At 47.9% G+C, this 72,089-nt stretch overlaps 1 protein-coding gene across 1 annotated transcript; it reads left to right on the top strand.

Moving 5' to 3' along the window:
- The first annotated feature begins 35,791 nt into the window (after window positions 1–35,791).
- Window positions 35,792–70,939, top strand: ERF (ETS2 repressor factor). Its single transcript, XM_069742672.1, has 4 exons — window positions 35,792–35,934; window positions 66,617–66,851; window positions 68,627–68,742; window positions 69,453–70,939. The coding sequence occupies exons 1-4, from the start codon at window positions 35,910–35,912 to the stop codon at window positions 70,601–70,603; spliced, it is 1,527 nt and encodes a 508-aa protein (XP_069598773.1). The 5' UTR covers window positions 35,792–35,909; the 3' UTR covers window positions 70,604–70,939.
- Window positions 70,940–72,089: the final 1,150 nt, after the last annotated feature.

The following is a 72,089-nucleotide window of genomic DNA, read 5'->3' as shown; positions in this document are numbered from 1 at the left end:
GCTGCCTGCACTACACATATATAACATGTCACCCCTCACACCCGCTGCCTGTACTACACACATATAACATGTCACCCCTCACACCCGCTGCCTGCACTACACATATATAACATGTCACCCCTCACACCCGCTGCCTGTACTACACACATATAACATGTCACCCCTCACACCCGCTGCCTGCACTACACATATATAACATGTCACCCCTCACACCCGCTGCCTGTACTACACATATAACATGTCACCCCTCACACCCGCTGCCTGTACTGCACACATATAACATGTCACCCCTCACACCCGCTGCCTGCACTACACATATATAACATGTCACCCCTCACACCCGCTGCCTGTACTACACACATATAACATGTTACCCCTCACACCCGCTGCCTGCACTACAGATATATAACATGTCACCCCTCACACCCGCTGCCTGTACTACACACATATAACATGTCACCCCTCACACCCGCACTACACACATATATATAACATGTCACCCCTCACACCCGCTGCCTGCACTACACACATATAACATGTCACCCCTCACACCCGCACTACACACACATATATAACATGTCACCCCTCACACCCGCTGCCTGTACTACACATATAACATGTCACCCCTCACACCCGCTGCCTGTACTACACATATAACATGTCACCCCTCACACCCACACTACACACACATATAACATGTCACCCCTCACACCCGCTGCCTGTACTACACATATAACATGTCACCCCTCACACCCGCTGCCTGTACTACACATATAACATGTCACCCCTCACACCCGCACTACACACACATATAACATGTCACCCCTCACACCCGCTGCCTGTACTACACATATAACATGTCACCCCTCACACCCGCACTACACACACATATAACATGTCACCCCTCACACCCGCACTACACACACATATAACATGTCACCCCTCACACCCGCACTACACACACATATAACATGTCACCCCTCACACCCGCACTACACACACATATAACAGGTCACCCCTCACACCCGCACTACACACACATATAACATGTCACCCCTCACACCCGCTGCCTGTACTACACATATAACATGTCACCCCTCACACCCGCACTACACACACATATAACATGTCACCCCTCACACCCGCTGCCTGTACTACACATATAACATGTCACCCCTCACACCCGCTGCCTGTACTACACATATAACATGTCACCCCTCACACCCGCACTACACACACATATAACATGTCACCCCTCACACCCGCACTACACACACATATAACATGTCACCCCTCACACCCGCACTACACACACATATAACATGTCACCCCTCACACCCGCACTACACACATATAACATGTCACCCCTCACACCCGCACTACACACACATATAACATGTCACCCCTCACACCCGCACTACACACACATATAACATGTCACCCTTCACACCCGCTGCCTGTACTACACATATAACATGTCACCCCACACACCCGCACTACACACATATATAACATTTCACCCCTCACACCCGCTGCCTGTACTACACATATAACATGTCACCCCTCACACCCGCACTACACACACATATAACATGTCACCCCTCACACCCGCACTACACACACATATAACATGTCACCCCTCACACCCGCACTACACACACATATAACATGTCACCCCTCACACCCGCACTACACACACATATAACATGTCACCCCTCACACCCGCACTACACACACATATAACATGTCACCCCTCACACCCGCTGCCTGTACTACACATATAACATGTCACCCCTCACACCCGCTGCCTGTACTACACATATAACATGTCACCCCTCACACCCGCACTACACACACATATAACATGTCACCCCTCACACCCGCACTACACACACATATAACATGTCACCCCTCACACCCGCACTACACACACATATAACATGTCACCCCTCACACCCGCACTACACACACATATAACATGTCACCCCTCACACCCGCACTACACACACATATAACATGTCACCCCTCACACCCGCTGCCTGTACTACACATATAACATGTCACCCCTCACACCCGCTGCCTGTACTACACATATAACATGTCACCCCTCACACCCGCACTACACACACATATAACATGTCACCCCTCACACCCGCACTACACACATATATAACATGTCACCCCTCACACCCGCACTACACACACATATAACATGTCACCCCTCACACCCGCACTACACACACATATAACATGTCACCCCTCACACCCGCACTACACACACATATAACATGTCACCCCTCACACCCGCACTACACACACATATAACATGTCACCCCTCACACACGCTGCCTGTACTACACATATAACATGTCACCCCACACACCCGCACTACACACATATATAACATTTCACCCCTCACACCCGCTGCCTGTACTACACATATAACATGTCACCCCTCACACCCGCACTACACACACATATAACATGTCACCCCTCACACCCGCACTACACACACATATAACATGTCACCCCTCACACCCGCACTACACACACATATAACATGTCACCCCTCACACCCGCTGCCTGCACTACACATATATAACATGTCAACCCTCACACCCGCTGCCTGTACTACACACATATAACATGTCACCCCTCACAGCCGCTGCCTGCACTACACACACATATAACATGTCACCCCTCACACCTGCTGCCTGCACTACACATATGTAACATGTCACCCCTCACACCCGCTGCCTGTACTACACACATATAACATGTCACCCCTCACACCCGCTGCCTGTACTACACACATATAACATGTCACCCCTCACACCCGCTGCCTGCACTACACATATATAACATGTCACCCCTCACACCCGCTGCCTGCACTACACATATATAACATGTCACCCCTCACACCCGCTGCCTGTACTACACACATATAACATGTCACCCCTCACACCCGCTGCCTGTACTACACATATATAACATGTCACCCCTCACACCCGCTGCCTGCACTACACATATATAACATGTCACCCCTCACACCCGCTGCCTGCACTACACATATATAACATGTCACCCCTCACACCCCCTGCCTGTACTACACACATATAACATGTCACCCCTCACACCCGCTGCCTGTACTACACATATATAACATGTCACCCCTCACACCCGCTGCCTGTACTACACACATATAACATGTCACCCCTCACACCCGCTGCCTGCACTACACATATATAACATGTCACCCCTCACACCCGCTGCCTGTACTACACACATATAACGTGTCACCCCTCACACCCGCTGCCTGCACTACACATATATAACATGTCACCCCTCACACCCGCTGCCTGTACTACACACATATAACATGTCACCCCTCACACCCGCTGCCTGTACTACACACATATAACATGTCACCCCTCACACCCGCTGCCTGCACTACACACATATAACATGTCACCCCTCACACCCGCTGCCTGCACTACACACATATAACATGTCACCCCTCACACCCGCTGCCTGTACTACACACATATAACATGTCACCCCTCACACCCGCTGCCTGCACTACACACATATAACATGTCACCCCTCACACCCGCTGCCTGCACTACACATATATAACATGTCACCCCTCACACCCGCTGCCTGTACTACACACATATAACATGTCACCCCTCACACCCGCTGCCTGCACTACACATATATAACATGTCACCCCTCACACCCGCTGCCTGTACTACACACATATAACATGTCACCCCTCACACCCGCTGCCTGCACTACACATATATAACATGTCACCCCTCACACCCGCTGCCTGTACTACACACAAATAACATGTCACCCCTCACACCCGCTGCCTGCACTACACATATATAACATGTCACCCCTCACACCCGCTGCCTGTACTACACATATAACATGTCACCCCTCACACCCGCTGCCTGTACTGCACACATATAACATGTCACCCCTCACACCCGCTGCCTGCACTACACATATATAACATGTCACCCCTCACACCCGCTGCCTGTACTACACACATATAACATGTCACCCCTCACACCCGCTGCCTGTACTACACACATATAACATGTCACCCCTCACACCCGCTGCCTGCATTACACATATATAACATGTCACCCCTCACACCCGCTGCCTGTACTACACACATATAACATGTCACCCCTCACACCCGCTGACTGCACTACACATATATAACATGTCACCCCTCACACCCGCTGCCTGCACTACACATATATAACATGTCACCCCTCACACCCGCTGCCTGTACTACACATATATAACATGTCACCCCTCACACCCGCTGCCTGTACTACACACATATAACATGTCACCCCTCACACCCACTGCCTGTACTACACATATATAACATGTCACCCCTTACACCCGCTGCCTGAACTACACACATATAACATGTCACCCCTCACACCCGCTGCCTGCACTACACACATATATAACATGTCACCCCTCACACCCGCTGCCTGCACTACACACATATAACATGTCACCCCTCACACCCGCTGCCTGCACTACACACATATAACATGTCACCCCTCACACCCGCTGCCTGCACTACACACATATAACATGTTACCCCTCACACCCGCTGCCTGTACTACACACATATAACATGTCACCCCTCACACCCGCAATCTGTACTACACACATATAACATGTCACCCGTCACACCCGCACTACACACATATAACATGTCACCCCTCACACCCGCTGCCTGTACTACACATATATAACATGTCACCCCTCACACCCGCTGCCTGCACTACACATATATAACATGTCACCCCTCACACCCGCTGCCTGTACTACACACATATAACATGTCACCCCTCACACCCGCTGCCTGCACTACACATATATAACATGTCACCCCTCACACCCGCTGCCTGTACTACACACATATAACATGTCACCCCTCACACCCGCTGCCTGTACTACACACATATAACATGTCACCACTCACACCCGCTGCCTGCACTACACATATATAACATGTCACCCCTCACACCCGCTGCCTGTACTACACATATAACATGTCACCCCTCACACCCGCTGCCTGTACTACACACATATAACATGTCACCCCTCACACCCGCTGCCTGCACTACACATATATAACATGTCACCCCTCACACCCGCTGCCTGTACTACACACATATAACATGTCACCCCTCACACCCGCTGCCTGCACTACACATATATAACATGTCACCCCTCACACCCGCTGCCTGTACTACACACATATAACATGTCACCCCTCACACCCGCTGCCTGCACTACACATATATAACATGTCACCCCTCACACCCGCTGCCTGTACTACACACATATAACATGTCACCCCTCACACCCGCTGCCTGCACTACACATATATAACATGTCACCCCTCACACCCGCTGCCTGTACTACACATATAACATGTCACCCCTCACACCCGCTGCCTGTACTGCACACATATAACATGTCACCCCTCACACCCGCTGCCTGCACTACACATATATAACATGTCACCCCTCACACCCGCTGCCTGTACTACACACATATAACATGTTACCCCTCACACCCGCTGCCTGCACTACAGATATATAACATGTCACCCCTCACACCCGCTGCCTGTACTACACACATATAACATGTCACCCCTCACACCCGCACTACACACATATATATAACATGTCACCCCTCACACCCGCTGCCTGCACTACACACATATAACATGTCACCCCTCACACCCGCACTACACACACATATATAACATGTCACCCCTCACACCCGCTGCCTGTACTACACATATAACATGTCACCCCTCACACCCGCTGCCTGTACTACACATATAACATGTCACCCCTCACACCCGCACTACACACACATATAACATGTCACCCCTCACACCCGCACTACACACACATATAACATGTCACCCCTCACACCCGCACTACACACACATATAACATGTCACCCCTCACACCCGCTGCCTGTACTACACATATAACATGTCACCCCTCACACCCGCTGCCTGTACTACACATATAACATGTCACCCCTCACACCCGCACTACACACACATATAACATGTCACCCCTCACACCCGCACTACACACACATATAACATGTCACCCCTCACACCCGCACTACACACACATATAACATGTCACCCCTCACACCCGCACTACACACACATATAACAGGTCACCCCTCACACCCGCACTACACACACATATAACATGTCACCCCTCACACCCGCTGCCTGTACTACACATATAACATGTCACCCCTCACACCCGCTGCCTGTACTACACATATAACATGTCACCCCTCACACCCGCACTACACACACATATAACATGTCACCCCTCACACCCGCACTACACACACATATAACATGTCACCCCTCACACCCGCACTACACACACATATAACATGTCACCCCTCACACCCGCACTACACACACATATAACATGTCACCCCTCACACCCGCACTACACACACATATAACATGTCACCCCTCACACCCGCACTACACACACATATAACATGTCACCCCTCACACCCGCTGCCTGTACTACACATATAACATGTCACCCCACACACCCGCACTACACACATATATAACATTTCACCCCTCACACCCGCTGCCTGTACTACACATATAACATGTCACCCCTCACACCCGCACTACACACACATATAACATGTCACCCCTCACACCCGCACTACACACACATATAACATGTCACCCCTCACACCCGCACTACACACACATATAACATGTCACCCCTCACACCCGCACTACACACACATATAACATGTCACCCCTCACACCCGCACTACACACACATATAACATGTCACCCCTCACACCCGCTGCCTGTACTACACATATAACATGTCACCCCTCACACCCGCTGCCTGTACTACACATATAACATGTCACCCCTCACACCCGCACTACACACACATATAACATGTCACCCCTCACACCCGCACTACACACACATATAACATGTCACCCCTCACACCCGCACTACACACACATATAACATGTCACCCCTCACACCCGCACTACACACACATATAACATGTCACCCCTCACACCCGCTGCCTGTACTACACATATAACATGTCACCCCTCACACCCGCTGCCTGTACTACACATATAACATGTCACCCCTCACACCCGCACTACACACACATATAACATGTCACCCCTCACACCCGCACTACACACATATATAACATGTCACCCCTCACACCCGCACTACACACACATATAACATGTCACCCCTCACACCCGCACTACACACACATATAACATGTCACCCCTCACACCCGCACTACACACACATATAACATGTCACCCCTCACACCCGCACTACACACACATATAACATGTCACCCCTCACACACGCTGCCTGTACTACACATATAACATGTCACCCCACACACCCGCACTACACACATATATAACATTTCACCCCTCACACCCGCTGCCTGTACTACACATATAACATGTCACCCCTCACACCCGCACTACACACACATATAACATGTCACCCCTCACACCCGCACTACACACACATATAACATGTCACCCCTCACACCCGCACTACACACACATATAACATGTCACCCCTCACACCCGCACTACACACACATATAACATGTCACCCCTCACACCCGCTGCCTGCACTACACATATATAACATGTCAACCCTCACACCCGAAGCACAAACACATTATCACCTCCCCCCACTGCCCAAAACCTAAATAAAAATTATCCGGTAACCGCTGCCCCATCAAATCCCAGCAATGGGGATGAATATGGTTACCTCCTGACGCCCCCCCTTCCGATTAGCGTTACAGGACCATCTACGGCCAATTATCCCCCTCTGTCTACTGATAGAATCCCCCCCATTGCACCGCATAATAACGGCGGACGAAGGCGTAGGCGCCGCACGTCCTCCCAATCTTCCTCCGATAACTCCCGTCGCCGTTCCCGCTACTCCTCTAAACGCCCCTCCCGTCACCGTCCCATAGGAGCCGCCGCAGATCCCGGGCCTCAGGATGGCTTTCATCAGCAACATCCGAGGGGTCCGAGGTATCGCTAAGTCCGGATAAGAGTCATCGTGAACGTGGCAAGTCCTCTAAATCGCGGGCACCCTCTAGGGCTTTCAGCCGGGGAGAACAATCCCCCGCGGCTTCCAGCCACAACAACCATCACGCAGTCGCTGAAGACGGAGCCATCAATCCGCCACTATGTGGTAGTAATCGGGCTCCCCCCGCGGCTTCCAGCCACAACTATCACCGCGCAGTCGCTGAAGACGGAGCCATCAATCCGCCACTATGTGGTAGTAATCGGGCTCCAACGCACGATACTCAGCACATCGGCCAGTCCCACGCTGTAGCGGGAGCCAGAGTTTCCCCGTCCTGCGACATCCCCCCGTCAACATCGGCGGGGGTTCCTCCAGGATCGGTGTCCACTCGTCCAGAATCACACAGCGGTGAGTGTTCCAAGGGTAGCGAGGAAACGTTACGCTACGGGGTTAATGTGAAGGAAATGGAGCTAACTTCAGCGTTAAAGGAGATAATCCTGCAATTATCTCAGGCAAGGGGAAATGTGGTGAACAATTCAATACCACAATCCGCTAATCTACACAAAGACGCCTTCTTCTGCGGGATCAGTCCGCTAGGCGCTCATATAGACCAGGAAACGAGACTGAAGATATGGAGCAACGATTACATAGATATATGGTCGCTGTTATCAGCCGACCAACAAACGGTGGATAAAGCGAACGATAGGGGTTTTGATAGGGGGAGATCGAAAATTGCTCTAACCATGAATAATTGGATCCAGGCCTTCGCAGTATTGGGCTGTATTATGGGCCAGAAACATCCGGAACGCTGCTCCGAATTGTTTATATATCAGGACATGATATATAGTTCGTACAAGTCGCACGGCGGTTCAGCCTGGCGAAGGTACGACGAGGAGTTCCGCAGGCGTCTGGCCCTACAGCCCAATCTAGGCTGGGGGGTAAAAGCGACAGACGTGTGGTTGCGTATGATGTTGTCTCAAAAGCAGCCCCCCTTTTCAGCCACGACCACTAATTACTCCGGAGCCGCAGGTCAGAACTCAGTGGTCGTGCGAAAACCCGGGGCCTGCTGGCTATATAACGAGGGAAACTGCCGTTTCCACGCGCTATGCAAGTTCAGACACGAATGCTCCGCTTGCGGGGGGGGGACACCAAGCATCAAGGTGCACTCGTCAGCCGCACAAAGGGCCTACAAGGCAGAACCCCAGTGAGCGTAACCGCGATGGCCCCCTGGCTAAAGCTCTACCCCAATAAGAAAGCGGCTCAGCAGCTGCAGGCGGGATTCTCCGACGGGTTCTTTATTCCCTTTAGGCTAACAAGAACGCCAACCCTATCCGATAACCTTAAATCGGCTCGCGAATTCCCCAAAATTCTTAGGCAAAAAATTGGAAAGGAGGTAGAATTGGGTAGGGTAGCAGGCCCCTTTACGTCGCTCCCCTTCAAAAACATTAAAATATCACCGTTAGGCATCATACCAAAAAAGGAACCCGGTAAATACCGCCTAATCCATCATTTATCTCACCCAAAGGGCGATTCGGTTAACGACGCAATTACTCCAGAAGAAGCTTCTGTCTCATACGCGTCTTTTGATAGGGCGGTAGAATTAGTGCGGGCGGCCGGGACCGGCGCCCTGCTCGCCAAATCGGACATTGAATCGGCATTCCGTTTACTACCCGTGCACCCCGAATGTTTCCACCTGCTGGGCTGCAAAGTGGACCAACACTATTACTTCGACATGTGCCTCCCAATGGGATGTTCCATCTCATGTCACTATTTCGAGCTATTCAGCACCTTCCTAGATTGGGTAGTTCAGTACGAAACGGGCAGTAAATCCCTAATTCACTACCTCGACGATTTCCTGTTCGTCGGCCCAGAAATTCTAAACTCTGCTCCGATCTACTAGAAAAATTCAAATCTATCTCACTCAAATTCGGCGTGCCATTGTCACCAGAGAAAACGGAGGGTCCATGTAATGTATTGCCCTTTCTGGGCATTGAAATAGACACCAACTTGATGGTGTTCCGCTTACCAGAGGATAAAATACAAAAAACCCTGCAAATGTTGAAAGGCTTCCGCGAAGTTAAAAAGGTAACCCTACAGCAAATGCAGGCGTTATTGGGTCTACTGACGTTTGCCTGCCGCGTAATGCCGGTCGGCAGAGCATTCTCGCGCAGACTATCTCTGGCAACAAAAGGCGCTTCGCAGCCCGGCCATAGAATTAGGCTCACTCGTTCGCTAAAAGCTGATCTGCTGGTATGGCAGACGTTCCTGCAATCGTACAACGGTCACACGTGTGTCATGGCTAGAGAGATCACAAGCAAGGAATTAGGGCTGACAATAGGGTGGAACAAAAAGGAGGGTTTCGCAGCAATCTATAAAAACCAATGGTGCAAATCTGGTTGGCCAGAAAGATGGACGACAACAAAGTGGGGGCAAGACCCGGCCCTATGGGAATTGTTTGCGGTAGTAGCAGCGTTGGAGATATGGGCCGATCTGTTGAGGAACATGAACATTCGTTTCCAAACTAAAAATGTGAAAACAGCGAGGAGTCTAAATCACATGTCGTCTTCATCCTTGCCCATACTCGCTCTCTTGCGACGGCTCGCACTGATATGCCTAGAAAACAATATTTGGTGTAGAGCCACCGTGGTGGCGGAGGTTGACGAGAATATCATTAACCCATTGTTATTTTCCAATTGGCAGGCTTTCAGAATCCAGCAGCCCAACGCGCAACCCCTGGGTATCCTGTGTCCACTGTCCCTGTGGGATACAGTGGCCAATCATTGATGCCCTTAATCCGGGCCTCCGTTTTCGCCAGCTACCTGGCAGGTGTATGGTAAGGCTTGGGAGGAGTGGTGCTCACTAATTCGGGGTAGGCCAGTCGATAAATGCGATCAAGCACGAAGCGCGGTGACGACTGATTTTCTAATGCGGATGAGAGGAGATGGGGCGTCGGGCACCTCGGCACAACGGAAATTATCGGGGCTAGCATTTTTCTTTCAATTATTGGGATGGGTAGACGTAACTAAGTCCTTTTGCATAAGACAAGCCATAAAAGGTTGGAAAAGGCTTCAGCCAAGCCAAGAATGTCGCCGCCCCATTTCACTGAGACTATTGCAGGACCTGATTGCGTTATCCCCGTCAGTCTGCTCATCGCAATACGAGGCAGCCCTCTTATCGGCAGCTTTTGCGACCGTCTTTTTCGGAGCACTGCGTATCAGTGAATTGCTACCGCGGTCAAAAAACGCGTCGGAAGGCGGCCTAATTAATGAGGACATAGTAATATGCAGCGACGCCCTGCGCATCAGGGTTAGAAAATCCAAATGCGATCCCACCGGTAGGGGAACATGGGTCCTAGTTAACTCCACTGATGGCCCAGCTTGCCCGCTAAAAATGGTTAGAAGATTCGCCGAGATAAGACACGCTGGTAGATTTTTCTTCACTCATACAGACGGGTCCCCCCTGACCAAGTACCAATTCCAGGCGATATTCAAGCTATGCTTGGAAAAAAACGGCGCAAACCCAAAGGAGTACGGAACACATTCGTTCCGCATTGGGGCAGCCACGGAAGCGGCTAGGGCAGGAGTGCCAGAGGCCGAGGTGCAGAGAAGGGGTCGTTGGAAGTCCGCATGCTTCGCCAGATACATTAGACCCGACTTGCTTAATTAACATGTGTTGTCTCTTACAGGGGTTGAAGTTTGGGTGGTAGGAGATTCCTACGTTTACTGGGCCGAAAAGAGGGCCGAACGGCGGCCAGGAGGGATAAATCTTTACCTCCCGGGCATAAAAGTTAAATGGAGGGGTGTCAGAGGCCTCCAGTGGAAACAGGTGTTCAAAGAGATGGTTGGAATAGCAGGGATGGCGGAACACCCGGTGATAATGGTGGTACACGCGTGTGGCAATGACCTTGGCAAACAAAAGGTGGCCGAATTGTACAAATGGGTGACAACTGATATGGAAAGGTTCAGCTGTCTATTCAGGAACATGATACTGGTGTGGTCGGATATAACACCACGGGCCGTCTGGCACGGAGCAAGAGATAAAAAAGCCATAGAGCGGACAAGGAGCAAATTCAATGCTCGGATTGGAAAATATGTGAGAGGAAGAGGCGGTATCGTGATTCGTCACCGCCCGCTACAAGGGGATAACACGCCACAATTAAGACCGGACGGAGTTCACCTAACGGACATTGGCCTCGATATTTTTCTGTCTGGTTTACAGGATGGGGTTGAACAGGCCCTAACATTGAGGGGTGGGGTCGGAGTCCCGCGTAGGTAGTACACGGGATCCTCCGTGGCGGAAGAAGCGGGGGAGGGCAAAGGTCGTAACCGCTCGTTGGGCCAATTCCCCTGTCGATCACGGACAGGAGCTCGGCGCGAGCCGCTCGTTACGATATGTAATTGCCCTTTCTCTGCTTATTTAATTAATAAACTGTGACCGACCTGTTCAACCCACCTAGGACTGTGTGTGTTTGATTACGGGACTGATGGGAGGGGGGAAGGCACTGGTTACGACACCCAGGTCTCCACAGTCTGGCAGACGCGGTACTGAATAAGGTGCGCGTCTCTGACTGGGGAGCACATAGAGAGCTGCACGTAAAGGTGGTCTGTGCCAGTTCCCCCCTAGCATCACTCCCCCTTAGTGATGCACTAATTGGAAGACCCCCAGCCGGCCAGTGGGCACTAGAGGGGAGGGGTCCTACGGCCACTCCTAGAGGGGTTAAATCCAGGTGTCCAGCCGAGAACTTTCTCTTTCACTCTCGGCAGGACACCTGGAAGCGTTTGTCCCACCCACCCTCCCTTTTAAAGGCTAATTATGATACTAACCCGCAGGAGAATGTAAATGTGTAAATTATGTTGTAATATATAAAAAAAAAAAAAAAAAAAAAAAAAGTGTTTTTTTGCATACGTATGTGATATAACTAACCCTGGTAACCTTTATTAAGTCACAGCGGAAGAAGCGGGGGAGGGCAAAGGTCGTAACCGCTCGTTGGGCCAATTCCCCTGTCGATCACGGACAGGAGCTCGGCGCGAGCCGCTCGTTACGATATGTAATTGCCCTTTCTCTGCTTATTTAATTAATAAACTGTGACCGACCTGTTCAACCCACCTAGGACTGTGTGTGTTTGATTACGGGACTGATGGGAGGGGGGAAGGCACTGGTTACGACACCCAGGTCTCCACAGTCTGCACTACACACATATAACATGTCACCCCTCACACCCGCACTACACACACATATAACATGTCACCCCTCACACCCGCACTACACACACATATAACATGTCACCCCTCACACCCGCACTACACACACATATAACATGTCACCCCTCACACCCGCTGCCTGCACTACACATATATAACATGTCAACCCTCACACCCGCTGCCTGTACTACACACATATAACATGTCACCCCTCACAGCCGCTGCCTGCACTACACACACATATAACATGTCACCCCTCACACCTGCTGCCTGCACTACACATATATAACATGTCACCCCTCACACCCCCTGCCTGTACTACACACATATAACATGTCACCCCTCACACCCGCTGCCTGTACTACACATATATAACATGTCACCCCTCACACCCGCTGCCTGTACTACACACATATAACATGTCACCCCTCACACCCGCTGCCTGCACTACACATATATAACATGTCACCCCTCACACCCGCTGCCTGTACTACACACATATAACGTGTCACCCCTCACACCCGCTGCCTGCACTACACATATATAACATGTCACCCCTCACACCCGCTGCCTGTACTACACACATATAACATGTCACCCCTCACACCCGCTGCCTGTACTACACACATATAACATGTCACCCCTCACACCCGCTGCCTGCACTACACACATATAACATGTCACCCCTCACACCCGCTGCCTGCACTACACACATATAACATGTCACCCCTCACACCCGCTGCCTGTACTACACACATATAACATGTCACCCCTCACACCCGCTGCCTGCACTACACACATATAACATGTCACCCCTCACACCCGCTGCCTGCACTACACATATATAACATGTCACCCCTCACACCCGCTGCCTGTACTACACACATATAACATGTCACCCCTCACACCCGCTGCCTGCACTACACATATATAACATGTCACCCCTCACACCCGCTGCCTGTACTACACACATATAACATGTCACCCCTCACACCCGCTGCCTGTACTACACACAAATAACATGTCACCCCTCACACCCGCTGCCTGCACTACACATATATAACATGTCACCCCTCACACCCGCTGCCTGTACTACACATATAACATGTCACCCCTCACACCCGCTGCCTGTACTGCACACATATAACATGTCACCCCTCACACCCGCTGCCTGCACTACACATATATAACATGTCACCCCTCACACCCGCTGCCTGTACTACACACATATAACATGTCACCCCTCACACCCGCTGCCTGTACTACACACATATAACATGTCACCCCTCACACCCGCTGCCTGCATTACACATATATAACATGTCACCCCTCACACCCGCTGCCTGTACTACACACATATAACATGTCACCCCTCACACCCGCTGACTGCACTACACATATATAACATGTCACCCCTCACACCCGCTGCCTGCACTACACATATATAACATGTCACCCCTCACACCCGCTGCCTGTACTACACATATATAACATGTCACCCCTCACACCCGCTGCCTGTACTACACACATATAACATGTCACCCCTCACACCCACTGCCTGTACTACACATATATAACATGTCACCCCTTACACCCGCTGCCTGCACTACACACATATAACATGTCACCCCTCACACCCGCTGCCTGCACTACACACATATATAACATGTCACCCCTCACACCCGCTGCCTGCACTACACACATATAACATGTCACCCCTCACACCCGCTGCCTGCACTACACACATATAACATGTCACCCCTCACACCCGCTGCCTGCACTACACACATATAACATGTTACCCCTCACACCCGCTGCCTGTACTACACACATATAACATGTCACCCCTCACACCCGCAATCTGTACTACACACATATAACATGTCACCCGTCACACCCGCACTACACACATATAACATGTCACCCCTCACACCCGCTGCCTGTACTACACATATATAACATGTCACCCCTCACACCCGCTGCCTGCACTACACATATATAACATGTCACCCCTCACACCCGCTGCCTGTACTACACACATATAACATGTCACCCCTCACACCCGCTGCCTGCACTACACATATATAACATGTCACCCCTCACACCCGCTGCCTGTACTACACACATATAACATGTCACCCCTCACACCCGCTGCCTGTACTACACACATATAACATGTCACCCCTCACACCCGCTGCCTGCACTACACATATATAACATGTCACCCCTCACACCCGCTGCCTGTACTACACATATAACATGTCACCCCTCACACCCGCTGCCTGTACTACACACATATAACATGTCACCCCTCACACCCGCTGCCTGCACTACACATATATAACATGTCACCCCTCACACCCGCTGCCTGTACTACACACATATAACATGTCACCCCTCACACCCGCTGCCTGCACTACACATATATAACATGTCACCCCTCACACCCGCTGCCTGTACTACACACATATAACATGTCACCCCTCACACCCGCTGCCTGCACTACACATATATAACATGTCACCCCTCACACCCGCTGCCTGTACTACACACATATAACATGTCACCCCTCACACCCGCTGCCTGCACTACACATATATAACATGTCACCCCTCACACCCGCTGCCTGTACTACACATATAACATGTCACCCCTCACACCCGCTGCCTGTACTGCACACATATAACATGTCACCCCTCACACCCGCTGCCTGCACTACACATATATAACATGTCACCCCTCACACCCGCTGCCTGTACTACACACATATAACATGTTACCCCTCACACCCGCTGCCTGCACTACAGATATATAACATGTCACCCCTCACACCCGCTGCCTGTACTACACACATATAACATGTCACCCCTCACACCCGCACTACACACATATATATAACATGTCACCCCTCACACCCGCTGCCTGCACTACACACATATAACATGTCACCCCTCACACCCGCACTACACACACATATATAACATGTCACCCCTCACACCCGCTGCCTGTACTACACATATAACATGTCACCCCTCACACCCGCTGCCTGTACTACACATATAACATGTCACCCCTCACACCCACACTACACACACATATAACATGTCACCCCTCACACCCGCTGCCTGTACTACACATATAACATGTCACCCCTCACACCCGCTGCCTGTACTACACATATAACATGTCACCCCTCACACCCGCACTACACACACATATAACATGTCACCCCTCACACCCGCTGCCTGTACTACACATATAACATGTCACCCCTCACACCCGCACTACACACACATATAACATGTCACCCCTCACACCCGCACTACACACACATATAACATGTCACCCCTCACACCCGCACTACACACACATATAACATGTCACCCCTCACACCCGCACTACACACACATATAACAGGTCACCCCTCACACCCGCACTACACACACATATAACATGTCACCCCTCACACCCGCTGCCTGTACTACACATATAACATGTCACCCCTCACACCCGCACTACACACACATATAACATGTCACCCCTCACACCCGCTGCCTGTACTACACATATAACATGTCACCCCTCACACCCGCTGCCTGTACTACACATATAACATGTCACCCCTCACACCCGCACTACACACACATATAACATGTCACCCCTCACACCCGCACTACACACACATATAACATGTCACCCCTCACACCCGCACTACACACACATATAACATGTCACCCCTCACACCCGCACTACACACATATAACATGTCACCCCTCACACCCGCACTACACACACATATAACATGTCACCCCTCACACCCGCACTACACACACATATAACATGTCACCCTTCACACCCGCTGCCTGTACTACACATATAACATGTCACCCCACACACCCGCACTACACACATATATAACATTTCACCCCTCACACCCGCTGCCTGTACTACACATATAACATGTCACCCCTCACACCCGCACTACACACACATATAACATGTCACCCCTCACACCCGCACTACACACACATATAACATGTCACCCCTCACACCCGCACTACACACACATATAACATGTCACCCCTCACACCCGCACTACACACACATATAACATGTCACCCCTCACACCCGCACTACACACACATATAACATGTCACCCCTCACACCCGCTGCCTGTACTACACATATAACATGTCACCCCTCACACCCGCTGCCTGTACTACACATATAACATGTCACCCCTCACACCCGCACTACACACACATATAACATGTCACCCCTCACACCCGCACTACACACACATATAACATGTCACCCCTCACACCCGCACTACACACACATATAACATGTCACCCCTCACACCCGCACTACACACACATATAACATGTCACCCCTCACACCCGCACTACACACACATATAACATGTCACCCCTCACACCCGCTGCCTGTACTACACATATAACATGTCACCCCTCACACCCGCTGCCTGTACTACACATATAACATGTCACCCCTCACACCCGCACTACACACACATATAACATGTCACCCCTCACACCCGCACTACACACATATATAACATGTCACCCCTCACACCCGCACTACACACACATATAACATGTCACCCCTCACACCCGCACTACACACACATATAACATGTCACCCCTCACACCCGCACTACACACACATATAACATGTCACCCCTCACACCCGCACTACACACACATATAACATGTCACCCCTCACACACGCTGCCTGTACTACACATATAACATGTCACCCCACACACCCGCACTACACACATATATAACATTTCACCCCTCACACCCGCTGCCTGTACTACACATATAACATGTCACCCCTCACACCCGCACTACACACACATATAACATGTCACCCCTCACACCCGCACTACACACACATATAACATGTCACCCCTCACACCCGCACTACACACACATATAACATGTCACCCCTCACACCCGCTGCCTGCACTACACATATATAACATGTCAACCCTCACACCCGCTGCCTGTACTACACACATATAACATGTCACCCCTCACAGCCGCTGCCTGCACTACACACACATATAACATGTCACCCCTCACACCTGCTGCCTGCACTACACATATGTAACATGTCACCCCTCACACCCGCTGCCTGTACTACACACATATAACATGTCACCCCTCACACCCGCTGCCTGTACTACACACATATAACATGTCACCCCTCACACCCGCTGCCTGCACTACACATATATAACATGTCACCCCTCACACCCGCTGCCTGCACTACACATATATAACATGTCACCCCTCACACCCGCTGCCTGTACTACACACATATAACATGTCACCCCTCACACCCGCTGCCTGTACTACACATATATAACATGTCACCCCTCACACCCGCTGCCTGCACTACACATATATAACATGTCACCCCTCACACCCGCTGCCTGCACTACACACATATAACATGTCACCCCTCACACCCCCTGCCTGTACTACACACATATAACATGTCACCCCTCACACCCGCTGCCTGTACTACACATATATAACATGTCACCCCTCACACCCGCTGCCTGTACTACACACATATAACATGTCACCCCTCACACCCGCTGCCTGCACTACACATATATAACATGTCACCCCTCACACCCGCTGCCTGTACTACACACATATAACGTGTCACCCCTCACACCCGCTGCCTGCACTACACATATATAACATGTCACCCCTCACACCCGCTGCCTGTACTACACACATATAACATGTCACCCCTCACACCCGCTGCCTGTACTACACACATATAACATGTCACCCCTCACACCCGCTGCCTGCACTACACACATATAACATGTCACCCCTCACACCCGCTGCCTGCACTACACACATATAACATGTCACCCCTCACACCCGCTGCCTGTACTACACACATATAACATGTCACCCCTCACACCCGCTGCCTGCACTACACACATATAACATGTCACCCCTCACACCCGCTGCCTGCACTACACATATATAACATGTCACCCCTCACACCCGCTGCCTGTACTACACACATATAACATGTCACCCCTCACACCCGCTGCCTGCACTACACATATATAACATGTCACCCCTCACACCCGCTGCCTGTACTACACACATATAACATGTCACCCCTCACACCCGCTGCCTGCACTACACATATATAACATGTCACCCCTCACACCCGCTGCCTGTACTACACACAAATAACATGTCACCCCTCACACCCGCTGCCTGCACTACACATATATAACATGTCACCCCTCACACCCGCTGCCTGTACTACACATATAACATGTCACCCCTCACACCCGCTGCCTGTACTGCACACATATAACATGTCACCCCTCACACCCGCTGCCTGCACTACACATATATAACATGTCACCCCTCACACCCGCTGCCTGTACTACACACATATAACATGTCACCCCTCACACCCGCTGCCTGTACTACACACATATAACATGTCACCCCTCACACCCGCTGCCTGCATTACACATATATAACATGTCACCCCTCACACCCGCTGCCTGTACTACACACATATAACATGTCACCCCTCACACCCGCTGACTGCACTACACATATATAACATGTCACCCCTCACACCCGCTGCCTGCACTACACATATATAACATGTCACCCCTCACACCCGCTGCCTGTACTACACATATATAACATGTCACCCCTCACACCCGCTGCCTGTACTACACACATATAACATGTCACCCCTCACACCCACTGCCTGTACTACACATATATAACATGTCACCCCTTACACCCGCTGCCTGAACTACACACATATAACATGTCACCCCTCACACCCGCTGCCTGCACTACACACATATATAACATGTCACCCCTCACACCCGCTGCCTGCACTACACACATATAACATGTCACCCCTCACACCCGCTGCCTGCACTACACACATATAACATGTCACCCCTCACACCCGCTGCCTGCACTACACACATATAACATGTTACCCCTCACACCCGCTGCCTGTACTACACACATATAACATGTCACCCCTCACACCCGCAATCTGTACTACACACATATAACATGTCACCCGTCACACCCGCACTACACACATATAACATGTCACCCCTCACACCCGCTGCCTGTACTACACATATATAACATGTCACCCCTCACACCCGCTGCCTGCACTACACATATATAACATGTCACCCCTCACACCCGCTGCCTGTACTACACACATATAACATGTCACCCCTCACACCCGCTGCCTGCACTACACATATATAACATGTCACCCCTCACACCCGCTGCCTGTACTACACACATATAACATGTCACCCCTCACACCCGCTGCCTGTACTACACACATATAACATGTCACCACTCACACCCGCTGCCTGCACTACACATATATAACATGTCACCCCTCACACCCGCTGCCTGTACTACACATATAACATGTCACCCCTCACACCCGCTGCCTGTACTACACACATATAACATGTCACCCCTCACACCCGCTGCCTGCACTACACATATATAACATGTCACCCCTCACACCCGCTGCCTGTACTACACACATATAACATGTCACCCCTCACACCCGCTGCCTGCACTACACATATATAACATGTCACCCCTCACACCCGCTGCCTGTACTACACACATATAACATGTCACCCCTCACACCCGCTGCCTGCACTACACATATATAACATGTCACCCCTCACACCCGCTGCCTGTACTACACACATATAACATGTCACCCCTCACACCCGCTGCCTGCACTACACATATATAACATGTCACCCCTCACACCCGCTGCCTGTACTACACATATAACATGTCACCCCTCACACCCGCTGCCTGTACTGCACACATATAACATGTCACCCCTCACACCCGCTGCCTGCACTACACATATATAACATGTCACCCCTCACACCCGCTGCCTGTACTACACACATATAACATGTTACCCCTCACACCCGCTGCCTGCACTACAGATATATAACATGTCACCCCTCACACCCGCTGCCTGTACTACACACATATAACATGTCACCCCTCACACCCGCACTACACACATATATATAACATGTCACCCCTCACACCCGCTGCCTGCACTACACACATATAACATGTCACCCCTCACACCCGCACTACACACACATATATAACATGTCACCCCTCACACCCGCTGCCTGTACTACACATATAACATGTCACCCCTCACACCCGCTGCCTGTACTACACATATAACATGTCACCCCTCACACCCGCACTACACACACATATAACATGTCACCCCTCACACCCGCACTACACACACATATAACATGTCACCCCTCACACCCGCACTACACACACATATAACATGTCACCCCTCACACCCGCTGCCTGTACTACACATATAACATGTCACCCCTCACACCCGCTGCCTGTACTACACATATAACATGTCACCCCTCACACCCGCACTACACACACATATAACATGTCACCCCTCACACCCGCACTACACACACATATAACATGTCACCCCTCACACCCGCACTACACACACATATAACATGTCACCCCTCACACCCGCACTACACACACATATAACAGGTCACCCCTCACACCCGCACTACACACACATATAACATGTCACCCCTCACACCCGCTGCCTGTACTACACATATAACATGTCACCCCTCACACCCGCTGCCTGTACTACACATATAACATGTCACCCCTCACACCCGCACTACACACACATATAACATGTCACCCCTCACACCCGCACTACACACACATATAACATGTCACCCCTCACACCCGCACTACACACACATATAACATGTCACCCCTCACACCCGCACTACACACACATATAACATGTCACCCCTCACACCCGCACTACACACACATATAACATGTTACCCCTCACACCCGCACTACACACACATATAACATGTCACCCCTCACACCCGCTGCCTGTACTACACATATAACATGTCACCCCACACACCCGCACTACACACATATATAACATTTCACCCCTCACACCCGCTGCCTGTACTACACATATAACATGTCACCCCTCACACCCGCACTACACACACATATAACATGTCACCCCTCACACCCGCACTACACACACATATAACATGTCACCCCTCACACCCGCACTACACACACATATAACATGTCACCCCTCACACCCGCACTACACACACATATAACATGTCACCCCTCACACCCGCACTACACACACATATAACATGTCACCCCTCACACCCGCTGCCTGTACTACACATATAACATGTCACCCCTCACACCCGCTGCCTGTACTACACATATAACATGTCACCCCTCACACCCGCACTACACACACATATAACATGTCACCCCTCACACCCGCACTACACACACATATAACATGTCACCCCTCACACCCGCACTACACACACATATAACATGTCACCCCTCACACCCGCACTACACACACATATAACATGTCACCCCTCACACCCGCTGCCTGTACTACACATATAACATGTCACCCCTCACACCCGCTGCCTGTACTACACATATAACATGTCACCCCTCACACCCGCACTACACACACATATAACATGTCACCCCTCACACCCGCACTACACACATATATAACATGTCACCCCTCACACCCGCACTACACACACATATAACATGTCACCCCTCACACCCGCACTACACACACATATAACATGTCACCCCTCACACCCGCACTACACACACATATAACATGTCACCCCTCACACCCGCACTACACACACATATAACATGTCACCCCTCACACACGCTGCCTGTACTACACATATAACATGTCACCCCACACACCCGCACTACACACATATATAACATTTCACCCCTCACACCCGCTGCCTGTACTACACATATAACATGTCACCCCTCACACCCGCACTACACACACATATAACATGTCACCCCTCACACCCGCACTACACACACATATAACATGTCACCCCTCACACCCGCACTACACACACATATAACATGTCACCCCTCACACCCGCACTACACACACATATAACATGTCACCCCTCACACCCGCTGCCTGCACTACACATATATAACATGTCAACCCTCACACCCGAAGCACAAACACATTATCACCTCCCCCCACTGCCCAAAACCTAAATAAAAATTATCCGGTAACCGCTGCCCCATCAAATCCCAGCAATGGGGATGAATATGGTTACCTCCTGACGCCCCCCCTTCCGATTAGCGTTACAGGACCATCTACGGCCAATTATCCCCCTCTGTCTACTGATAGAATCCCCCCCATTGCACCGCATAATAACGGCGGACGAAGGCGTAGGCGCCGCACGTCCTCCCAATCTTCCTCCGATAACTCCCGTCGCCGTTCCCGCTACTCCTCTAAACGCCCCTCCCGTCACCGTCCCATAGGAGCCGCCGCAGATCCCGGGCCTCAGGATGGCTTTCATCAGCAACATCCGAGGGGTCCGAGGTATCGCTAAGTCCGGATAAGAGTCATCGTGAACGTGGCAAGTCCTCTAAATCGCGGGCACCCTCTAGGGCTTTCAGCCGGGGAGAACAATCCCCCGCGGCTTCCAGCCACAACAACCATCACGCAGTCGCTGAAGACGGAGCCATCAATCCGCCACTATGTGGTAGTAATCGGGCTCCCCCCGCGGCTTCCAGCCACAACTATCACCGCGCAGTCGCTGAAGACGGAGCCATCAATCCGCCACTATGTGGTAGTAATCGGGCTCCAACGCACGATACTCAGCACATCGGCCAGTCCCACGCTGTAGCGGGAGCCAGAGTTTCCCCGTCCTGCGACATCCCCCCGTCAACATCGGCGGGGGTTCCTCCAGGATCGGTGTCCACTCGTCCAGAATCACACAGCGGTGAGTGTTCCAAGGGTAGCGAGGAAACGTTACGCTACGGGGTTAATGTGAAGGAAATGGAGCTAACTTCAGCGTTAAAGGAGATAATCCTGCAATTATCTCAGGCAAGGGGAAATGTGGTGAACAATTCAATACCACAATCCGCTAATCTACACAAAGACGCCTTCTTCTGCGGGATCAGTCCGCTAGGCGCTCATATAGACCAGGAAACGAGACTGAAGATATGGAGCAACGATCACATAGATATATGGTCGCTGTTATCAGCCGACCAACAAACGGTGGATAAAGCGAACGATAGGGGTTTTGATAGGGGGAGATCGAAAATTGCTCTAACCATGAATAATTGGATCCAGGCCTTCGCAGTATTGGGCTGTATTATGGGCCAGAAACATCCGGAACGCTGCTCCGAATTGTTTATATATCAGGACATGATATATAGTTCGTACAAGTCGCACGGCGGTTCAGCCTGGCGAAGGTACGACGAGGAGTTCCGCAGGCGTCTGGCCCTACAGCCCAATCTAGGCTGGGGGGTAAAAGCGACAGACGTGTGGTTGCGTATGATGTTGTCTCAAAAGCAGCCCCCCTTTTCAGCCACGACCACTAATTACTCCGGAGCCGCAGGTCAGAACTCAGTGGTCGTGCGAAAACCCGGGGCCTGCTGGCTATATAACGAGGGAAACTGCCGTTTCCACGCGCTATGCAAGTTCAGACACGAATGCTCCGCTTGCGGGGGGGGGACACCAAGCATCAAGGTGCACTCGTCAGCCGCACAAAGGGCCTACAAGGCAGAACCCCAGTGAGCGTAACCGCGATGGCCCCCTGGCTAAAGCTCTACCCCAATAAGAAAGCGGCTCAGCAGCTGCAGGCGGGATTCTCCGACGGGTTCTTTATTCCCTTTAGGCTAACAAGAACGCCAACCCTATCCGATAACCTTAAATCGGCTCGCGAATTCCCCAAAATTCTTAGGCAAAAAATTGGAAAGGAGGTAGAATTGGGTAGGGTAGCAGGCCCCTTTACGTCGCTCCCCTTCAAAAACATTAAAATATCACCGTTAGGCATCATACCAAAAAAGGAACCCGGTAAATACCGCCTAATCCATCATTTATCTCACCCAAAGGGCGATTCGGTTAACGACGCAATTACTCCAGAAGAAGCTTCTGTCTCATACGCGTCTTTTGATAGGGCGGTAGAATTAGTGCGGGCGGCCGGGACCGGCGCCCTGCTCGCCAAATCGGACATTGAATCGGCATTCCGTTTACTACCCGTGCACCCCGAATGTTTCCACCTGCTGGGCTGCAAAGTGGACCAACACTATTACTTCGACATGTGCCTCCCAATGGGATGTTCCATCTCATGTCACTATTTCGAGCTATTCAGCACCTTCCTAGATTGGGTAGTTCAGTACGAAACGGGCAGTAAATCCCTAATTCACTACCTCGACGATTTCCTGTTCGTCGGCCCCAGAAATTCTAAACTCTGCTCCGATCTACTAGAAAAATTCAAATCTATCTCACTCAAATTCGGCGTGCCATTGTCACCAGAGAAAACGGAGGGTCCATGTAATGTATTGCCCTTTCTGGGCATTGAAATAGACACCAACTTGATGGTGTTCCGCTTACCAGAGGATAAAATACAAAAAACCCTGCAAATGTTGAAAGGCTTCCGCGAAGTTAAAAAGGTAACCCTACAGCAAATGCAGGCGTTATTGGGTCTACTGACGTTTGCCTGCCGCGTAATGCCGGTCGGCAGAGCATTCTCGCGCAGACTATCTCTGGCAACAAAAGGCGCTTCGCAGCCCGGCCATAGAATTAGGCTCACTCGTTCGCTAAAAGCTGATCTGCTGGTATGGCAGACGTTCCTGCAATCGTACAACGGTCACACGTGTGTCATGGCTAGAGAGATCACAAGCAAGGAATTAGGGCTGACAATAGGGTGGAACAAAAAGGAGGGTTTCGCAGCAATCTATAAAAACCAATGGTGCAAATCTGGTTGGCCAGAAAGATGGACGACAACAAAGTGGGGGCAAGACCCGGCCCTATGGGAATTGTTTGCGGTAGTAGCAGCGTTGGAGATATGGGCCGATCTGTTGAGGAACATGAACATTCGTTTCCAAACTAAAAATGTGAAAACAGCGAGGAGTCTAAATCACATGTCGTCTTCATCCTTGCCCATACTCGCTCTCTTGCGACGGCTCGCACTGATATGCCTAGAAAACAATATTTGGTGTAGAGCCACCGTGGTGGCGGAGGTTGACGAGAATATCATTAACCCATTGTTATTTTCCAATTGGCAGGCTTTCAGAATCCAGCAGCCCAACGCGCAACCCCTGGGTATCCTGTGTCCACTGTCCCTGTGGGATACAGTGGCCAATCATTGATGCCCTTAATCCGGGCCTCCGTTTTCGCCAGCTACCTGGCAGGTGTATGGTAAGGCTTGGGAGGAGTGGTGCTCACTAATTCGGGGTAGGCCAGTCGATAAATGCGATCAAGCACGAAGCGCGGTGACGACTGATTTTCTAATGCGGATGAGAGGAGATGGGGCGTCGGGCACCTCGGCACAACGGAAATTATCGGGGCTAGCATTTTTCTTTCAATTATTGGGATGGGTAGACGTAACTAAGTCCTTTTGCATAAGACAAGCCATAAAAGGTTGGAAAAGGCTTCAGCCAAGCCAAGAATGTCGCCGCCCCATTTCACTGAGACTATTGCAGGACCTGATTGCGTTATCCCCGTCAGTCTGCTCATCGCAATACGAGGCAGCCCTCTTATCGGCAGCTTTTGCGACCGTCTTTTTCGGAGCACTGCGTATCAGTGAATTGCTACCGCGGTCAAAAAACGCGTCGGAAGGCGGCCTAATTAATGAGGACATAGTAATATGCAGCGACGCCCTGCGCATCAGGGTTAGAAAATCCAAATGCGATCCCACCGGTAGGGGAACATGGGTCCTAGTTAACTCCACTGATGGCCCAGCTTGCCCGCTAAAAATGGTTAGAAGATTCGCCGAGATAAGACACGCTGGTAGATTTTTCTTCACTCATACAGACGGGTCCCCCCTGACCAAGTACCAATTCCAGGCGATATTCAAGCTATGCTTGGAAAAAAACGGCGCAAACCCAAAGGAGTACGGAACACATTCGTTCCGCATTGGGGCAGCCACGGAAGCGGCTAGGGCAGGAGTGCCAGAGGCCGAGGTGCAGAGAAGGGGTCGTTGGAAGTCCGCATGCTTCGCCAGATACATTAGACCCGACTTGCTTAATTAACATGTGTTGTCTCTTACAGGGGTTGAAGTTTGGGTGGTAGGAGATTCCTACGTTTACTGGGCCGAAAAGAGGGCCGAACGGCGGCCAGGAGGGATAAATCTTTACCTCCCGGGCATAAAAGTTAAATGGAGGGGTGTCAGAGGCCTCCAGTGGAAACAGGTGTTCAAAGAGATGGTTGGAATAGCAGGGATGGCGGAACACCCGGTGATAATGGTGGTACACGCGTGTGGCAATGACCTTGGCAAACAAAAGGTGGCCGAATTGTACAAATGGGTGACAACTGATATGGAAAGGTTCAGCTGTCTATTCAGGAACATGATACTGGTGTGGTCGGATATAACACCACGGGCCGTCTGGCACGGAGCAAGAGATAAAAAAGCCATAGAGCGGACAAGGAGCAAATTCAATGCTCGGATTGGAAAATATGTGAGAGGAAGAGGCGGTATCGTGATTCGTCACCACCAGCTACAAGGGGATAACACGCCACAATTAAGACCGGACGGAGTTCACCTAACGGACATTGGCCTCGATATTTTTCTGTCTGGTTTACAGGATGGGGTTGAACAGGCCCTAACATTGAGGGGTGGGGTCGGAGTCCCGCGTAGGTAGTACACGGGATCCTCCGTGGCGGAAGAAGCGGGGGAGGGCAAAGGTCGTAACCGCTCGTTGGGCCAATTCCCCTGTCGATCACGGACAGGAGCTCGGCGCGAGCCGCTCGTTACGATATGTAATTGCCCTTTCTCTGCTTATTTAATTAATAAACTGTGACCGACCTGTTCAACCCACCTAGGACTGTGTGTGTTTGATTACGGGACTGATGGGAGGGGGGAAGGCACTGGTTACGACACCCAGGTCTCCACAGTCTGGCAGACGCGGTACTGAATAAGGTGCGCGTCTCTGACTGGGGAGCACATAGAGAGCTGCACGTAAAGGTGGTCTGTGCCAGTTCCCCCCTAGCATCACTCCCCCTTAGTGATGCACTAATTGGAAGACCCCCAGCCGGCCAGTGGGCACTAGAGGGGAGGGGTCCTACGGCCACTCCTAGAGGGGTTAAATCCAGGTGTCCAGCCGAGAACTTTCTCTTTCACTCTCGGCAGGACACCTGGAAGCGTTTGTCCCACCCACCCTCCCTTTTAAAGGCTAATTATGATACTAACCCGCAGGAGAATGTAAATGTGTAAATTATGTTGTAATATATAAAAAAAAAAAAAAAAAAAAAAAAAGTGTTTTTTTGCATACGTATGTGATATAACTAACCCTGGTAACCTTTATTAAGTCACAGCGGAAGAAGCGGGGGAGGGCAAAGGTCGTAACCGCTCGTTGGGCCAATTCCCCTGTCGATCACGGACAGGAGCTCGGCGCGAGCCGCTCGTTACGATATGTAATTGCCCTTTCTCTGCTTATTTAATTAATAAACTGTGACCGACCTGTTCAACCCACCTAGGACTGTGTGTGTTTGATTACGGGACTGATGGGAGGGGGGAAGGCACTGGTTACGACACCCAGGTCTCCACAGTCTGCACTACACACATATAACATGTCACCCCTCACACCCGCACTACACACACATATAACATGTCACCCCTCACACCCGCACTACACACACATATAACATGTCACCCCTCACACCCGCACTACACACACATATAACATGTCACCCCTCACACCCGCTGCCTGCACTACACACATATAACATGTCACCCCTCACACCCGCACTACACACATATATAACATGTCACCCCTCACACCCGCTGCCTGCACTACACATATATAACATGCCAACCCTCACACCCGCTGCCTGTACTACACATATATAACATGTCACCCCTCACACCCGCACTACACACATATATATAACATGTCACCCCTCACACCCGCACTACACACATATAACATGTCACCCCTCACACCCGCTGCCTGTACTACACACATATAACATGTCACCCCTCACACCCGCACTACACACATATATATAACATGTCACCCCTCACACCCGCTGCCTGCACTACACACATATAACATGTCACCCCTCACACCCGCACTACACACACATATATAACATGTCACCCCTCACACCCGCTGCCTGTACTACACATATAACATGTCACCCCTCACACCCGCTGCCTGTACTACACATATAACATGTCACCCCTCACACCCGCTGCCTGTACTACACATATAACATGTCACCCCTCACACCCGCACTACACACACATATAACATGTCACCCCTCACACCCACTGCCTGTACTACACATATAACATGTCACCCCTCACACCCGCACTACACACACATATAACATGTCACCCCTCACACCCGCACTACACACACATATAACATGTCACCCCTCACACCCACTGCCTGTACTACACATATAACATGTCACCCCTCACACCCGCACTACACACACATATAACATGTCACCCCTCACACCCGCACTACACACACATATAACATGTCACCCCTCACACCCGCACTACACACACATATAACAGGTCACCCCTCACACCCGCTGCCTGTACTACACATATAACATGTCACCCCTCACACCCGCACTACACACACATATAACATGTCACCCCTCACACCCGCTGCCTGTACTACACATATAACATGTCACCCCTCACACCCGCTGCCTGTACTACACAAATAACATGTCACCCCTCACACCCGCACTACACACACATATAACATGTCACCCCTCACACCCGCACTACACACACATATAACATGTCACCCCTCACACCCGCACTACACACACATATAACATGTCACCCCTCACACCCGCACTACACACACATATAACATGTCACCCCTCACACCCGCACTACACACACATATAACATGTCACCCCTCACACCCGCACTACACACACATATAACATGTCACCCCTCACACCCGCACTACACACACATATAACAGGTCACCCCTCACACCCGCACTACACACACATATAACAGGTCACCCCTCACACCCGCACTACACACACATATAACATGTCACCCCTCACACCCGCTGCCTGTACTACACATATAACATGTCACCCCACACACCCGCACTACACACATATATAACATTTCACCCCTCACACCCGCACTACACACATATATAACATGTCACCCCTCACACCCGCACTACACACACATATAACATGTCACCCCTCACACCCGCTGCCTGTACTACACATATAACATGTCACCCCTCACACCCGCACTACACACACATATAACATGTCACCCCTCACACCCGCACTACACACATATATAACATGTCACCCCTCACACCCGCACTACACACACATATAACATGTCACCCCTCACACCCGCACTACACACACATATAACATGTCACCCCTCACACCCGCACTACATACACATATAACATGTCACCCCTCACACCCGCACTACACACACATATAACATGTCACCCCTCACACCCGCTGCCTGTACTACACATATAACATGTCACCCCACACACCCGCACTACACACATATATAACATTTCACCCCTCACACCCGCTGCCTGTACTACACATATAACATGTCACCCCTCACACCCGCACTACACACACATATAACATGTCACCCCTCACACCCGCACTACACACACATATAACATGTCACCCCTCACACCCGCACTACACACACATATAACATGTCACCCCTCACACCCGCTGCCTGCACTACACATATATAACATGTCACCCCTCACACCCGCTGCCTGTACTACACATATATAACATGTCACCCCTCACACCCGCACTACACACATATAACATGTCACCCCTCACACCCGCTGCCTGCACTACACACATATAACATGTCACCCCTCACACCCGCACTACACACATATATAACATGTCACCCCTCACACCCGCTGCCTGCACTACACACATATAACATGTCACCCCTCACACCCGCACTACACACACATATAACATGTCACCCCTCACACCCGCACTACACACACATATAACATGTCACCCCTCACACCCGCACTACACACACATATAACATGTCACCCCTCACACCCGCTGCCTGCACTACACATATATAACATGTCACCCCTCACACCCGCTGCCTGTACTACACATATATAACATGTCACCCCTCACACCCGCACTACACACACATATAACATGTCACCCCTCACACCCGCACTACACACACATATAACATGTCACCCCTCACACCCGCACTACACACACATATAACATGTCACCCCTCACACCCGCACTACACACACATATAACATGTCACCCCTCACACCCGCTGCCTGCACTACACATATATAACATGTCACCCCTCACACCCGCTGCCTGTACTACACATATATAACATGTCACCCCTCACACCCGCACTACACACATATATATAACATGTCACCCCTCACACCCGCACTACACACATATAACATGTCACCCCTCACACCCGCTGCCTGTACTACACACATATAACATGTCACCCCTCACACCCGCACTACACACATATAACATGTCACCCCTCACACCCGCACTACACACACATATAACATGTCACCCCTCACACCCGCACTACACACACATATAACATGTCACCCCTCACACCCGCACTACACACACATATAACATGTCACCCCTCACACCCGCACTACACACACATATAACATGTCACCCCTCACACCCGCTGCCTGCACTACACATATATAACATGTCACCCCTCACACCCGCTGCCTGTACTACACATATATAATATGTCACCCCTCACACCCGCACTACACACATATAACATGTCACCCCTCACACCCGCACTACACACACATATAACATGTCACCCCTCACACCCGCACTACACACACATATAACATGTCACCCCTCACACCCGCACTACACACACATATAACATGTCACCCCTCATACCCGCACTACACACACATATAACATGTCACCCCTCACACCCGCTGCCTGCACTACACATATATAACATGTCACCCCTCACAGCCGCTGCCTGCACTACACATATATAACATGTCACCCCTCACACCCGCACTACACACATATATATAACATGTCACCCCTCACACCCGCACTACACACATATAACATGTCACCCCTCACACCCGCTGCCTGCACTACACATATATAACATGTCACCCCTCACACCCGCTGCCTGCACTACACACATATATAACATGTCACCCCTCACACCCGCTGCCTGTACTACACATATATAACATGTCACCCCTCACACCCGCACTACACACACATATAACATGTCACCCCTCACACCCGCTGCCTGCACTACACATATATAACATGTCACCCCTCACACCCGCACTACACACACATATAACATGTCACCCCTCACACCCGCTGCCTGCACTACACATATATAACATGTCACCCCTCACACCCGCTGCCTGTACTACACATATATAACATGTCACCCCTCACACCCGCTGCCTGCACTACACATATATAACATGTCACCCCTCACACCCGCACTACACACACATATAACATGTCACCCCTCACACCCGCTGCCTGTACTACACACATATAACATGTCACCCCTCACACCCGCTGCCTGTACTACACATATATAACATGTCACCCCTCACACCCGCTGCCTGCACTACACATATATAACATGTCACCCCTCACACCCGCACTACACACACATATAACATGTCACCCCTCACACCCGCTGCCTGCACTACACATATATAACATGTCACCCCTCACACCCGCACTACACACACATATAACATGTCACCCCTCACACCCGCTGCCTGCACTACACATATATAACATGTCACCCCTCACACCCGCTGCCTGCACTACACACATATAACATGTCACCCCTCACACCCGCTGCCTGCACTACACATATATAACATGTCACCCCTCACACCCGCACTACACACACATATAACATGTCACCCCTCACACCCGCTGCCTGCACTACACATATATAACATGTCACCCCTCACACCCGCACTACACACACATATAACATGTCACCCCTCACACCCGCTGCCTGCACTACACACATATAACATGTCACCCCTCACACCCGCTGCCTGCACTACACATATATAACATGTCACCCCTCACACCCGCACTACACACACATATAACATGTCACCCCTCACACCCGCACTACACACACATATAACATGTCACCCCTCACACCCGCTGCCTGCACTACACACATATAACATGTCACCCCTCACACCCGCTGCCTGCACTACACATATATAACATGTCACCCCTCACACCCGCTGCCTGCACTACACACATATATAACATGTCACCCCTCACACCCGCTGCCTGTACTACACATATATAACATGTCACCCCTCACACCCGCACTACACACACATATAACATGTCACCCCTCACACCCGCTGCCTGCACTACACATATATAACATGTCACCCCTCACACCCGCACTACACACACATATAACATGTCACCCCTCACACCCGCTGCCTGCACTACACATATATAACATGTCACCCCTCACACCCGCTGCCTGTACTACACATATATAACATGTCACCCCTCACACCCGCTGCCTGCACTACACATATATAACATGTCACCCCTCACACCCGCACTACACACACATATAACATGTCACCCCTCACACCCGCTGCCTGTACTACACACATATAACATGTCACCCCTCACACCCGCTGCCTGTACTACACATATATAACATGTCACCCCTCACACCCGCTGCCTGCACTACACATATATAACATGTCACCCCTCACACCCGCACTACACACACATATAACATGTCACCCCTCACACCCGCTGCCTGCACTACACATATATAACATGTCACCCCTCACACCCGCACTACACACACATATAACATGTCACCCCTCACACCCGCTGCCTGCACTACACATATATAACATGTCACCCCTCACACCCGCTGCCTGCACTACACACATATAACATGTCACCCCTCACACCCGCTGCCTGCACTACACATATATAACATGTCACCCCTCACACCCGCACTACACACACATATAACATGTCACCCCTCACACCCGCTGCCTGCACTACACATATATAACATGTCACCCCTCACACCCGCACTACACACACATATAACATGTCACCCCTCACACCCGCTGCCTGCACTACACACATATAACATGTCACCCCTCACACCCGCTGCCTGCACTACACATATATAACATGTCACCCCTCACACCCGCACTACACACACATATAACATGTCACCCCTCACACCCGCACTACACACACATATAACATGTCACCCCTCACACCCGCTGCCTGCACTACACACATATAACATGTCACCCCTCACACCCGCTGCCTGCACTACACATATATAACATGTCACCCCTCACACCCGCACTACACACACATATAACATGTCACCCCTCACACCCGCTGCCTGCACTACACATATATAACATGTCACCCCTCACACCCGCTGCCTGCACTACACATATATAACATGTCACCCCTCACACCCGCTGCCTGCACTACACACATATAACATGTCACCCCTCACACCCGCTGCCTGCACTACACATATATAACATGTCACCCCTCACACCCGCACTACACACACATATAACATGTCACCCCTCACACCCGCTGCCTGCACTACACATATATAACATGTCACCCCTCACACCCGCTGCCTGCACTACACATATATAACATGTCACCCCTCACACCCGCTGCCTGCACTACACACATATAACATGTCACCCCTCACACCCGCTGCCTGCACTACACATATATAACATGTCACCCCTCACACCCGCACTACACACACATATAACATGTCACCCCTCACACCCGCACTACACACACATATAACATGTCACCCCTCACACCCGCTGCCTGCACTACACACATATAACATGTCACCCCTCACACCCGCTGCCTGCACTACACATATATAACATGTCACCCCTCACACCCGCACTACACACACATATAACATGTCACCCCTCACACCCGCACTACACACACATATAACATGTCACCCCTCACACCCGCACTACACACACATATAACATGTCACCCCTCACACCCGCACTACACACAACTCCTCCACTTCCCCGTCACCAGGACGTGTACCGCGCGTCGTTCAGGAGGGGGTCGGTCTCCATAGCGACGCTGTGTGCTGCGTGACGTCATGAGGGGGCGGCTCCCCACGGCGTGGGCGTCCCGCGGGTGTAATGTGAGCGCGGGGGGAGGCGGTAGGAGGAGAGCCCGGGGCCCGAGCGGGAGGTGGAGACGCTTCTCACACCGGAGCCAGGCACCGACCGGAGAGCAGCAGTCAGCGGGACACAGCCATGAAGACCCCGGCCGGCGAGCCAGGTGAGGAGAACAACAACAACTCCGCCGCCAAGTGTGAGCCCCGGCCACATGGCGCCCGCCCGCACCGCAGCGCACTTGTTGCTGCACAACTTTGTCCGGGCTGTGATTGCGCCGCCGGCCGGTGTCACTGCTGCGGGTTCGGTACTTTGTGTCCACTCACTGGAGAGTTCATGCAGCGCGCGCTCAGCCCCCGGTTCCGTCCCTGTAGTTTAGCCGTGAGATCGCGGTACGTTTACACCGGGGCGGGCGGGCATGTCCACCGTGGATCTGTCACCCGGCGTGAGGGGGGATCCTTAACACCGCTCGGTTTCTAGCTCCCCCTTTCCCCGGGCGGATACAATGTATCCGATCCTCAACGTTCCAAATGGAACTTAGTTGTTTTTTTTTTTTTTTTTTGTTTCTTGCTCACAACGTGCTCTTAAGGTGGCCGGGAGGGCAGGGGTTAAAGCGCTAAACTTTGTCCAGAAGCTGCTGATGGCAATTTACTTTCCATGAGCTCAGCCTGCTGCCCGGATTAACCCCTGGGTGGCTGCAGCACATGGGGCATGGTCAGCCCGAGCCTCTCCCTATAGAATATATATAGTGATTAGTGTCTGGGATTGTTAGTTCTGTTACTGCTGTGATCTTCAGTTTACTTCCTTGTCTTAATAGAAGCTCCTGGAGTGATGGTGTTGGGAGAGCTGCTTGTCACCTCACTTGGCCCCTCTGGCATTTAGTGCTTGTGCCCCCAATATTATGTCAGAGTAATGCTGTAATCTTTTCCCTTTTTCTAAAATGGTGCATATATATATATATATATATATTTTATTTTAATATACTTTTATATACTTATTTATAGTTTATGTATTTTCATTTTTAAGTTAATATGATCACTTTTTATAATGCGAACCATTGATTTTTTTATATATATATATATATATATATATATATATATATATATATATATTTTTTTTTCAATCTGATATCCAATTCCATACAGCAAATCAGTGTTCACTTATAAGGTGTATTAATCTAATCATCGCTCTTTAATTTGGCCTATTTCTTTGGAGTTTGGGTCAGTTTGGACCCCAACCAAACTCTTTCCAGGTGTCCTGCTCCTTAGGACACAGCTGTCATTTCTGGTGTCCAATCTCCCTCCCTTTTTTTTTTTTTTTTTTTCTTCTCTTCTTTTGTAAATGTTGTTTAGTATCCCCCCCTTTCCTTTTTTATTTGGCGCCACCTTAAACCCACCCCCCTCCCTTGGGCAGCCTGATTGTCTGTCTTTTGGAATTTGAAGCCTTTCCCCCTCCTCCTCCTCTTCTTCTTCTTCTCTCTTCCTAAACTCTATTCTGCTTCTGTTAAGACTTGTCCCTAATTGTGAGGCTCCTGAAATATTCGCTTTTTTTAATATTATTATTCTTTTTTGCCAAGTCCCAATTACCAATTTGCGGGGTATGAGGTTTTTGAAATATATTATTATTAATTATTATTATAGCGCCATTTATTCCATGGCGCTTTACATGTGAGGAGGGGTATACATAATAAAAACAAGTACAATAATCTTGAACAATACAAGTCACAACTGGTACAATTCCATATTCCCAAATTTTCATTTTTTTATGCCCAGAAACATATTAGATTAATGGACAATAACTTGGAATATTTTTTTTAAGTTTAAAATTCTTAACCCTTTCCGTTGGCAAGAAAATTGCGCGCCGTCTGATTATGATTCTTCTTCCTTACCAATTGACTCCCGAAACATAAAATTGTTCTGTCTCGACAGCGCGTAAGGAGTTAAGACCTTGCGTTAACTTGCAGGCCCAGACAGATGGAAATTCCTTGTAAACTTTCCACTGTTTAAATGTATAAATGTGGAGTGTGTGAGCGAGCGCTGCTCCTGAGGTCTCTGTGTCTTTAAAGCTGTCCTGGAATCAGGAGTGATGTAATGTTGGTTTTTTGAAACAGAGATTGAATTCCAGCCTTTTAGCTTTTGGCTCAAGGGATTAGAGAGAGGGTGGTGTGGTTTGGGATGGGGAAGAGGGAGGGACAGTTGAAGGGAGGGGGTGCATTTAAAGAGATAGCAACATCAGAGTTGCTTCCAGGAACAACTTGTGCTGTGTAGTTATGGGTTTATATTTTTCCAAAGCTTTGCTTCCTTGTCTGGGAAGTCACAGGGACTTGCATCAAAGAGTTATCTTGTATTATTATGGGACCGGGAAGGGGACCGTAGTGGGGGGGTGTTTGGTGCCTGTCAGACTGTGCTAGACAAAGGCCAGTATATAGAGTGAGTGGCCTGTTTGTGTGCTTTAGATATGCAGATTGTACAGAAGGTGAAGAGGGCTTTCCCAATTGTAAATTCCCTCTTTTTATGTCCCTTTATTACTAGCTCCATCCCCCCCAACCTTTAAATAAACACAAAAAGGTGATAACACCAGAAGATCCAGTTGGTGATAATATGCACATAAGCTTGCTTATAGGGGGAAAAAATACCCCTAGGGTATGATTGTTATACAGTTTGACCTACAACAAAACTTCCAGTGCCGCATTATAAAGGGGTAGTGTGCATTTCTGAGTAGGGCCCTTTAAATAAGTTTTGGTAAAGAAAAAAAAAAAAATCCTTTTAGTTTAGATACAAAGTGGAAGTTCAGGATTGCGGATGGAAACCGTCTTATCTGTTACGTGACTTGCATGCCGTCGCCAGCGCGATACAGGTTGTGTCTATGGAAGCTTCCACTCGGCCTGCAAGATAAAACACGTTTCCATAAAGGTGGATGGGGCGATAGGGCGGCGTTCACACTGCAGCTGCAGTTTTTGTGATGCCACTAAGGCTACGTTCACATTAGCGCTTCCCGACGCAGCGTCGGGAATTGCTGCGGCGACGCATGCGTCATGCGCCCCTATATTTAACATGGGGGACGCATGGACATGCGTTGTGCTGCGTTGTGCGATGCATGCTTTTTTTTTTTTTTTTTTTTTTTGCCGCAAGCGTCGGGCGCAGAAAACGCAACAAGTTGCATTTTTCTTGCGTCCAAATTTCGGCAATTAACGACGCATGCGTCGCAAAACGCAGCGTTTTTGCGTGCGTTTTGGTGCGTTTTTATTTGCGTTGTTGCGTTGCGTCGCCGACGCAGCAGCGCACAACGCAAATGTGAACATAGCCTAACTTTAATGAACTTCGCTTATGTACGAGGAAGGGTGCAGGCAGTTGTCCCCACCGTACGGGTTATGTTGCTCTCCAAACATCTTTATGGAGCAACTTGAGCTGATAAAAAATAAATAAATAAAAAATATATAATTTTTTTTTTTTTTTTTTCGGTATATATTATAATATAAAATAAATTTGGGTGCTTTAAAGGGACAGTCATAATGGTATCTGATCTCTGCAGGCATGAGGCGCTGATTTGATCAGTCTACAAGTATGTTATTTTTCAGCGATTGATGGTCTTCCTAGTCTGACTGCATGTCAGGATACCTGTCAATCACTATTAGCCCCGCCCACTGGACTCCTATTTGTACAAACATCAGAGATCTCGATGACGTAAGTATAAACTTTTTCCAAGAAGTCTCTATATCATTCTGCTCAGTTTCTTCTCTATACCTTGCTGTCCACACGAGACAGGTTCCCTTTAAGTGGATTGAGCTGACAGTTCTCGAGACACTTCTGGTTTTTCTTAGCCTTGCGTTTTGTTATACGAGTCTTCCTTGGGGAAGAATCAGGTGTCCGAATAACTTTCAATCCTCGGGACTGGCCAGCGGCTCTCCCCACCCGAATGTGACAGCTGCATAGAAATACATACGGTCATGCTTGGGTGAGAAGAGCCGCTGGCCAGTCCATGCATTGTGTTACGATCCCCGTCTGAGTTAATCGGCCATCTCCATCTGACTCTTCCCTAAAGACGTATATAGTATTTTTTGATGGCCTTCTATAGGCACGGGTACGTATAGAAAAGTGTAGCCTAAGCAAAAGTATCCAACAATACTCAGATGAAATGAGCCCATGGATTCTTGGATCATAGGGCTCAAAACTGAACCTTACATGGGACTGTTCACATCAGGTCTGTTTCGGATGGAGTACGACTCTTAATTCCGTTTTTCGGGGTTTTAGGCTCACCCTCTGACGGAGTCCCATAAATGTAGCACAGATGAGATGTGAGCAGGCACTTCCCCGTCGGCCCTATTGAAGCTTCGCCCGTCACTTTGGCACCGTCGAAACGCCTGGTCCCTCAGGGGTTAAGTTTGTCCAGGTGACGGTGGTGGGATCCGCTCTGGATTCCGAGGCCGCTCTTCAGCAGTCACGCTCCCTCCGTGTGGAGGAGAACCGCGTGGGATCCATGTTGTGTGCCCCCACATCTCAGGCTGTGATATGGAGTGGGTGATCGAATGTGGGAGAGAGGAGTCTTGGAACAAGGCTGGTGAAGAGGGCTGGGGCGTTCACGTTGTTGGCTCGTCACATGAAAAGATCTTTTCTTTCTGGCCCCCGTAACAAATGTGTTCTTGCAGTTTCCACAAATGTTCAATTTAAAGAGGGAAAAAATGATTCAGATCGGGAATGGATTCATGAGACCGTTAGACCCATCTTGATTTATCGGCTCTTAGGCAACTGTCTATCTGCCGGGGACGGCCGGGTGGGTGGGTATGACATGTCGGCAACCTGTTGACTCCCGGTCTTTGGAGTTCATCACTTTTCTAAGGTGCTGTTCACACTTTGCGACCATGATGCCGCCGACATGATTGAGGAAGTCAGGAGAATAAGGGGCCATCCAATGTGTCCCCCAAAGGCCGTGGCATCGGAGGCTCACTGTACGTCTGGGATGATCTGTCACCGTCCTTCTACCGGAAGAACAATCGTAAACGTTCCCTCACTCGTAAGACCTTGTATACATTGCGCTTTACCCTCTCGTCCTCGGCTACTTGCACTCGCAGTTCGAACTCACGTTTTTGCTTTGCAGAACATGCGGCTAATTACAGTCACTGAAATCCTATTTATACAATGGTAATTAAATCAAACTCAGACAGCAGGCCCGAAATGTTCCTACCCCTACATGGACTATGACAGGCCAGTCTACCTCCGCCACTGCCATGTATGAATGCCAGGCAGGTTAACTCCCAGCGGTATGAGACTGCACCCCATGCCGGGAGATTCTTATTTATTTTTTTATGACCAGATTGATTGCAAATATCATGTATATTATAGGATGTGAATGACAGCGGCAACACGCGGACCAGACTGTACATCTCCTGAACGATAACTGGAACCCTTCGGGTTCTATAAAGCATAACATGGGTGCTGGTCCCCGGAGGGAGGGAGCGCCCCGCCCCCCCCCCAGGCTTGTCCCCGGAGGGAGGGAGCGCCCCCCCAGGCTTGTCCAATGAGGGAGGGAGCCCCCCCCCAGGGCTTGTCCAATGAGGGAGGGAGCGCCCCCCCAGGGCTTGTCCAATGAGGGAGGGAGCGCCCCCCCAGGGCTTGTCCAATGAGGGAGGGAGCGCGCCCCCCCCGGGGCTTGTCCCCGGAGGGAGCCACCCACCCCCCCCCCAGGCTTGTCCCCGGTGGGAGGGAGTCCCCCCCCCCCCCCCCCCCCCAGGGCTTGTCCAATGAGGGAGGGAGCGCCCCCCCCCCCCCCCCCAGGGCTTGTCCAATGAGGGAGGGAGCCACCCCCCTTCCCCCCGGGCTTGTCCCCGGAGGGAGGGAGTAACCCCCACCCCCCCTGGGGCTTGTCCCTGGAGAGTGGGAAGCTTTGTTATCTCGTATTTGTTTCCCGTCCCTTTAAATGCATAAGGATAAGAAGAAAGCAGGAATGTGAAGAAAGGGAGATAATATTGGAATTTGTACCCGGGCACTGTAGTTCTGAACTGTAACTTCACAGGTCACTGCACTTGTGTGGTGTGCCGCTGCTGTATACATGTTGACGTACGCGCTCGCATCAGGTATGAACATGCAGCCTGGTGTTGCGGTGGAGTGACTCTGCAAGTGCTAATGACTTGACTCTTTTGGGCTTAATCCTCTTGAAGAGGTGCGGTTGAAGTAGATCGGTCACCTGATTCCCCAACACAAAAGTGCATAAGTTCAATAGATTTCTTGGACCTGATGAGGCTGGCTTACTTACTTTTGAGTACCTGTCAGAATGGGACGTGCCTAACAGAGCTTTGACTTGGTTCGTAAAATGCTCCTTCTTAAAGTTTAAATTGATTTTCAAAGTAGGTACATCAGCCTCATCTGGTCTAAAGATCTATGTAATATTGTGAAATCCAAGGACCAATCTGCTTAAAAAAACAACTGATTTTGTAATGAAATTGGAGCTGTCGCTAAAGGGGTTCACTAGTTGCGGCTACATCTGGGCCCTACGTCACCATTACGGCAGGGGGGTTGAACTCTAGAGTAATAATTGTTTTGTTTTATCAAATTAAATTCCTGGGTAACTTCTCTAATGTTATAACTGGAAATCGGGGATCCGCTGACTTGTAGAAAAAGTGCTTTTCTATATACAGTTACAGTATGATTAATTCTCGTTTGTACCCCGTTAATCAGGCAATTAGCGCTGCGTGTTCTGTTCCCTTTGCCATATGGTAACGAATTGCTCTCGTGTTCCTCCTCCTCCTATTGTAAACCAGATCTGTTTTGCCTCCTTATTATCCATAATTAGTGCGGATTCCGTATGTATGTTCTTCCATACACAAAGTGAACTCCGTTCTTGGAATCTCAAACATTCCCATCTCTCCGGTCAATGCACCTTGTCTTAGCTTGGTCACAGATAGGGAATCTGTCTGTAGGATCAATCCCCTAGATGTCTATATGGGCACGACGGTCATAGGAAGCTGAATAAATTGACACCTTGATATCTGCGATTCGATGTTTTATTCTAGAGAAATCCACGTTTCTCTTAATATGTAAATGAGCTGTTAAGATCTCTGGGCCGGACATAGATCTTCCAGAGAATTTGTCTCTAGGGCTTGTTCAAAGGGGGCATTATATGTAGATCAAAAGAGCAGACTGTCGGTCATTACTTGTCTCGCACTGGTAAGGTCTTCCTTCATGTATCTCTGTAAGAATAGCCTCCAATAGAAGGAGCAAGGCCAATAGGAAGACCAGCAACCCGATGGCTTGATACTATCAAGATAACGGTGGAGAAGACCCTGCTTGACCAGACTTGTACAAGTTGGCTCTTCCTTCAGCCAACAGTGTTCTATTGTATATTGCCATCCCTTGGCCAAGAGGAAGACCAACAAACCAGTTGGCTTGATACTATCAAGATAATGGTGAAGACCCTGGTAGACCTGTCTAAGCTTGTACCAGGTGGATCTTCCTTCAGCTGACAGTGATCTATTATGTAACAGTGATCTATTATGTATGGGGTTCCCTTGGCCAAGAGGAAAACCAACAACCCTCTGGCTTAATGCTATCAAGATAATGGTGAAGACCCTGGTAGACCTATCTAAGCTTGTACAAGATGGATCTTCCTTCAGCCAATAGTGATCTATTATACATGGAGGTCCCTTGGCCAAGAGGGAGACCGGAAACCCGATGGCTTGATACTATCAAAATAATGGTGAAGACCTTGGTGGATCTTCCTTCAGCCGACAGTGATCTATTGTGTATGGGGTTCCTTTGGCCAAGAGGAAGACAGAAATCCTGATGGTTTGATACTATCAAGATAATGGGGAAGACCCTGGTAGACCTGTCTAAGCTTGTACAAGGTGGATCTTCCTTCAGCTAACATTGTGTATGGAGGACCCTCACACTCTGTTTAGAAATGTCTTCCCGCCCATCTCTTTGTAGGTAGTCTGTGCCCCCTTTGATCTATATGCCAGACATTATGGTGTAAAGGCCCTAATGACTAATCTCTCTTCATCTTCAAGGGGGAGTGACCCTACCCTGGGATGATAATTACATTGACAAGTTGTTTTCTTGTTTACATTCTTGCCTGCTGTTTCCATCTCTTCCTTTAGACGCCCTCCCAGCTTGAAACAAATGGGGTGGCTTCAAGTCTTCCAAGAGTTGACAAAATAAACCCTGCATTGTTCATTCCCGGTGTGGAGACCTTTTTGGAACCTTGACCATAAAACTTAAAGTTTATATCTTTCTTTATTATTCTTTTAAGTTTCCAACAAACTCTTTTTTCCTTTTCTGAGTTTGCATTGGTGTGTTTGGCTTCTGCTCTGTTTGCACTGCTGAACCCTCTGCATACCTCCTCCGCACTTATGCCCAGCCTGCCCGCACACGCCATGCTGCTCCCTGATTACCTCCCATATCTGTGCCCATTTCATTTGGGTTTGTTTGCGCTGTTTACTCGCTCTTCTTGATCAGGTTTGCATTCTCATCGCGCGATCCGCCTTTAACACAATCGATGCCAAATGTGCTTGACTCTTGCACACACTTGCTTTGGGTTATTCCCTTTGGAACACGAGGGGCGACCTACTGGGAAATCCTTGACTGAAATAGATGTGCTGTTGAGATTTCTGGCTGTTGACATCCAAAAGTACATCATCCTAGACTTAACCTGTATGCTGCCAAGGAGCACCTGGCTGGCAGAAGAAGCGTTAATGACCCATTGCAGGTATTACACCCACACACGCCAGCTCCTGCCTTCTGTAACTTAACCAGGGATGACAAGCCGAGCTTTGTTTAAGGATTGTCACACCCAAGGGTGGGTTTTTGGGGCGTGCGGCCAGGAAGAAATGGCCTTTAACAAAGCAATATTTGTTTGGGGTCCCGAACAAGGGAGGAAAATGTTTGGTAACGTTCCTTTATGCAATGCCCTAACTGCCCTGTGGATTTTAGTTTCATTGCTCGTAGACTTCCTCTCAAGTATCAAACAAAAATAGTTGTTGGTTGGAACATGGAATCCTCGAATGTTAGCGTTGGAAGGGACCTTCAGGGTCATCGTGTCCAACCCTCCTGCTCAATGCAGGATCCACTAACCATCTCAGACAGATGTCTGTCCAACTTCTATTTGAAGACTTCCATTGAAGGAGAACTTGCCACCTCTCGTGGCCGCCTGCTCAACTCTTTGATCATTATCACTATTAAAAAGTTTTTTTCTAATATCTAATCTGTATCTTCTCCTTTTCGGTTTCATTCCATTGATTCTCATGTTTCCATGTGCAAATGAGAATAAGGATGATCCCTCTACATAGAGGCAAGAGGAGACCATCCTTGAGACGTGACCAGCTATTGTAACACGTTCCGCTCCTTCGTCTTTTTAATGTGCAAGTGTGGTTGTCTTGATGGTGAAGGCCACTGATGGTCATCCCTTAGTTCTCCAGCTGTTGTCATCCTACCGGGAGCTGTAGTTTCACAACAGCTGAAGAACCATCAAGATGTCGACCACCAGTTTCCAATAACACACCTGTTTGGACTTGTTAGTACAGGTGTCCCAAAAGTTTCAGGTTCTTGTGGTTGCTGCAGGCTGCGTACAGGGTGTGCTGTTGCTTATCAACTTCTTGATGACTTGTGGAGGGGGAGAGTGACCCATACCTTCTCAAAAGTGACTCTGTGCCAGAATGCACCCTCCTTCGACTGGTTCAACGTTTGTCTTCCTGTCTAGGCTTTTCTTTTTTTCTTTTCTAATTTTCCATAATCTCACTCTGTCCAGGAGTTCTTGGATCTGACCTGAAACCCCATTAAAAACTTTCCAACGTAGCTTGACGTCTTTGAGATACAGAATTTGTATGTTTTGCTGACATTTATTCTTCTACAAAAAAATAAAATTAAAAATTCTTCCATTATGGAAAAGTATATAGTTTAGTAATGGTTCACTTGACCTAATCTGAAAGGCAGTGTGTGCTTTTTAGTCAGTTGTTGTTTTTTTTTGTTTGTTTTTTTTGGAAGAAAAGTCCTAAAAAAAAAAAAAATTACATCTGACCACATCTGATTTTCTGATGATTTGGATGACTCGTAGAACTAAATTTATGCAACTGCTTCTACAACGAGCACATTGATATGATTTGTGACCGTGTCTGTTGCAAAACGGAGCGCCATCATTCATGGTCCTTCCACGTCATTTCCCTACACATGTTATCAACTGATCTCCGACCCTTTTGTGTTCCGCTCTTTCGGAAATTTATCACCCAGTTATGGTAATTGTTTTAGGGACAGTGCATGGTTGATTCAACAAGGAAAAATTAATGGCCAAAAAAACAGTAGAAATGTTTGACCCTGGAGGACTTTTCTTTTGGGATCAAAGAAAATCGTTAGCTGCGGCTATGCTCAAGCCGTGATTTCCTTCCCAATCATGGCTTCATCAAGAAGCTGCTTTTTGAAGCCCCCGAAAAACTAGACTCCGATGATTCACTGGAGCCATTGACTTGAGTAAATCTAACGAGAGTCCAAAATATGAAACTTTGGCCCACTCAAGTGATCAAAATGGCATAATCTGCTGGTTAAATTTGGCATAAAAGATAGACCCCACTAAAGAGTAGGCCAAAGTCTTACAATTTGGCATATGTTTTTTGAATCATCATTTTTGGGGGTTCAGATGGAATCCCCCAATGGAGTCATGAACAGCTAGTCAACGCTTCCTCAGGGTCGTCTTTTACGAGTAGATTTTTTTTTCAGCCCATTATGAGCGTCGATCGATGGTGGTTTTTCTCCACTTTGAGAATATTTGGCACCAAGATGTAAATGATCCTTTTTATGATGGGTCATGGACAATATTTTTTTTTATGGATTGAGAATGTTGTAAGAAACAATAAAAATTCAAAGTCTGTCCTTTTAAAGAATCCTATGTCTGTTTTTGAGGTGGCCATACCTGTATATGTTCCTCCTGACCTGCTCATGCACTCTCAGTTCGACTGAACGTTGTTTGTTCTCCGTGGAAATGGGAAAAGTCCCTGACAACGAAAAATCGAACATGTTGAAATTCGGCATGGCCAATTTTGTTTAAGTTTTTAAACAAATAAACGTTGTCTGCTGAATGTTACACACATTAGTTGGTCAGCTAGTCGTGTCGAAATCATCTGGTTCGGTTTGTATGACCAGTTGTGGAGAACCATGCTGGCCAAACCCAAGAGAGAGAAGTTTGCCTGTATCCAAAAGATCAACCAACAGTCTTGTGTATGGTAACTTCAAGACTGTATCCCCGAAAACAAAAGTTAGTGCTTTCTTCTATCGGACTTGCCAGCATTCTTTGTTCTTGGGTGAGATGAGTAAGGTCTGGTGGAGTCTACGGTCTACTGCTCTTTCAGCTGACTACTCCATGTGTTTGGCCATGGACAAGCCAAAATCGTCTTGACCATTTGTACCAGATGGACTCTTGATATCCACAGATCCAGTTGAACTGGTACCATATTTTTAGTTTATCGTACCCTTACTATATCCCACTGAATGCCAGTTCTCCATTTTGGTGACATCCATGACATATTGAAGACTCTTCTTGTGTGCCTTTTTTCTTTCCCTCCCTCCTTTTATCTTCGCACAACAACCCAACCCCGTCGACCTTGGTGGTGATAGTGGTGAGGTCATAGCGCGCGCACATTTGGCTTAGCATTTTCAGAAAGACGTTGCGTATTGATCAGTAACTCTATCCCCCTGCCCTTGTGGTGGGTGATTACAGGGCAGTGCCAAGTGGCGCAGTGTGGTTAGTTTGTGTCTGCAGTCGCTCTCCAGGGGCTGCCTCCGAGCACTAGTTTCGGGTCTTTGCTTTGACCTTGATGTGCGGAAAACCAATATCTCCTCCACATCCGTCTACGTGTTGTGTTTTGCCTTCAGGCAACGTGATATGAACTAACTTCCAGATATTTTAATGTTTGATAATTCCCTTATGGGGGGAAGAAAAATGGGGGCACACTTTTATTTGGAGGGGCTAGGTTTATTTTTTGCTGCCCAATTATAGACCACAGTGTGATATTTTTGGGGTAAAAAGTAGCTGTTCTAATACCAATGTCATCTTTGACTAATCTGTCATCTGAAATGGATTTAAAGGGTTGTCTGGGTCTTAAACATTGATGGCCTAACTTTAGGATAGGTTATCAATGTCTGGTGGGAGTGTGACGATCAGCACCACCGCCGATCAGCACCACCGCCGATCAGCACCACCGCCGATCAGCACCACCGCCGATCAGCACCACCGCCGATCAGCACCACCGCCGATCAGCACCACCGCCGATCAGCTGTTCCCGATGCCGGCGTCCAGAGCTGCACAGCTCCTTCAATGGACTAGTGGCCGCGGCCCGGTACTGCACTTCCTGTTGATTTGAATAGGAGGCCGATGTGCAGTACCCGGCCGCGGCCACTGTGGCGCTCCACAACTGAGCGGTTCCTGCCAGCTGATCGGCTAGTGTCGCTCCTTTATACACCATCAATGTTAAAGTCCTGGGCAACCCCTTTTAATTCTGTATACTCTTAAAGGAGTTGCTCATTTTTGGAATATTAATAAGCAGTACATTTACAAGAATTTTAAAATTATTTTAATTTTTTTTTTATTTAATTTTTTCAAGAAATATTGACCGTTTCCTTCAAATAAAGACTGGGAATAAGACGCTACTGAACTACAATACCAGGTCTAAAGTGGTCTAAAATGGTCTAAAGTGGTGCCTCTTCAGAGAAAATCTCCCCCAACACATATATATATATATATATATATATATATATATATATATATATATATATATATATATATATATATATATATAAAGTTTTTAAAGTCCTTCAATTGTTCATTAGCACTGTTCAGCCATCCTGAGTGTTCGCTTTAATTGCTAAGCCCTCTTGTTATTCATTGTCTTAATAGCCGCTACACCCATCATAAGACAATGTGTTTTGTTTTTTTATATATACATAAGCCTAGGCAAACTTTTATTTTTTGCATTCGCTCAGAAGTAGAGAATTAGGGCATCCGTTGAAGGTGCGCGTAACGGATGGGCACTGTGCTGCACCCACCAACACTGCGGCAAGTCGGGTCTGTTTAGTTTCTCGTTCCGTTTCTGGACATTTTTTTTTGTTTTTGTGTCTGGGCTCATGTGATGCTTTTGGCATTGGCTGCCGTCAGTTGAGTGTAACGTGCATCCCCCATGGGCATCCTGGCACTGCCAGCGTCTCCACAATTACTCGGTGTGTAAGGTGTGGTCATTGTAGGGCTTTGCCCCCCGTCCGCGCTCTCCCTTCTCTTTCCATTTCTGCAAAGTTAGTAATTAGCTCATTGTGTAGCTGGATGCCCACCCCGCGCTCGCCCGCTCGTGGGTGCCGTGCCGCAGCGCCGTCTTGCACACAGAGCCCCATTGAAGTCGGCTCTTAGGATACATTCAGACTGTGATGTCAGAGGCTGGTAACTTTTCCCTTTAATTAGGGAGAACAGGCTGGACTGTGTGCCTGAGTCAGACTAAAGGGGGGGAGGGAGGCTTGTTTGGGATGGGGGCTTTGCAAGAGGAAGGTTGGGGGGGAGAGCACGAGCTGCGGAGCGCAGTGATTCACCAGGAGATGTGGGGGCTCATTTCTGGACGCCTGCCACGCACAGGCATGGCAGATATGAAACACGTGGCCCACCCGTGCACTTAACCCAGTCTGTGCCAGGTGAGGGGAGCATACCCCCGCAATTCGGAATTATCCCACGACACACGTGGTTAGCATCATTCCATCCTCTTATTATGCTTTGTGTCTCCGTGATCCGGCGACATCGTCAGCGTCCACGTAAACACCAGGAGTTAAAGGTTACGGTGACTGGTGGCCAGGGGTTAAGTGCCCCAGTAGAGTGGTCCAAGCCAGTTCTACCATCAATAGCCCCATTGTATACGGTCACCCCTCACCCATCCACCTCCTCGTTCATCCCCCCCCCCCCCCCCCCCATGGACCGTGCTTTCTCCAGCTGGACTCGTGTGCTCGGCACAGCCAACTCCAAGCGGAGTCTTAAGAAATCGGCAACTGGGGGGAGAACTACAACTCCCAGCTTTGAGTTCTACTCCTTTTATGTTATAGATGAATGTCTTTGGCTTTCGAAGAGTGTTCGCCAACGTCCGACAATCATGTTACCGACTGTTCACACTTCTTTCCAGATAGGCGGCCAATTGTCTGTCGAATTAACAATATGCTTGTTCGTCAGGTGAAATGATGAAGCAGACTCAATATGATCGTTCTCGGCAGCTCGTCGTCCAGTGCAAACATGAGCTGCCGAGAACCGGCTATTAGACGAGCACTGATCCTTGCAATAGATGAGCGGCGCCCGCCACTCTGTAGCCGGCGCCCGCCACTCTGTAGCCGGCGCCCGCCACTCTGTAGCCGGCGCCCGCCACTCTGTAGCCGGCGCCCGCCACTCTGTAGCCGGCGCCCGCCACTCTGTAGCCGGCGCCCGCCACTCTGTAGCCGGCGCCCGCCACTCTGTAGCCGGCGCCCGCCACTCTGTAGCCGGCGCCCGCCACTCTGTAGCCGGCGCCCGCCACTCTGTAGCCGGCGCCCGCCACTCTGTAGCCGGCGCCCGCCACTCTGTAGCCGGCGCCCGCCACTCTGTAGCCGGCGCCCGCCACTCTGTAGCCGGCGCCCGCCACTCTGTAGCCGGCGCCCGCCACTCTGTAGCCGGCGCCCGCCACTCTGTAGCCGGCGCCCGCCACTCTGTAGCCGGCGCCCGCCACTCTGTAGCCGGCGCCCGCCACTCTGTAGCCGGCGCCCGCCACTCTGTAGCCGGCGCCCGCCACTCTGTAGCCGGCGCCCGCCACTCTGTAGCCGGCGCCCGCCACTCTTCTGGGCAACTTTCCGTAAGGTTGTAGAAATAGACAGAAATCCAGGAACCAGACGCCCTTTTTTTTTGGTAACTTTATTAATACAGAAAATTCCCAACGTTTCAGCCGCATCGGACCTTTTATCAAGCCATAAGAAAAAAGAGAACGATGCAGCTATATTTTTGTATGGCTTGATAAAGGTCCTGCGCTGCCGGAACGTTGTTTTTCTTTACTAATAAAGTTAACAAAAGAAGGACATCTGGATCCTGGAGTTCTTCACTAGACGAACACTGGTTGACATGCGTGTTGAAGATCCTCGGTCGTTTACCGGTGGTGGGTCTGCCGGTCTAAATGGACTGTTAGGTTAAGTTCACGTTTCGTTTTTCTACACATCAAAGGCAAACATCTGGCCTGTCACCCAACCGATAACTCCAATGTGCCACATGCAACTGGCGTGAACCCCAAAGAGTGTTGTTTTTTGGGGGATTACATGGAGTAGGCATAAGTTGGCCTCCTGGCTGGGGTATAGTTTGGTAAGTCCTTCAGATGTCCTTTTGTCCCCTAATGAAACGTGTACCCAAGGACTGCAGTACCAGACGCATCCTTTGGTTTGAAGTGGCGCTGTTTTTTGGAGTATGTTGGCGCAAATAAACTTTTTTTTATATATATATATTTTTAATACAGTTGGGGGGGGGAAGGTGGAAATGGACAAATGTTAATCAAGTCCAGCTGCGACTTTTACTGGCTGCGTATTATGGTGATGGACTACACATACGTACATCATTGGCAAAAAAAAATCTATTGATTTGGTGGTGATAACTTATTAACCCCACTGTGAAAATTCCCTGCGGTCCGAAGAAAGAAAAAAATGGTGCAGAAGGCGGAGCCTGGAAGCCAACATTGGGCGGCGGGGCAGTCGGGGATAAAGTCCTACGGTACAAGGGGTGTAATGGAGTCTTGGCACCTGTCCGGCCCAGTGCGTACAGGAAACCTAAAGAGGAAAGAGATGAAAAGGTCAGACACGAAGAGCGCTGTCACCCGGGCACGGAGCCAAACAAGCCAGAGGGCGGCCGGCAGCTTAACCCTTCTGGGTGTTGACGCCCACGAGCGGCGGCAGGGTTCAATGTCTTAGAGGTGATACTGGATGGCCTGAAATTGGGGATTTAAGGAACCTTGAATGAAAGTAAATTTTATTTTTTTATTTTTTATATATATTTATTTTTTATTATTATATAAAGAACCACAAAAAAAATTCCTCCTCCATTTTTTTTTTTTTTTTGGGGTGTTCTCGAACGCGCCTACGAATTTACATATTTCTTCCTTTGTGGCGTCCATAAATCTTCCCGTTGGACGCGAAGCTCCTTGGCACGATAAATCAGTCTGCGAGGCGTTTATTAAGCGCAGGATCTTATATTCCGCGACTGTTTTAATAATAGATTTGCTTCTTTCCGAGGAGCTACGAATCATCCATTATTTTTTTTATAATTTTATTTTTTTAAATAAATATACGGTAACGTCGCAAGCTTAAGTCACAGCAACAGGAGAACCATTGAAGTCGCAAAAGATTTTTAATTTTTTTCCCCCAGCTTTGGTTCTGTTGCCATGCACACGGTTTTCATTCTGAAAACTCCAGCTACGACGCTCTGTCTGCCGATACGTCCGCCGTCGTGCTGCAACAGGTATCGCTGCAACTGCGTAGGATCTCCTCGACATGAATGGCAACTACTTACATTTTTTTTTTTCTGCGTCACCATTTGTGTGCTGCAATAACTTTTTTTTTTTTTGCCTACTTTTACAATCTGCATATTTTTTTTTTCGCCTGCATTGTATAAATTGGCGCAATGGGAGGTGTAATCTAATTTACTTTTATATATATATATATATATATATATATATATATATATATATATATATATATATATATAAAACAGCGTGTGTGAAATATTTTAAAATTAAAAAAAAAAAAAAAAATGTTTTTCATCTTTCCGGAGACTGCACTGATGAAGAGCGCAGGCTTGCGGGGGGTTAAGCGTGGATCCGCGCTGTATATTTGGTGCCGTTATAGATCTGGGTGTATTTTGCTGCTTCTTATTCTTGAAGTAGCTTATTTTTAGCCTGGCTTTCACTCTTTCTTTCTCTGTATTTCCCGTTGCTTGGAGACCGGTACTCGTTTCTCTTTTTCCTCCCGGTTCTGATGGCTGCTGCCTCCCATTTACATTTGCTTTGCACCCTTTCTTTGCTGGCGACGGGGCCCGACGGGTCCCTTTCTGGTGAGGGTCGGTAAACGATCCTGATTGAGAGGCTGTCCGTGTCTGATTGGTCCCATGTCCAAATAGCCTTGGGTCCTGATGGTCGCTGCCCCATAGGCGTGAAATGTTTGACCCTCTAAATTGGGAGGGTGGGGGGAAACAAAAACAAATGAAAAAACAAACACGTTTTGCCTTGTGCCCATGCCTCTTGAAATTTTCAAAAAAAATCAGTCTTTTGCCCATGCCTCTTGAAATTTTCAAAAAAATCACTTTTTGTCTTGTGCCCATTCCTCTTGAAATCTTCAAAAAAAAAAATCACTTTGTCATTTGCACATTCCTCTTGAAATTTTCAAAAAAAATTACTTTTTGCCTTGTGCCCATGCCTCTTGAATTTTTGAATCATGCACTTTCTCCGTCACCTTCTTGGTTTGGATCCATAAGCACAAAATGTTAAACTAATGTCCCTTTAAGACTGAAACCAATTTTCCGTTTTTTTTTTTTTCCTTTAAAGGTTTTTTTTTCCCATATTCAGATTTGAACATTGTCTGATAGTTCTTGTAAAAACAAGCACGTTTCCAATTTATTTGCTTATTAAAATTTTCAGCCGTTCTCGAGATAGTAACACGTTTCTTTCTTTACAGCTTGTTGCCTAGGAAACCGACCACCGCTGCTGTCTAGCTTGTAAGCGATGTGCTGAAGCTGGCAATGGACTAGGAGAAAAAAAAAAAAAGAGCGATCTCTGGACCGCTTCAAAACGGTGTTGACCAAGCTTTAATAGAACAGATTGTAAGGACTGGAAACGTTCTGCTGTCTAGCAGCGGTGGTCGGCGTCCAAGGCGACGAGGTGTCAGCAAAAAGAAAAGTGTTGATATCTCAAGAACGGCTGAGAATTTTAGTACGCAGTTTATTGCAAAATTGCTGATATTTACAAGCTTTATCCGAAAATACCCATATATGAAGATGGGTAAAACAACCCTTTAAGGACATGTTCAATGCATTGACAAGTTTCCGCAAGAGACTTTACTCTGGGTTTCTCCACTTTTTGTAATCATTTAGTAGTAGTTGGGTGATTAGAAGAGTACGGCAGTGACAAAACATCACCTGACCATCAACAGGCACTGGTGCGGTGGTGTAAACCGCCAGAGTGGCTTGTGCTGGAAGGTGTATGCACACCATTTCTAATTTTAATCAATCCATGCCTTTAAAAAAAAAAAAAAAAAAAAAAATTCTAAATATTTTTCCAAAAATTTGGACTGCGTGCAGCTGATTGCATTATGGAATGTTTCGATGAATGGTCCCTTTTTAAAAATGTCCTGGTGTGTATATATATGTATATGTTTTGTTTTTTGTTTTTTTTTTATATACTTTCTCGCTGAGAGTTGTATATATTCCTTCGCTTCCCGCTGCTCCTGTCCTGACTCCTGTCCTTCTTTCCTACTACGGTGTTTTTTTGATCTTCATAATTTAAGGAAGCTGCCTCGGAGCCCCCCCTTCCTCCTTGCCAGCGAATGACCTCACCCTCTTAATGCCTTTCCCTGCGTCCTTGGCTTCTCTGTTGTCTTGCTCCCTGGCGTCCATTACAGGGACGTTAAATTATTGATGCCTCCTGATTTGTTTGGGGTTTGGGGAAATGGCAGAACCACAGAGCTGCTCCTCCTCCTCTATAATGATCGCAGATAGGAAGCATCTCGGGGAAACAGCGGGACATGCTGGAAGTTATAGATTTGGGATGGGGGGGTCGTTATTGGTTTTAAGAATATCCTGCGGACAAAGTATTTTTTTTTTTTTTTTTTTTTTACTGACCGCAGTTGTAAACAGGGCATATTAGAGGTCACCGCTCAGTACATGTGTGTTCTCGCCTTACGCTCGCAGGCACCTACACATGGGTAACAATAGTCCTGTCCTGTCCGGACATGTTGTGAATAGTCTGTGTTTGGGCACGGGATGTGGTTTGGAAGGTGCATGGGTCACCATGGTGTTCATGCGCCATCTGTAGAGAGGAAAAAAAGTTTATAAAACTTTATAATGAAGTGTCCAACTTGGGTTGAGTGACTTGTGCCTACAGGTGGTGGCACCTCTCGTTGAACTTTTGTATGTAGGAGCTTCTGTGCCCTTTTGGCCCATCTATCTAGTATCTAGACCGTTCACGGATCTCCTTGTACGAACGCAAGAGCCGGGTACGGGTGAGGAGACCCTCAGCCGTTCCGTGACGTTGCGTTCCGTACTTGGACCTTGTTTTTCCCTTCACCCATGAAAGCACACCTAATATACAGGTGCTGTCATGGGTTCTGGAAAAAATGGCTACCGGTAAGTAACCTTGGTGTTTTCTCGAACGTCTGAATTTTTTAGTCTTAAGTAGGACCAGAATATCTATAGGAATTCTATAAGCCGATTGTGACCAAAAACATGGCTGTATGTAGACGTCCATTAGTGTCATTGCAAATCTAGCTGGGCTCTGTAGTTCTTTTAGAGGCGGTATTCTCTGACTAGCGCACCTGATTGTTCGCACCGCTGACCGGCGCAGCTCTCCCGTTGACGTACACTTTCACAGGATTATCGGAGCCTTTGTACGGAGTCATTATTTAGTAATGACTTTAAAAGGCGTTCCAAGGACTGTAAATTGTCGCCCGGTTGGAAGTCGTTACGTCAGGATTGGCGGTGACGCATAATGCCTCTCTATATATTATTCCACCTTAATAAATAAACGTGAGCTCATATTGAGCGGATTAGTCACTTCCACACTCCTCCATGTGCGGCGATTGACTCATGTGCTTATCGCTCTATTTCCAGATCTGTATAGATGAGCGTGTGTCATTGTTTGCTGTACTTTCTCTCATCTTGTTTCCCCCTACAAGGAGCTTCACTTAAAGGATCATAGGGGAAAAAAAAGATGTCATCGGAAACATTTTATCCCCCCCCCCCCAAAAAAAAAATGGGTGATGGCTAATGTGGCCGCCTTTATGGCTTGCGTAGTGTTGGATCTGACAAACTTATCCTTAACACTTCTAGTGTGTTGGGTCAAACCTTTTTTAAGTTTTGGTTGTGGCCATCTCTTTTGACTCTTCCAATGGGGAGAGTGGAGAATGGCTTCCAAACACGCCTCAAGAGCATGGGGGTTTCAGGAGTCTGCATAGGAAGTTCTTAGGAATATCCCCATCACTTTGACTTGAGGGTCTGAATTTTGGGATCCTCCTCAATCCTGAGAATAAAAGTCCACATCAAAGAATGCTAGGTGACTTTGGATCCCACCAACCCTTCAATCTGGGAAATGAGGCTGTAGAATGCCATCGCTTTATTCATTGTCTGAAGACCATGAGTGAAGCGATGAAATCCAGAGCCAAGTTTTTGACGGGGATTTCTGATCCAAATTAATCTAAAAATGTATCCTCAATCCTGAGAATTACTTGAATTTATGGTCCAATCATTCAGGAGGATGGAAGTGATCTGGAAAATTTGAAACCCTCCTCATCCACCATATCGGTAATGCAATTCAACTTCTGGAAGACTTTAAATTGTCTGAACTCAATGGATGTTCAGGAGTTCCTTATATCGTTTTTTTGTCTCTTTTTCACCCTTGTTTAAAGGGGGTAAAAAAAAAAAAATACTGGGGGCACAGAATAGAAGATGGCACTCGAGAGCCAATTGCCAGCAAAGGAGTCGAAAATTTACAAACCCAAACTTGTTTTACAAGAATGGATGACTGAACTGAGGAAGGATCTTGGACTTCTGTGACCAGATTACCTAACGGCCGAGTGTCTCGTATTTTATTTGACTGCACAACCATCCATCCACCCCCTCCTTGTTGGTTGATGATTCTTTCAACCTCTGTAAATTATCTTGATGGACTTGACATTTCTCCTGAGGGTTTATGAGCCGATGAAGTGTCTACAGCTGACTTTGCATTTGGACACTTCCTGTTGACTCACATTGAGGGGTCCTGTTGATGTTTAATCCGTGCTGTGCTGGAGCGTGGTTCCTCTTGTCTGCCTTTGGCCAAGTGGACTTTTGGATTTTCAGCCACAGATGTAATTTTCCAGTTCTTCTCCCCCCAAGCTGTAGACTCCGCCACATCTGTACACATTTTATTGCCTATAATTCAGCCCTTTACAAAAGTGGGAACGTTAACCCAGTGCCTTCCCTTCCACTTCCAGCCGAAGAACTTCAAGCAGACCATGACTAGTGAAGGCTTCGAAGAAAAGACTCCTTTGTGTGTTGTGTGGGTCGGTGCACACCTCGTGCCATGTTATGTGACTGCAAGCACATGACCCAGACTTAAAAAGCCGGCTTGTGCAATCATGAACTATAGATATAAAGCTTTAGATAAATATTTCTAGAGAATCCTTATAAATGGCGGAGAAATAACTTGGAACACATTTTTTTAGATTTGTCATTTTTCTGGAACGTTGAGAATGTTCTCAACTTGAAGTCTAGAGCCATGAGTCAAACACAAGTGCCTTTAGTGCTAGAATGTTATGTGATTGGGCATTCTAGAATTAGAACTTTTTGGACCTGTTTTACACTGTGTGTATATGTATATGTGTGTATATATATATATATATATATATATATATATATATATATATATATATATATATATATATATATATATATATATATTTTACACTAGATGGTGGTCCGATTCTCTAACATATCGGGTATTCTAGAATATGTAGGTAGTATATAGCACAGGCTACGTACTATATTGCACAGTGACGTAGTATATAACACAGCCACGTAGTGTATTGCACAGGCACGTAGAATATTGGTCAGCCACATTGTACATCGTAGTATATTGCACTGCCACGTAGTATATAACAGAGCCACGTAGTATATTGCACAGTCGACATAGTATATAACAGAACCGACACAGCCACATAGTATATTGCACAGCTACGTAGTATATAGCACAGAGCACTTTGTATATTGTCCAGCGACATAGTATATAGCATAGAGATCTAGTATATAACAGAGCCCATGCAGTATGTAACACAGCCCACGTAGTATATAGCAATGTGGGCACTATGTGTGGTTAAAAGAGACTTAAAAAATAAACATATATTCGCCTTCCGATGGCCCTTGTAGTCCTGGCGCCTGTGTTCGGTGCACGCGGAAACTTCCGGTCCCAGGGTTGGTATGAGCGCAGGACCTGTGACGTTGTTGCGGTCATGGCAGGTCCTTCTCGCATAGCATCCTCGGCACCGGAACCTGCCGCTTGCACTGCCGAGGACAGCGTGCGACTTTTTTTTTTTTTTTTTTTTTTTTTTTTTTTTTACATTAGATCGTTTTACTATTGATGCTGCATACGCAGCATCAATAGTAAAAAGTTGGTCTCACTGGGTTAATAGCAGTGTTAATGGAGTGCGTTACACCGCCGTCTGTTAACACTGGCATTAACCCTGTGTGAGCGCTCGGTCCGTCGCTGATTGGTCGTGGCAAAACGCCCACGACCAATCAGCGACTTGGATTTCCATGACAGACAGAGGCCGCGACCAATGAATATCCGTGACAGACAGACGGAAGTGACCCTTGGACAATTATATAGTAGAAAATTCTATCTATCTATCTGATCTCTTGCTACACTGAGTTCTCATTCTTTTGTACTTGAGACCTCATCACTTTGTTTCGCGAGTCAATTCTCTAAAATGTTACCGTAAAAGAATGTAGGATATTCCATAATTAATCAGTCTAAAGAACTCAATTCTGTTTGGAAATTTTAAGATGTTTTTTGTTTTTTTTTGTCATCCAATCCTTAGAAATCAATTTTATAGTCCTTTTATTGAGACGATAAGATGGTCTTTCTATTAGGGCAACTTCCATTACACCACAAGTGAACAGAAGAGGGCTCCTATGCAGGAACAATATATGGACCTTTTGCCCTCCCAATAGTTTATCATCCACCTCAAAATTAAATTAAACTGTGCAGGTGGGCTCCCCTCTACCTCTTGAGCCCCTGTGTGACTGCCCAATGGTATGTCACACGCCCAATATGCTTTGCTATACAAGCCAAGGTGTTGATATTGGTGCACATCTACGTCATGGATGAAGCTTAGAACTTCTCCAAACTTGACTTTTTGGTTTCGGACTTGTGCTCACAATGAATTGCTTCCCGCGTTACACAAGGTTAATGTAGCATTTGAGTATGCCAATGCTGAAATTGGAAACATCTAGAGGGTACAATATGGCTTTGTTGACTACTAGGGGTGGAGTAGTTGGGCTCCATGCACCTTGCTATGATTACCATGTGCATGAACCCTTTAGGTGACCATCTACAGTTTGCAAGATCGGCAAACTGTTGGCCTTCTGAAAAAAAAAAAATAAAGATGGCATGTGGAGTTGGTAAGCCAAACCTCCGAAGACTCGTTTTCCAGGACACCGACTCAGACTCTACAGCCCTGGTTTAAATGCCCAATTTTCTGTAGAGGTAAGGTGTTTGGAAGTAGCATCTTAACTTATCTCCCCCATTAATTCCCAGGGGAGCACTGCATGATCTAGAAGTCTCGGCATTGTAGCACATTAATGCTATATGTATGGTTACCCTAATGGGCGAGACTCAACTAAATTCTGAAATGTTGTGATCATACAGCCGGTCTTGTGCCCTTTCAAAAGTTGGCAAGTGCCTAGCACTCTGCTGTAGATGAAGGTACTTGTGGGCTCCTCTATTGATCGGGAAGGACAAGGATATTTACTGGAGTCAGGAAGGATTTTGTTTTCCCTCTGAGAAACGGAACTGCCAGGTGGTGGAGGGTGGCGTTATTTTATTTTTTTTCTTTTATTCTTTGCAGTCTTCCGGCAGGTCAATAGATCTCGCCCAGTAAAGTGGAGAACAGGAAGGATGAGGGAGCAGAGTCTGCTGCCATCTGAGAAACGACATTATCCTTCAAGAAAGGGATTCTTTTTTTTCAAGTTTATTCTATCTACTCTACTTATTTCTTGCTCTCTAAAAATATTTTTGCCTATAAAGAGAGGCTCGAATTATCAGTCGGTACATAAAATCTGCAATATTCCCTTTTAACGGAATTGTCACCTGTCCGCTGGATAGGTGATAAGTTGTTGCCCAGTGGGGTCCTACTGCTGGGATCTGCACTGATCAACACAATGGGGGGCCCTTATATTCCCGTTAGAATGGAGTGGCAGTGCACTCCATGGGGTCTCCTGAGTGTTGCTTCCGGCTCTTAAAGGTGTTGTCATCTGTCAGCAGGATAGTTGAAAAGTTCTTGCCTGGTGGGGTCCTACCGCTGGGATCACCACTGATCGACATGATGGGGCACATATTTCCTTTGGAATGAAGTGACAGTGCACTCCATGCGGCCTTCTGAGTGCTGCATCCTGTTTTTAAAGGTGTTGTCATAGAGTGACAGTGCTCTCCATGGGGGCTGCCAAGTGCTGCATCTGGCTTTTAAAGGTGTTGTCATCTTTCCACAGGATACGTGATAACTTATTGCCCAGTGGGAGTCTTACTGCTGGGACTGATAGACAGAACGGGGCGCTAAAGGTACCTTCACACATAACGATATCGCTAGGTTCACATTGCGTTAGGGCAATCCGTTTAGCGCATACGCTAGCGAATTGCGCTAACGCAATGTCCCAAAAGGGATCGCGTTTGGCGATCCCGCTAGCGCAGATACCCGATCTGCGCTAGCGAGGAACGGACCTCGGACGCAGCAAGCTGCGTCCGCGGTCCGTCCGAAACTAACGGGACTCAGCTAGCGCATGCCAAAAATGGCATGCGCTAGCAATGCGCTAGAGATCCGTTAGCACGCTGCAGTCAATGGGTGCGCTAACGGATCCGTTACATAGCGTTAATTGCGACAATTGCGCCATGTAACGGAGTCCGCTAGCGGACACCCATTAACGCAATGTGAACCTAGCCTTTTATTCCCATTAGAATGGAGTGGCAGTGCACTCCATGCGGTTGCCGGGTACTGCCTTCGGCTTTTTCCAGCAACCCCCAAAGTGAATGAATGGTATAGGTGGGTGCACGTCTGCTCCATTTTGTAACCAGGATTAATGAAAAATTCCCCATTCTGCTGATCGGTGTCTGATTTACTGATCGATAAGTGATCACTGGACAATCCTTTAATATTACAATAATAATGAACAGCTGATTTTATTTATTTTTTTTTTATTTTTTTTGCATGAGGGTCCATTTAAACGATCCAACAATCGCCAGTAAACCTACCGCAGTCACTTTACTCGTTTATCGGATTGTTCATGTTGGCATTAAAATCGCCGTTATCGCAAGACGTGATTCCCGATGAGGGTGATAGTCCATGTGAACCATCGATCCCTTAGAATTCTGATTGCTCGGTCTAAACAGGCGAGGAAATGACTACAGATAGGCAGGTGTATAGTGGTGCATTGGTCGTGTCACCGCGGGGGATGGCAGAGGGTCCCGACTGATCCAACAATTGCACTGACGTCCCACTTCTGAGTGGATCAGCAGTGGTGTCTAAGTAGCGCAGCGCCAGCAGTCCCATAGAGAATAGAGTACACCCCAACTTTAGACCCAGGTTCAGGGGTCCATTAAGACTAATCCCCGTATGCACATCCATTTATGGTGGATTTTAAAGGGTTTTTCCCACCTCCCTAGATTATGCACTTTTCCAGTTTCCTGTTCTCGAGATATTAACACTCCTCTATACAGCTCGTTGCCTAGGAGACCGACCACCACTGCTGTGATAGTTTCTAAGTAGTGTTGAGCGCGGGTGCTTGGGTAAGATGTTAAAGTATTAATATTTTCAGTCGTTCTTGTGATAACCCTTTAAGGACTGGATTTTGTCCTTCTGATGTACGTCTACATGTGCTGTTCTTTGTAAATGCAGGGTATTGTTCCCCCGTTATCAGCCATTTTTGGCCAACGAGAGGTGGTCAGTGCAGTAAATCGCCACCTCTGATCTGTACATTTTCTAATAACCCTGAGAGATTTAAGAAAGCGAGTAAAAGAGAATCTGTTATGGTTGCCCATAGCCACCAATCACAGTGCAGCTTTCACTTCCCAGAAGCAGAATTTGAAATGAAAGCTGCGCTGTGATTGGTTGCTTTAGGCAACAGTGTTTTTACAAAATGGCCGAAATATGCAATAAACGTCGTGACCCAAAATGATATCCATAAAAACTACAGCTCCATTAACGGAAAAATAAGTTATGGGTCTCAGAAAATGTCGGCTAACGTATGATATATTATATAACGTGTGTGTGTGTAAGTATCTATGGTGTGTATATGTATGTATGTATGTATGTATGTGTGTATGTATGTGTATATATACTCACTCACTCACACTCTCTATATAATTCTGTCAGCTAATACTCAGTTTCTTCCTGAAAATAATTGCAATCACAAATTAAATGAAGACAATAACAAAGAATATATCTTAAATGAAAAAACACAAAAAGAATTGTCCTAAAGCCAAATTGGATATAATTCCACACCAAACATAAAAAAGGGGGTGGACAAAAGTATTGGCACTGTTCGAAAAATCATGTGATGCTTCTGTAATTAGTGTAATTAACAGCACCTGTAACTTACCTGTGGCACCTAACAGGTGTTGGCAATAACTAAATCACACTTGCAGCCGGTCGACATGGATTAAAGTTGACTCAACCTCTGTCCTGTGTCCTTGTGTGAACCACATTGAGCATGGAGAAAAGAAAGAAGACCAAAGAACTGTCTGTGGACTTGAGAAACCAAATTGTGAGGAAGCATGAGCAATCTCAAGGCTACAAGTCCATCTCCAAAGACCTGAATGTTCCTGTGTCTACCGTGCGCAGTGTCATCAAGAAGAATAAAGCCCATGGCACTGTGGCTAACCTCCCTAGATGTGGACGGAAAAGAAAAATTGACAAGAGATTTCAACGCAAGATTGTGCGGATGTTGGATAAAGAACCTCGACTAACATCCAAACAAGTTCAAGCTGCCCTGCAGTCCGAGGGTGCAACAGTGTCAACCCGTACTATCCATCAGCGTCGGAATGAAAAGGGACTGTATGGTAGGAGACCCAGGAAGACCCCACTTCTTACCCCGAGACATAAAAAAGCCAGGCTGGGTTTGCCAAAACTTACCTGAAAAAGCCTAAAACGTTTTGGAAGAATGTTCTCTGGTCAGATGAGACAAAAGTAGAGCTTTTTGGGCAAAGGCATCAACATAGAGTTTACAGGAGAAAAAAAGAGGCATTCAAAGAAAAGAACACGGTCCCTACAGTCAAACATGGCGGAGGTTCCCTGATGTTTTGGGGTTGCTTTGCTGCCTCTGGCACTGGACTGCTTGACCGTGTGCATGGCTTTATGAAGTCTGAAGACTACCAACAAATTTTGCAGCATAATGTAGGGCCCAGTGTGAGAAAGCTGGGTCTCCCAGAGAGGTCATGGGTCTTCCAGCAGGACAATTACCCAAAACACACCTCCAAAAAGCACTAGAAAATGGTTTGAGAGAAAGCACTGGAGACTTCTAAGGTGGCAGCAATGAGTACAGACCTGAATCCCATAGAACACCTGTGGAGAGATCTAAAAATGGCCGTTTGGAGAAGGCACCCTTCAAATATCAGGGACCTGGAGCAGTTTGCCAAAGAAGAATGGTCTAAAATTCCAGCAGAGCATTGTAAGAAACTCATTGATGGTTACCGGAAGCGGTTGGTCGCAGTTATTTTGGCTAAAGGTTGTGCAACCAAGTATTAGGCTGAGGGTGCCAATACTTTTGTCTGGCCCATTTTTTGAGTTTTGTGTGAAATGATCAACTTTTTGCTTCATTCTCTTTTGTGTTTTTTCATTTAAGACAAATATAAATGAAGATAATAATACCAAAGAATTTGTTTGCAATCAGGAAGAAACTGAGTATTATCTGACAGAATTGCAGGGGTGTCAATACTTTTGGCCACAACTGTGTGTGTATGTATATGTATGCAAAACGCCCACGACCAATCAGCGACGGGCAAAGTCCGGTGGCAACATGGCTGCTCCTTCCTCCCCGCAGTCAGCCCTCACACAGGGTTAATGGCAGCGTTGACCGTGGTGTAACGCAGTCCATTAACGCTGCTATTAACCCTGTGTGACCAACTTTTTTACTATTGATGCTGCCTATGCAGCATCAATAATTTTTTTTTAATTTTTTTTTTTTTTTTGTGATAAAAATAAGTTTTGGTATCTTCATAATTCAGTTGACGTGAAGAATGTTGTTCTTTTACCGCATATTGAATGCCATAAAAACGAAAATCAAATCAATTCCGGAATTATCTGATCATTTTTTATTTTTTTTTATTTGCCATTTTAACCCACTAACAAAAAAATTTCTGTAAATTTTACGGGAAAAATCTAAAAACTACAGTAACTCAAGCCAAAAAGTTATGGCTCCTGGAAGAAAAGTGGGGAAAAAATGAGTGGGCAAAAAAAAAAAAGAAAATTACTTGGCCGGAAGGGGTGAATCGTTTATTTACTTTTTAAAACCAGAATATCGATTGCATTACACGACCCCCTGTATCTGTAGTATGTTAAGACTTTGTTTCCTTGTATTTTTTGAGGGGGGGGGGTTGCTTTAGTTTTGTTACTTGGCATCATGGTAGGACTTGGTACCAGCGATGGAGACATGAGTACATGGGTGCTGTGCGGGTGGAGGCGATGGGACAAGCCCCCCTTACACCAGTGCCCGCCGCCCCCTCTTACTTCTGTACTCCTGGAAGGAATGTGCAGGAGACGGGCCGCTCTCTGCCCTTATAAGAAAAGGGCCTTTGTGTGGGGATGATGTGACCTCAGATGGGAGCTATTTGGTGTGCGCCCGCCGTGGATGGAGGGAGCAGTGAGCTGGCAGGCAGCGCCACACACCACTGCCTCACATGTTTGGAGCGAGTTCACGTGGTTTCGCAGCACACAGACCCATCCTGCATGGGAAGTCCTGTCTGTTTACTGCCACCCAGTCAGCACTGTACAATGTACCGGCGGACCCCTCTGTGTTATTGTAGTCACTGCGGACCCTATATACCCTGTGCCCAAATTCCCACTGCACCGGTATGTCCCAAGCGGTACATGCCTCCATCCCTCAGTAATATATCCGTGGGAAATGTTCTAAACAACCAATCCTAAAAATGTGGGAATTAAGTAATCACGCATGCTCAGTCATTATAAGGAATGAGGTATTGTAACGGGGTAGCGCGCCCACCGAGTTTTAGTGCCCCCCACAGGAGCGTGCCCGCTTGAGCTTTCGTGCCTCCCACAGGAGCGTGCCCGCTTGAGCTTTCGTGCCTCCCACAGGAGCGTGCCCGCTTGAGCTTTCGTGCCTCCCACAGGAGCGTGCCCGCTTGAGCTTTCGTGCCTCCCACAGGAGCGTGCCCGCTTGAGCTTTTGTGCCCCCCACAGGAGCGTGCCCGCTTGAGCTTTTGTGCCCCCCACAGGAGCGTGCCCGCTTGAGCTTTCGTGCCTCCCACAGGAGCGTGCCCGCTTGAGCTTTCGTGCCTCCCACAGGAGCGTGCCCGCTTGAGCTTTCGTGCCTCCCACAGGAGCGTGCCCGCTTGAGCTTTTGTGCCCCCCACAGGAGCGTGCCCGCTTGAGCTTTTGTGCCCCCCACAGGAGCGTGCCCGCTTGAGCTTTCGTGCCTCCCACAGGAGCGTGCCCGCTTGAGCTTTTGTGCCCCCCACAGGAGCGTGCCCGCTTGAGCTTTTGTGCCCCCCACAGGAGCGTGCCCGCTTGAGCTTTTGTGCCTTCTACAGGAGCGTGCCCGCTTGAGCTTTCGTGCCTTAAGGTACCGTCACATTTAGCGACCCTGCAGCGATCCAGACAACGATCCCGATCGCTGCAGCGTCGCTGTGTGGTCGCTGGAGAGCTGTCACACAGACATCTCTCCAGCGACCAACGATGCCGAAGTCCCCGGGTAACCAGGGTAAACATCGGGTTACTAAGCGCAGGGCCGCGCTTAGTAACCCGATGTTTACCCTGGTTACAAGTGCTAATGTAAAAAAAAAACAAACACTACATACTTACGGTACCTTCCGTGTCTGTCCTCCGGCGCTCTGCTTTCCTGCACTGACTGAGCGCCGGCCGTAAAGCACAGCGGTGACGTCACCGCTGTAATCTGCTTTACAGCTGGCCGGCGCTGACAGTGCAGGGAAGCAGAACGCCGGGGGACGCGACAGACAGCGGAAGATAAGTATGTAGTGTTTGTTGTTTTTTTACATTTACACTGGTAACCAGGGTAAACATCGGGTTACTAAGCGTGGCCCTGCGCTTAGTAACCCGATGTTTACCCTGGTTACCAGTGAAGACATCGCTGAATCTGCGTCACACACGCCGATTCAGCGATGTCTGCAGGGAGTCCAGCGACCAAATAAAGTGCTGGACTTTCTGCAGCGACCAGCGATGTAACAGCAGGATCCTGATCGCTGCTGCGTGCCAAACACAACGATATCGCTAGCCAGGACGCTGCAACATCACGGATCGCTAGCGATATCGTTGTGAAGTTGGTCAGTGTGAAGGTACCTTTACAGGAGAGGAATGCGCCCGCCTTGTATCCCAGTTGCAATGGTGCCTATCAGGGTTGTTGCCCAACTTTTCACAATTCGCATGTAATCCTAAAAAATGCGTAATATGTAAGCACCTGGTTGATAACTCTGGGAACTGTCATGAAGCCGCCATTGTTTGGAAATCCCGTGAATGTGAGTCCTTTCAGCAGCAGTGCGTGTCCTGCCCTGTATGCAGCGCCCAAATGGTCGCATTGAGCAATATATATGGATGGTGGCAGTTTTCTCCTTGTACAACTTTTTTGTTTTTTTCTGTTTTATAAGGTTAAAGTTAGAGTCCAGTAACTTTAGTTCCATTCTCTTCTTGTTCCAGGGTTTGCCTTTCCTGACTGGGCCTATAAGCCGGAGTCCAGCCCGGGCTCCAGACAGATCCAGCTCTGGCACTTTATTCTGGAGCTTCTGAGAAAGGAGGAATATCATGAGGTCATCGCCTGGCAAGGAGACTATGGAGAATTTGTCATCAAGGACCCCGATGAGGTGGCGCGGTTATGGGGCGTGCGCAAGTGCAAACCGCAAATGAACTACGATAAGCTGAGCCGAGCACTCAGGTAAGAGATATACTCTTTTGTGGACTTCTTAACTAGTGCAACAAAACCTTGTCCAATGTGGTTTCCCGTGAAAGACCACACTGGATGGATGTGTTTTGGCTTCCGTTTCAATATGGCGGATTCTAATGAAGTGGTGTGTTTTCTATGATGTGGATTGTTCCCACAGCAGCAGCAGGGTCCCCAACATCTCACGACTTTCTGTAGGTGAAAGCAGTTTACAACTTCTTAAGATGATCTAGTTTATCACTTTTTTTTCTTTTCTTATAATGAACAGCTTCACAACAAAACATGTATTGTACCCACAAAATATATAGTCGGGGAAAACCGGACATGTACGAAACAGTGCTTTATACTTTTCTGACTTGAGTTTCGCCCAATTGGCTTCATCTGGAGCATGTCCACCTCAATATCTGTGTTTTCTTAAATTTGTATGTTAGAAGAAGCAGCCACTACTCTTAAGCACATAAACAAAATTGACCATAATTTCATCAGTTCTCAAAGTACCTCATCCATCTCGGTCTAAGTTTGGGACTCGTGTTTTTATTTAAAAAAAAAAAAAATTAAAAAAAAACCTGATCAAAATAAATGTCTAAACAAAGAGAAAAGCCTTGTCTGAGGCACCCAAGTGGTACTTTCCCCAGCATACATTTAATAGCATAGCTGTAGATCTACCCTCAATGTTTTGTCCACTGTGTTATTTGAATGATGAGAATCCATCTAATCCCTGGGAGAAAGGCAACATGACCCAAGGTAAAGCTCTTCCCCTTTGGTGTCCCTTACGGCTGCAAAAAAAAATCAATTGTTGGATCCAAGATGCTGGACTTTAATAGCTTATTGAATTATGAAATTAATGTTTGAACAGAATGAAACAAAGACCAGAAACTTTCTAAAGTAGAACAACTTCATGATATTTGGTCAATGTATTTATTGTAATCAGAAGATGTAGGTAAAACACAACTCGCGTTTCGCCTTATCGGCTTCATCTGGGGGGGGAAACCCTTTTTAAAGAGCCATACACTTATGTAATGACACATTTACAGTGGCAGCTATAATTATTGCCCCATCAATGGTTCCTGTATTATTAGATTACTGTAATTGCTGCTAGCAATAATCTGCTTTACATAAATAAAGGGAATGGAGGTTTATGTGCCGTACAACTCAGAGCATTGTTAGTTTAATATCTTTAAATCTCTTCCCAGGGGGCATAAATCCTTCCTGGCATACACTTTTATACTGTTGATGTTACCTATGTCCCAACTAATAAGGGGTTACAGGCTGGCAGGACGCGATTCTGCCCTCACCTATTTACACTTCATACCTGCGGTGGAAGGCAGGAGCCGAGATCTAATTATAAGGTCCTCGTGTCTTCGCTACACCTGGGTGTTTTGAAAAGCAAAGGGGTAATTACTGGGTTCCAGCCAGCAAAATATACCCCATGAGAAATAACAGGGCTGCAACTAGAAGGACAAGCAAACTCTTCTGAGGGACTGCCAATGAAACAAGCAATTATTACCCAGAATTCCCAAATCTGCAATTGATTATAATGTTTTCCTGTTGGAAAACACCTGGAAGTCAGGGTGAAGAACACTCGGAGGTGACCGGAGGCATATAATGGGTCAAATGCTTGCAGGGAACTCTTCAATTCTTGCACAGTTCAGTAGCCGTCTGCCGCAGCAGCCTATCGTCGGTACATAGATGATTTCCTCCTATAAAATTGCTAGATCATGGACACTAATTTCCATCGTTAACCGTGATTTTTTTATTTTTTATTTTAGGTATTACTACAACAAAAGAATCCTTCACAAAACCAAAGGCAAACGCTTTACCTACAAGTTTAACTTCAACAAACTGGTGTTGGTCAATTACCCCTTCATAGACATGGGCATGACAGGTAAGTCTTCGCTGGCATTTTGACCCTTTTCACCACTGCTGTCCCATCGGAAGAGCTTTAGAAAGTTTGAGGCTCACGTTCCCATCTCATGTCATGTGAGATGGCCACAGGAGAAAAGAGGAACACTTGACAAGACCCTCTTCTTGTGCAGAGCCGTTAGCACACCAGACCCAATTGCTAAGACCTGTGATGGTCCATCCCTGGGGGGGCATGTCTTAGACTCTAACACAGTAACTGCCGGCTTAACGCTTTTTACTTACCGTTATTTCTTCCGACTACCAGGGCTGTGGAGTCGGTAAGCCAAACCTCCGACTCCTCTGACCCAAGATGGGGGTATCTCCCGTTTTGGTCCTGCTCAGTGGGTCCGCCTATGTGTTGTAATCTCCAGTTCTGGTGTTATGAAGCTGTACATGGTTTTCCATGGACAGTCATTGACCTGAATGCTGAGGAAATGCCATGGTGGCCTTGGTCTTCTACATGATGATTATTTGTTTGGCGAGTTTTCCCGGTACCTGTAGTAATCCTAACCGCCTCCCAGGCAATAATGTGCCAAAAACAAAGACCCACAGTCAGAAAACACCTGAACCTGCACCATCCAGTATAATTCTGACGAACACTGTGCTTGATTTCTAGATGTTTTTGAAGTTTGTGTTTGATTTGCCACTAATGTTTCTTCCTTTATGTCCCTTTTTTTTTTTTTTTTTCTATAGGAGGGCCGGTACCCCAGAGTGCCCCACCTGTACCATCAGGAGGAACGCATTTCCGTTTCCCACCGTGCACCCCTTCAGATGTGTTGTCTCCCACCGAGGAGCTCCGTTCACCAACCCTCTTCTCCTCCGTGGCACGACGTCTGGCCCGTGGATCAGTCAGCGACTGCAGCGATGGCACTTCGGCTAACTCTGAAGTAGAAGAGAGCCTGAGCGAAGAGCAGCACCGACGAGGCCCGGGGCCTGATATCCCAGCGTTCAGAGGGCCGCCACTTCCTCGACTGTCTCATGAGGGCATTTTCAGAGTCTACCCTCGTCCACGGGTGCCAGAACCCCTTAGCCCGTTCCCAGTGTCACCTATGGGTGCTCCGGCTGGTCTCTTGCCTCCGCAGCTCTCGCCTGCCTTACCAATGACGCCTAATCATATGAACTATACCCCGTCGCCCACTCTTAGCCCCATGTACCCAGGAGGTAGTCATTTTTCATTCAACCCTGAAGACATGAAGCGTTACCTTCAGGCTCACACGCAGAGCGTGTATAATTACCACCTCAGCCCACGGGCATTTCTGCACTACCCCAGTATTGTGGTTCCTCAACCACAACGCCCCGAAAAACCTCTCCATTTGCCTCTTGACGAGTCATCCTTCAAATTTAAACTCCAGCCTCCTCCTTTGGGCAAAAAGCAGCGGGAACGACCCTTGGAACCCAGTTCATCTACCTCCTCCTCCTCCTCTTCTTCTTCTGGTGTGCCACAAATCAAAGTGGAGCCCATCTCCGATGCCGAGGAAGACGAGGAGGAGCTGATGGTGGAGGTGACTGACATCAGCGAAGAAGATGAGGAGGTGTTTAAGGCACCCACAGCACCAGAGCAAAAAGCTCCTCCACCTATTCCGCCTGGAAAGGAAGAAGAAACGGTCAACGCGGGAAGCGAAAGTGGCCGTTGCATCCCCCTTAAGTTGCGTTTTAAGCGTCGTTGGAGCGAGGATCAACGTCTGGAGGCCGAGGGAGGAGCGGAGGAGTCGGACAAAAAAGTGAAAAGTAATCAGGAGGAGTCAAAACTTCCCCCACAGCCGGGCGGACCACCCTGTAGAAGGGTGAGTACCGACCTCCAGCGAGCCACAGAGGAACTGTCACTGGAAAGCAGAGATTCCTAATGGAGGACTTACTGGGCCCACCAAGCGAAGCCTAGGCGCCTTTATGCAGATTGATCGTGATCCAGCGGAATTTAATCCCCTCCTCCCCCGACTCAAGAAAAAAAAAACAAAAAAAACTCAAATTCCCTGGATGTGAGGACATTTTTTTTCTTTTTTATAATCCCATATTTGATCTTTTTTTCTTTTTTATGTTGACGGGGGGAGGTGAGGACAGAAAAAAAAAAGAGAAAAATATGAAAATTAATTTACTGGTTTGGCTGTAGAAATGCTTTTATTTTTTTAACGTAAGAAAAATTGCTTTAATTGATCTCGCTCTCAATTTTGTGGCTCATGCTGAAAAAAAAAATAAAAAAAAAATACTCCCATAATTTCGTACATATGTAAATATCGCTTCCTGATCTGCATGGCATAAAGCTGGGACATCAAACAGGCCGCCTGCTTTTTTTTAATTTTATTTTATTTTTTTATTTTACAAGTGGGAAAAAATCCAAAGGAAACGGTATTTCCGTATTTATGCCCAGGCCCTGCCCTTTGCCAGCTAAAGACTGGTGCTTTCTCAGGTTTTTTAGGGGTGCAGCACCCCCTCATTTCACCCTGGGCATTTTCGCTACCATCTTTTTACCGTCAGGATCATTTAATCTTTTAACCGTTTCACCGAGGACCTGATCTGCCCCCAGTGCCCCTACCCGGCAGGGAGACGGTTAATCTGTCACATTAATATTCATGAGGGCTGCCTTACAAATTTTGCGTTTTTATATAATATTATTGTAAAAACCAAAAATAGTCGAAATTTTTTATTTTTTTTTTCTTTTCCCAGGTTTTTTTTTAATATACTTTTCTACCCTTAGCCCTTCTGCTAATAATTTTTTTTTTTTTTTTTTTTTAAAGCAAAAAAAAATATTTAGTGGTGTGTTTTATGTATCGCCCCTTTAATAAAATGAAAAATATATATGTATAAATATAATCTATTCCATGGTTTTCACTGCAGGATATCGGCCACTAAAAACTAACATGGCTTACTGGAATTTTTTTTTATTTTTTTTTTTTTCTCCCTTTTTTTTTTTTTTTTTTTAATTATTTTAAATATATAAAACATGGTAACCTTTCCGAGGCGTGCCCGCACCTTGACGTCACAATCAGACCTACACAAATGTGCCTTATAGAGACGACCTGCAGGCTGCATCACTACTAGTCTTAATATACCTGGCCCTATGCAGAAATTTTGCTTTTTGCCCATTTTTTTATTTTTTTTTTTACAATGTTTGGTCTTTTTTTTTTTTTTTTTTTTTTTTTTTTTTTTAATGATTTTATGAAGCTTCTGGCAGAAAATGAGTTAAAAAAAATCAAAGACAGTATTTTTTACCTCCTATATTCCCTTTTAAAAGAAAATAATAATTAATTGACTATTAACTTGGAGAAACGTTTGTTTACATTTTTATTTCCGAAGATCTATTAGAAAGTTCCTTATGTGGTTTTGATTAAAGAA

The sequence above is a fragment of the Ranitomeya imitator genome, chromosome 10, assembly GCF_032444005.1.
Source record: "Ranitomeya imitator isolate aRanImi1 chromosome 10, aRanImi1.pri, whole genome shotgun sequence".
Classification (NCBI taxonomy): Eukaryota; Metazoa; Chordata; class Amphibia; order Anura; family Dendrobatidae; genus Ranitomeya; species Ranitomeya imitator.
The sequence above is the reverse complement of the archived record's forward strand: the minus strand, read 5'-3'. Positions and strand labels throughout refer to the sequence as shown.

Bases quoted from the DNA above. Each gene is read 5' to 3' on its own strand.
- ERF (XM_069742672.1), top strand. From the start codon at position 35,910: ATGAAGACCCCGGCCGGCGAGCCAG. The intron at 35,935-66,616 runs GTGAGGAGAACA...TTCTTGTTCCAG, and splicing joins GACCCCGGCCGGCGAGCCAG to GGTTTGCCTTTCCTGACTGG. The intron at 68,743-69,452 runs GTAAGTCTTCGC...TTTTTTCTATAG, and splicing joins CATAGACATGGGCATGACAG to GAGGGCCGGTACCCCAGAGT.